At 36.9% G+C, this 72,089-nt stretch overlaps 3 protein-coding genes, 1 long non-coding RNA gene and 2 pseudogenes across 4 annotated transcripts; 2 read left to right on the plus strand and 4 right to left on the minus strand.

Annotated features, from left to right (window-relative positions):
- LOC122306555 overlaps positions 1-3,837 on the plus strand; it is a 12,964-nt pseudogene extending 9,127 nt beyond the window's left edge.
- A 6,341-nt stretch (positions 3,838-10,178) lies between these two features.
- Positions 10,179-12,059, minus strand: LOC122307877 (exopolygalacturonase-like). Its single transcript, XM_043120991.1, has 4 exons — positions 11,843-12,059; positions 11,360-11,668; positions 10,721-11,236; positions 10,179-10,559 (listed from the first exon to the last, which is right to left on the minus strand). The coding sequence occupies exons 1-4, from the start codon at positions 11,963-11,965 to the stop codon at positions 10,326-10,328; spliced, it is 1,182 nt and encodes a 393-aa protein (XP_042976925.1). The 5' UTR covers positions 11,966-12,059; the 3' UTR covers positions 10,179-10,325.
- Positions 12,060-29,523: 17,464 nt separating this feature from the next.
- On the plus strand, positions 29,524-32,680 carry LOC122306556 (polygalacturonase-like). Its single transcript, XM_043118979.1, has 5 exons — positions 29,524-29,652; positions 29,746-30,033; positions 30,167-30,682; positions 30,788-30,977; positions 32,619-32,680. The coding sequence occupies exons 1-5, from the start codon at positions 29,524-29,526 to the stop codon at positions 32,678-32,680; spliced, it is 1,185 nt and encodes a 394-aa protein (XP_042974913.1).
- An 11,014-nt stretch (positions 32,681-43,694) lies between these two features.
- On the minus strand, positions 43,695-45,619 carry LOC122307914 (exopolygalacturonase-like). The gene is made up of 4 exons (XM_043121041.1): positions 45,402-45,619; positions 44,921-45,229; positions 44,282-44,797; positions 43,695-44,126 (listed from the first exon to the last, which is right to left on the minus strand). Exons 1-4 carry the CDS (start codon positions 45,522-45,524, stop codon positions 43,893-43,895), a joined length of 1,182 nt encoding a protein of 393 aa, XP_042976975.1. The 5' UTR covers positions 45,525-45,619; the 3' UTR covers positions 43,695-43,892.
- Positions 45,620-47,569: 1,950 nt separating this feature from the next.
- Positions 47,570-48,668, minus strand: LOC122308165. Its single transcript, XR_006241941.1, has 2 exons — positions 48,603-48,668; positions 47,570-48,003 (listed from the first exon to the last, which is right to left on the minus strand). It is a non-coding gene; the product is annotated as an uncharacterized LOC122308165 (long non-coding RNA).
- Positions 48,669-51,111: 2,443 nt separating this feature from the next.
- LOC122306557 lies at positions 51,112-61,434 on the minus strand (annotated as a pseudogene).
- Positions 61,435-72,089: the final 10,655 nt, after the last annotated feature.

Below are 72,089 nucleotides of genomic sequence, written 5' to 3' on the forward strand. Positions count from 1 at the left end.
TTCGTTCTAACAAGGTTCTGTTCATCCGCTCTGCTACTCCATTTTGTTGTAGAGTGTATGCCATCGTGAGCTGCCTTTTGATACCTTCTTGTTGACAGAAGCTATCAAATTCAATACCAATATATTCTCCTCCATTGTCTGTCCTTAAACACTTGATCTTCTTTTCAGATTCAAGCTCAACCCGCGCTTTGAATATTTTGAAAACTGGAAATACATCTGCTTTATTTTTTATTGGATACACCCAACATCTCCTGGAGTAATCGTCAATAAATGACAAAAAGTATTTTGCTCCTCCTAGGGACAAAATTGGTGCTTGCCAAACATCAGAATGGATTAGTTCTAAGATAGCTTTACTTCTAGCAGAGGAACTACTGAATTTCAATCTGTGTTGCTTACTAGTAACACAATGCTCACAAAAAGGTAATGAAACCTTTTTGAGCCCTGGAAGAAGCTTTTGTTCAGCAAGAATCTTCAAACCTCGTTCTGACATGTGGCCAAGCTTACGGTGCCACATCATTGTTAATTCTTCTGCCGAACTTGCCAACGCAGTGGATGCTTCTCCTTCTTGTTGTGTTTCTCCTTTAAGCATGTACAAATTTGCAGCTATCTTTTCCGCTTTCATCATTACAAGCGCGCCTTTAACTATTTTCATGATCCCATCTTGAATATGGGTTTTACACCCACTATTATCTAATTGTCCTAAAGACAATAGATTTTTCTTCAGGCCTTTCACATGTCGTACCTCCTGAATGGTGCGAACTGTACCATCACATATCTTCAATTTAATGGTACCAATACCAGCAATCTCCAAGGCATGATCGTCTCCCATGAACACAGATCCTCCTGAGATAGGTTCATATTGATAGAACCATTCTCTCCGGGGAGTCATATGCCATGTTGCTCCTGAGTCAATAAGCCAGACATCAGCAAATCTTCTTCTACCTTCAGTAACTGTTGTTGCCTCACTGTATAAAATTTCACCATCATCCGAGGTGCTTGCTACACAACCCTGAGCTTTTGACAACTCAGGGCCTTTTCCTTTGGCTTCTTCGTTCTTCTTAATTGAGATGCTAACACTCCCTTTTGTAGTGCCCTTTCTTGCCACAGTGATGACACTTGACATTCTTCTTACTTCTGGATTTTGATCTACTCTGATTTTGACTCCCACTGGGGCCACGTTCCGTTGATCTCCCTCTCGTCATTACCAAAGCTTCGGCTTGTTGTGAACCTCCTGGTCTATCTTCTTTGCTTTTGCGCCGACTTTCTTCTTCAAGAACTGCAGCTGCAATATCATCGAAGACTAGAACTTCAATGTTGTTGGTTAAGTTGATGATGAGTTGATCATACGAATCATGTAGACTTTGAAGTAGAATTTCAGCACATTCACCCGTCTCTATGTTATGCCCCATTGCTGTGAGCTGTGAAAATAAAGTGTTGAGGGTGTTGATGTGGTCTGTCACCATAGTTGACTCCATCATCCGAAGGGTGTAGAGTTTTCTTCTCAAGAAAATTTTGTTGTGTAGTGATTTGGCCTCGTACAATTTTGTCAGAGTATCTCATATCTCTTTTGCTGTATTTTTCTCCGCCACACTTGACAATACTCCATCAGCTAGTGCTAGGTGCAGATTAGCAATAGCATTGCCATCCATCTCGTTCCACTTGCCGTTGTCAGTGATCTCATCGGGCCTATCTCCAATTGCCATCAAGCAATTATCTTTCCTTAAAATTGCTTTTATTCTCATTTTCCATAATGAGAAATTACTCCCATTGAACTTCTCTATTTCATACTTCATCGCCATTATTGAAGATGCCTCCTTTCCACTAATTGGATCTAACTGGAACACGAAAACCGGCTATAAACCTAATGCTCTGATACCACTGTTAGGCGCTTGTGGTACGGGGCATACAATTACAACTGAAGTAGAAATGAGAAAGAATAAAAGAAATAATAAGGAACTCTAATTGTAGAAGAATTTCACTTATAGCAAAAGGATTACAAGAATTTCTCTATTGAATAAAGAGAGCACAATTGACAATACCCTCTCTTATAAAAGGAGAAAACCCACTCTTTTTTATAAAAGCAGAGACAATATATAGGAGAAATCTCATTATTTTTCTCTCTAAAACTCTCTCTCTTTCTCTAAATTTTTCTTTCAAAATGGGATAGGTTTCCAAAAGTAAAAACATGTATTTATAGGAGTTAAATGAGGTGGAAGATAGCGGAAGCAAGTGGAAGATGGCGGAAGTAAATGTGAACGCAAGCTTGATGTAGGTTGTCAACTAGCCACCATTTTTGACCCATAAAGAAGATAGCGGAAGGAAGTGGAAGATGGCGGAAGCAAATGTGAACGCAAGCTCAACTAGCCACCATTTTTTACCCATAAAAGTCCATAAAAGTGGCTTTACCGCTACATCTACTCCACTATATATATATATATGATCCCCAACCAAATCAAATTTAAAATCTCATACCAATTACTCATCAATAGTACTGATCTCCCATATTTGCTTCATGTTCTATTAATTAAACTTTGTTTCATGATCAATACTTTTGCACGTAGCCTTTGACAAATGCTTGGAAGGATGCGTGCGCAACGCCAGGTCAGAGTAAACTTGTGGTACTAGCTGGGACGTACAGGTTGGGCCCAGTGCAGTTAAATGGCCCCTGCAAAGGTCCTATTGAGCTTAAAGTTCGAGCCACCTTAGTGGCTCCAAGTGACCTTAGTTTTTTCAAATGGGGCAGTTGGGTCAGTTTTGAACGTGTCGACCAGTTAACTTTGTCAAGCAATGGAACGTTTGATGGCCAAGGAAAATCTGTTTAGGGTAAATACAATGGTACCCTCCCAATTGTAAGTTCACGACTTCTATGTTTAATTAATCTTTGGTTAAATTTACCATTCCATTCTTATAAGTCTTACCCATAAAGCAATGTTTACACTTTGACTTTGTGGAGCTAATTAATAATGATTAAAATTTGAACAGAATATAAGGTTCGACTTTATCACCAATTCAATGATTCGGGGCATAACGTCGTTGGATAGCAAACAATTTCACTTGCATGTTTTTGCATGCAAAAAGGTTACCATATTCCACTTAAATATCAAAGCACCTGGAGATAGCCCCAATACTGATGGAATCCATATGGGGCGGTCAACTGGAATCAATATAATTGATTCAAAGATCGGAACTGGAGATGATTGTATCTCTCTTGGTGATGGCAATCGTGACATACTTATTCAAAAAGTAGCCTGTGGACCTGGCCATGGGATCAGCATAGGAAGTCTTGGTAAATATGAGAATGAAGAACCTGTGGTTGGGGTTAAAGTTGTAGATTGCAACCTAAGAAATACAATGAATGGCATAAGAATCAAAACATGGCCTGCTTCCCTTCCTGGCGCTGCCTCTAATATGCATTTTGAGAACATCTACATGAGAAATGTCAGCAATCCCGTCATCATAGATCAAGTTTATTGTCCATGGAATCAGTGCAAAGCACAGGTTATTATATAATATAGAGTCAGTTTCAATTTATCATCTTCTTTTTTAAAGTTGAAAAGGTATTACTCATATCGCTAGTATTTTTGTTATGTTTCTTGATTCTAGATTCCCTCAAAGATTAAGATTAGCCAGGTTAGCTTCAAAAACATACGAGGCACATCTCAAACTAAGGAGGCCATCAAACTTTTATGCAGCAATGAAATACCATGTGAGAATGTAGAGATTACTGATATAGACCTCGCATACCAAGGAAGTGATGGCCCTGCAACATCCCAATGTACTAATGTCAATCCCACCATTTTGGGCAAACAGAATCCTCCTGGCTGTACTCTAAAATAATTTGTTAGCTAAGTGTGGCGAGTTGAATATCTGTATTTGGAATATAAGCGAACTGCATGTTTGTGCTTGTATGGACACTGTAAGTGGAGGAAAATCTGTTTTGGATTGATCAATACATACCAAAAGGGTGATATTAATTGTATTAAGTTTTACATACATTAATACACATTTTGAGGGGGAGTTTGTCATACTGCAGCTTATGATCTACATAGCACCAGATTACAATCACAATGAACAATTAACAGTTTCAATATATATAATTCTATCTTAAACGGACTTGTACTTAGTTATGGATGGAAAGCTGATGTAGAAAAGAGACGCATGCGACTGTAAATGGATCACGGGGCGCATGAATTAATGCGGCTTTCCATATATATATATATATATGAGAAATGCTACATATCATCTTACACCACACACTTTATATATTAAAATATTATTTTTTATTTTTTTTATTTTTTATTTTATTTTATTCTTATTAAACTAATTAAATTATTTTATTTATCATCCACACACTACATATTTATTATAGAAAAAATGAAAAAAAAATTAAAATAAGTGTGGTGTGTGAAGTGTGAGGATGACAAATAGATTTTTCCATATATATATATATAGCAAGTAGTACTCTAAAAGAGTGAGAGATGGTTAGAGAGAGATAGAGAGAGTAGAGTGAGAAAGGATTAATATTTTTGCTCTCTCCATTGATTTTGGTAGGGAAAACCTCTTTTTCTTTTAAATCTTTTGCAATTTTATGATATTTATTTTGTGTTTTTTTATATATATGTCTTTAACTAACTAGTGTTGTGATTTTTTTGAAGAATTGGTTATTGTGACTTGTTCAAAACTTGTGATTTGTAAGAGGATATTGTGAGTAATAGGTATATTTCTAAACTTTATTAAGATGTTTATATATTTTGTTGTGCTTTTGTTGTGGATAATGATGAATATTTTGATGTGTATAATGTGAGTTGATTGTGAATTTTGAAGGATTAGATATGGGTATAATATTGTGAGTTGAGTAGTGAATTTTGATTGTATATATTGTGAATATGTTTTGAATTGGATATTATTGATGAATTAGAAGATGTTGATGAATTAAAAGCAAATCTTTGTAATATGGATTATGTAATATGATGAATTAAAATGAAAAATTGTGTTGTGTGTATGCTTATTCTTAAAATGAAAATATAAATATTTGTTTATATTTATAGATTAAAATGAATATGTTTTACAATTGTGTATGTGAATTTGAAGCATATGTTGTGGTTATTTTTTTGGGACTATGTTTTGGTATTTGTGAATTAGTTATTGTTGTGCATATGTATATGTGATTTGTGAATTAGTTTAGTCTATGGAAAATATGTTTATATATTGTGAATTTGTGTATTACAGTATTTATTAAAATTGTTGGGAATATGTAAAATATTGTGAATATGTTTATATATTTTGGAAATATATGATATCATTTTGAATAAATTTGTGAATTTTTATTGAATATGTTGGGAATAATTTATTAAATTATGCAACATGTCATTAATTTAATGTTTATTTGTATTTCTTTTAAATGTTACTTATTTTGCAACATTTTTTTTTTATCAAATGAGTATATGAGATCAAGACAACAAGAGTTGTAGTCTCTCTTAGAGCAACAGTTTGATTTAGAGATGCGTTTGCAGGAGCAACATATAAACCAGGAGGAAAGAATGTGCAGTGAAGTTTAAGAATAAGTGCAGAGGGAGATGAGAGTCCAGATAGGGCGTGTTATGTCACTACAGTAAAATCGCGGTGGGCGAGGAAAGAAGAAAAAATGAAATCAATTCAGTTAATTTTCTCATTGTATAGAACTTTTAATATCTAATTTTACAACTATATAAAACATTGTTAGTTGTTAATTTGATGGTGTAATATGATGATACAATTTGTATATTTTTTAATTTTATGAAAATAGTATTTTTGATCTATACGTTCGAATGTATATAACAAACGTTTGAATGTTGGTTCACGTTACAACTAATGTTCGAATGTAATTACACAAAATTACGAAATAACGTTCGAATGTACGACCCAACGTTCGAACATATTCACTCTCAAAACGAACACAACGTTCGAATGTTTAAAGGATTTACGTTCGAATGTTTTGTTTGACGTTCCAACATAAATATGATACGTTCAAACTATAACCAACGAACGTCAAATTTTCTCATTCGAATGTCAATCAGTCGGGTTAACATTCGAACGCTCTTTTGGACGTTCGAATGTTACATATTGTGACAAATTTCAACTGTCACAAAAAATCCCACGTTCAAACGTGACATCAAACGGAAGACCTGCAACTGTCACTAAAAATGTTTTTTGTGTCACTAAAAATGTTTTTTGTAACGGTTGAATAGTAAACTGTCACCAATTGTTTTTCGTGACGCACATTAGGTGACGGTAGTCGTGACGGTTTCGAACCGTCACCAAATGTCTTTAGTGACATTTTGGTCATTTTTTGTGACGTTTTCCTCTGTCACAAAAGACCAATTGTGTAGTAGTGTGAGTCGATCACATTTCGTGCACGTATGGAAGTTTTTTCGTAATATATACATGATTACCCAAGTAATTATATATTGACAAGAATCAGGAGTGGATATATATATTTTTGCATCCTGATAATGTTAATTAAGATCAATGCATGCATGCCCTAACTAGCAAGGCATGCAGCAGGCCAGCAACTGGGGGCACTTCTTGTTATGAGGTACATGCCAAATTAATTCCATATCTGGAATTTCCAGAATAATGGCATCAAATCTTTTCTTATCTTTGTTATCTTCTAATCATATTAGATATATAATATATATTTGTAAAAGATAATATATTTTCTCTAATTGTTCTTTTAATCTCTAAAAATTTATAGGTTATTTCTATCGATCGACCGTCGTTTACAACACATTTCACAACTTTGAGTATAACGTAAAGAATTATAAGAAATTAAAAAATAAAAAATTACAGAGTGACCAAATATATATCAAGAGGATCGGAAAATCTACTACATATTTGATCTCTCATATATATATATATATACTATTATATTTAGGCTCGTCATGTTTTCCTGATAAAGTACTTTAAGGTGGGTTCTTTCCACTATCAATATATAGATAACTAGAGGGAAGAATTGCTAAAAGAATGCCACCAAATATAAAGTTGGTTGTGGCCCATTGCTCTATCGAGTGCGCAAATCGATTTTGAGTTCAATTGATTTTTTGAAGTAATAGCCTTTGTGAGAAATTAGTGAAAGTACAATATCTTCAGTAATTGCAGAAATCCTCCAGTTAGTGAGTTCTCCCTCAATAGATGAAATTACTAATTGAGCATCTCCTTCAAGAGAAATTGATGGATAATTTAGATGCTTTGCCAAACTAGTAGCCAACTTTGCTACTTGAGCTTCTACTAGGATAAGTAAGTTTGTAAGGATTTCCTCAGTCCAAATCTCTATGATTTCTCCTTCAGAGTTTCTACAGACTGCTGATGTTGTTGATGATGAATTTCTGACCGTTTCATCAAAGGAAATGCTAAAATGATCTACAGGGGGCGCTGCCATCCCGTTGTCAATTTTGCTTATTTCTTTCTGGCCCAAGCTTCAAGATTTTCTTGGTAGAAGAAGTTTAGTTGCTTAGAAGCTGTTTGCATAGACAAATCCAATTGGTAGTTAGTTATATCATTTCGTAGTCGCCATATAAAGTCTAGGATCAGAGCTGCAAAAATCTAGAACGGGTGTTCTTCTTGAGAGGTTAAACCAAGTTTCCTCTTTGGATTGAGGATGAGAAGGATTTAGTTATTTATAGAACTTAGACTCAAAGATGAGAGATTTAGAGGCCAGCTACTTTGACTCCATAGAATTCTAGTGATTGGGCATTCAATGAAGAGATGGATTAGAGATTATTCATTGTCATCACATAACGGACTTTGAGTCGTTGAAATATGAGGAATAAAGCTTTTGAGTCTCTTTTTTGTGCGAAGAATATTCCAAGCTATTTTCCAGAGAAAGCGCTTGTGACGATTATGAATCTTCAGTTTCCAAATTTTATCCATTCGGAAGCTAGAGGACATATTCACTGCTGAATTCTCAATCTCGGTAGCAAGATGATAAGCTGTTTTAACATAAAATTTCCCTTTTTGGTTTTTTGTCCATATCCGACTATCTTCTCTATGGTTGGAGCAAGGCAAAGGTATTCTTTGAATTTCTTTGATGCATTCTCGCTGGAATAAGGTTTCCATTTTATGGGCATCCCAAGTTTTAGAAACTTGGTTTATCAAGTTTGAGACTCTAAGAGTTTATGGGAATTCAGTAATATTGTTAAGTGGGATGGGTTTAAAATTTTCCAGAGTTGGTATCCAGGGATCCAACCAAACCCTTACTAATGAACTATTAAGAATTTGAAAGCAAGTACCTTTTTTTGAGAGATTCCGCGTCTTGAGAATGCCTTTCCAAAGGGTTGAGTTTGAAGCCTTCATTGTAGCTTGTTCAAAAGTACTGTTTTGCAAATATTTCTTTGAGAGGAGTGTTTTCTAGATACTAGTGTTTGGTTGATTCATTTCCCATCCTGTTTTTGCGAGTAAAGCTGCATTCACATTTTCCATGAGGCATAGGCTTAAACCTCCTGCTTTTTTGGGTTGACATATGGACAACCAAGATTTAAGATATAGCTTGTGCTTTTGATCCTTCTTCGTGCCCCAACAGAAGTTTTTAAAGTTGGTATTAAGAGATTTACATACCAACTTTGCGAGCCTATGTGTCAACATTTGATATGTTGGTATAGTACTTGTCACTGTTCTGATAAGCATAGTTCTTCCTACTTGAGATAATACCTTTGCTTTCCATCCTTCAAGTTTTTTGTTTATTTTCACCATCATTTCTTTATAGCCATCCTTCTTAGATCCACTCAAAGAAGTCTATATCCCCAAATATTTCATTCTGGCTTAAGTTCCCTTGTACAATAGATTGGCTAGAGTAATCTCACGTGTGAGCTGTCGGTATTTCTAGTGATGAAGATTGATAACTTTTGTTAGTTGACTCGTTGCCTTGACCAAAATTGATATTTTTCCAAATTTTCTCTAATCGATCTTACTGTTCTCACTTTTGCTTTCCCAAAAATTATCAAATCATCGGCAAAGAATAAATGAGAGATAGAAAGGCTATTTCAACTAATTTTGATACCTTCTATTTGCCCTATTGCTTCATATCTAGCTATGAGTCTTGAGAGTACTTTTGTACATAGAATAAATAAAAAGGAAGTGATTGGGTCCCATTAGCAATAATAAAATTTTCTTTGATATAACGGCCTAGAACAAAAGCTGCTAGGAGAGGAGATATGATGTTTGGGAGGGTTCTCTTCAAACGATTGGCCATGATTTTTATGATGATTTTGTAGATGACGCTTGTCAAACTAATCGACCTATAATTCTGGGGAGAGTTTGGATTTTCTATTTTTGGAATAAGAGCAATATTTGTATGGTTCATATGCCTAAGCAATTTACCACTTCTGAAGAAATTTTGAACGGCTGCAATGACCTCTTTTTTAACAATCTTCCAGCAGTGTTTGTAGAAGAGGGTCGTCATTCCATCTCGACCCGGAACGTGATTCAGGATTTGCTTTAGTGCTTCGTATATTTCTGCTTCTGAAGGCAAGGCTGTAAGTAATTCATTCTCATGATCCGAAATTTGTTTCTCAAAAAGGTTTTCAAGATCATCGAGGATGGTGGGATTCGACGAAGCATAGATTGTCCTAAAATGATTAATGAAAATTGATTGATCAATGATATCCTAGTCCATTGTCCAATTACCTGGGCTTATTTTAATGGAGTCAATTCCATTTCTTCTTCTTCAGATTGTTGTTGAGAGATGATAAAATTTTATGTTCAAGTGACGTCAAAAGCCAATTTATTCTTGATTTTTGCCTCGATAATGTTTCTTTATATTTAAGATGTTCATGAAGCTGAAGTTGCAAATCTTTTTCTCTTTGCAAACCCCATTGTGTTGGAGGATTAATTTGTAAGTGGTTAAGCTCCCTTTCAATGTGCTGAATATTTGCATGAATTTTCCCGAAATGAATTTTTTTCCAAAGCTTAAGAGTTTTTTTAGTATTCTTAATCTTGTTGCAGAGTATAAAGGCTGGGTTGTCGTTGAAATTTTTCTGCCACGCTTCTTGGATAATAAGACTACTAAGTGGATCCTATGTCTAGAATTCTTTAAATTTGAAAGATGTAACTCTTCTCTGTATTTTTGTTACATTTAGTAATAAAGGATGATGATCTGAGACTGAGTTTGTAAGGTGCTGCATAGTTACATTTGGAAAAAGTAATTGCCATTTTAAGCTTGCTATTGCACCATCCAGTCTTTCTCTGGATCCAGCCACTGCTATAATTTTTATTTCAAAGAAATCACGAGTGTAGACTACATCGAGCTAGTGTTGTAAAGAAAGTAACGACAGCGAAAAAAAAAAACTTAATTAGTGAGAACTGCAAGGTGGAGGATACAGTCTGCCACTGGTGGTGGGTTTGATATTAACGCATTGGAAAGTAGCCGGCCCGTCTCTTCCACTGTATCTGACGTCTATGTCAGTGACCTTCACATCTTGACATGGAAACGACTTGCTACAAAGTAGTTTGACCACATCCTTTGTACTAGCTGTTCCTCGTATGTTCTTGAAGCTAATGTTGCTGATCTTAACCTTTGAAGGAATCTAGCATATATATATATATATATAAATATATATACCGGCCCAACGACCACCATCAGATCAATAAAAGTATTAGTTATATTCATTAACTTTGAATATTAATATGAAGTTAATCACATGATGTACACAACATGCATGGTTGATATACTAATGTATGTACGTACCTGCGCTTTGCATTGATTCCATGGGCAGTATAGTTGATCTATGAGCATAGAGGTGCTTACATTCTTCATGAGGAGATTCTCGAAACGCATGTCAGAAGCAGTCCCGGCAAAGGAGTTAGGCCAGGTCTTGATTCTCACGCCATTTTGTGTATTTATGAATGTGCAGTTAACAACGTTGACTCCAACTACAGGCGCTTCATTTTTGTACTTACCAAGACTTCCTACGCTGATTCCATGGCCAGGCCCGCAAGTTACTCCCTTGATAAGTATATTCTCACTGCCATCACCAAGAGAGATACAATCATCACCGGTTGCAATCTTTGTATCAATAATCTTGATTCCAGTTGACCGCCCAATATGGATTCCATCTGTGTTGGGACTATGATCGGGTGCTATGACATTTACGTTTTGGAAGGTAACGTTTTTGCAGCCCAACAAATTAATGTGGAACTGTTTGCTATCCAATGATGTTATGTCCTTGATCAATCCATTGGTGATGAAATCGAACCTTAAGCTCTGCTCATGATAATAGAAAGGATAATTAATTAGCGCCATCGACAAATTGCTTACTTAGGATGAAATTAATGTTGGAAATTATATACAGATGATCGACGTTAGATAGAAGTGATCAAAACTCACAATGGGAAGGTCACCGCAGTATCTAATACCGGAACAAGATCTTTTTCCCCAAACGTGTTTGCCTTTGGCATCAAAAGTTCCACCGCCAGACAAAGTGAAGCCATCGATCCTCTGAAAATTGACCCAACTACCAGACTTGAAGTAACCTCGGTCGCCTGGGGCTAATAAAATGCCTCGAACCTGAAGCTCGATATGACCCTTGCATGGACCCATAAACTGCACTGCTCCCAACCTGTACGTCCCTTTTGGGATCACCACTGTGTTCGTACCCGGTGTTTGACACGCATCTTTCCAAGCTTTTGTCAAAGCCTAATTATTAAAGACCACGCAAAAATATTTTAATTAATTAGTAATGCCAGAAAATATAACCATCATGCGTAGTACTATATATAGTATGATGAGAATGAATGCATGGCATCGATCGGACGTACCGCATGCAAATTAACATTATATATATATATATAATAGGTATAACGTACGTACCGGGGTGATATCTGAATTAACCTGGGCTCCGTACTTTCTGATATTAATGTTAGCACCGGCAGCGGATGCTGCAGCCAACAACAAGAACAAAGCAATCGTGGGGAGATTCATTTTCAAACCCATTTTTAATTAATGGTTTATGATGATTTTGAAAAGAAAAATGGGTTTGAAAAAAGAAAGCTAGCGCTAGTACTGGGTCTGAATTGGCTTGGCCTGTTTGTTCGAATATTTATAGTGCAAAGAAGAAGCTCTTCACCACTACTACCATTCCAAACAAGTACCAGCTTATAACTAACTAATTTCATTTTTGTACGCGCGCAAGATCAGGTCTGCATGCATGGTTTTAGGCAATATTTATAGTTAATTTTACGGCCAACCACGTGTTATATATACCAAGTATATATTAGCCTTTAATTAATTAGCCAATTAATTGGGCGCTCTAATTAATTTGAATTAATAGGAATTAAATTGCGATCTAACTAGCAGCTTTCACTATATATATATTTGCCCCCGTGCATGCCTTGCAGACACGTACACCTACAGATTAATAATGATAAAAAAGCTAGCTAACTACTAGCTACACGAACAGTACTAGGCCATGAAAACACGAAACTTTGTCCAACTAAGTTAAAAAGCTAGGCAAAAACAATTAATTCATGATCACAACATAGTACATGTTTTAATTGGACCTAATTATAACCAAGCCGGGTGCTAGCTAGCTACTGCCACCCGACTTCTATGGCCTCAATTTTGGGAGTTTCCATGAAGTTGTGGATCTTCAATCTAGCTAGTTCCTTCCCCCCCTTACATGCAACTTAACCCACGAATGATACAATTACGTAAACATTATCAAGTAATTGGTTTCAAGCTTTATTGGTGTTGAGCTCGTGTTCTCCACTATATATAATATATATATATATATATATATATATAAATATCAAACCAAACTAAACCAAAATGTCGTACGAAATACTCAATATTTACACCAATATCCTATATATACAACCTCCGTCGACGAAACAAAAATTTTAAATCCATATATATAAACTAGCAGATCAAAGTTGATATGGGTTTGAAATTGAGTATTTCAACCCTATCATTAGTACTTCTTGTTTTCCTAACATCGGCCGCCAATGCCAAATCGACTATCTTTAATGGAAAAGTCTTCTTTCAAGTGACTTGGGTTCCCATATAAAGGATGACTCCTCTACTCAAGCACAAGATCCTGCAACTTAATTTTAGGAAAGATATTTGTAAATATTCTGCAACAGCCTTGCAAATCACGGCCAAAAATCTTGTAACAATTCATGGCTTATTTTTAGCATCCTTTCCTAGAATAGTTTTGTATACTCTTGTATATATTTCCATACGAGACTCTGTAATGTGTGTGTGAAAAATATTCCTACAATAGCAATAAGAATTCCTTTCAACATACTGTTCTTTGAATTTCAATATGGTATCAGGAGAGCCTTCCTCCACCGAGAATTCGATCCCTACCACCGAAACCAACCATCACACCATTTATCTCCATTGCCAAAACTTCTCAACAAGCTTGGCAAAAATTACATACACTATATGCGAGTAAGTCTCGCACCCGTGCCATGCAATTGAAAGAGGAACTCACTTTGATCAAAAAGGGAAATCAATCAGTTCATGATTACCTGCATATGGTCAAAGCTCTTGCTAATGAAATCTCCTTCATTGATCATCCTATTTCTGAGGATGATCTTACTCTTTATATACTCAATGGTCTGGGAACTGACTTCCGTGAAATCGCCGCTCCAATTTGTGCTCGGGAACATCCTCTTCAGTTTGAGGAACTGCATGACCTCCTTGTAGGTCACGATGCATATCAGCGGCGCCTTGAAGCCGCATCCCAACAGCTGGTTGCCTCAGCCAACTACTCTAGTCGGAGCCATGGCTCCTTCTCTGCAGGTACCAATTCTAAGGGCAACATGAAGACATCTGGGTCTAGCCGACCCAGTTTCTCTCCATCTCAAAATTCCTCTTCGGCCCACTATCGCCCAAATGGTGGCCCCCGTGACAACAAGAAAAATAAGCCCAATGGACAATGCAGGTACACACCCAAATGCCAAACATGTGATCAGTTCGGCCATATTGCAAAACAATGTTCCTGTGTGCAATTTTCTGAAGCAACAGCACATTGTACCTCCGTCTCACCAGCCACAGATACCAAATGGCTCATTGACTTAGCCGCATCCCACAATATCACTGGTGATTTAGCTAATTTATCTATTCACACCGAATATGATGGCACCGACGAGGTTGTAATCGGTGATGGTTCAGGTTTGCATGTCTCTCACATTGGTTCACATTGTTTTACACTCACCTACACGCACCTTTCATTTAAATGACACTCTTTGTGTTCCTCATATTCAAAAAAATCTTATTTCTGTCCATCATTTCACTACTCAAAATCATGTCTTTATTGAATTTCATCCTTTTTATTTTCTTGTTAAGGATCAGACCACAGGGGTGGTTCTACTCAGAGGTGCCTGTGAAAATGGTGTTTACACCCTTCCGGAATCAATGGTAAAACCTTCTTCAAAAATTGTTGCGAATGTGCATGAACGGACATCCATTGATGGGTGGCATAAACGGCTTGGACATCATTCCAATAAAATTGTTTACCATCTTGTCAACTCTTTCTCTCTTCCAATAATAAATGAAAAAGTTCCTCAACTTTGTACCTCTTGTTCTGTTAATAAAGCACACAAGCAACCATTTTGCCCCACTAGTTTTCAAAGTCATGCACCGCATGATTTAATTTATTAATGGATCCTTCAAATTCGGTTGGTATTGATGGATCACGCTATTATTTGATTTTCCTACCATTTTACCAAATATATTTGGTTCTATCCTATGGAAACAAAATCTGGAGTTAGCACCATTTTTCCCCAATTCAAACATCTCGTTGAAAATCGATTTCAAGCAAAAATCAAATCTATTTACTCAGATAACGGTGGTGAATTTGTGGCTTTAAAAAAATATTTTTCTATTCATGGCATAAGCCACTACACCACCGCTCCTCATACACCACAACAAAATGGTGCTTCCGAGGGGACACCATCATTTAGTTGAAACCGGCTTAACTTTATTACATGATGCATCTCTCTCTTTAAATTATTGGCCCCATGCATTCTCAACCGCTGCATATCTGATAAATAGACAACCAACACCTCTCTTAAACAACAAATCACCCTTTGAAGCCCTGTTTCAACAGCCACCGAATTACATGAAATTAAAAAAGTTTGGTTGTCTATGTTTTCCCCTCACCCAGCCCTACAATTCCAACAAGTTTCAACCCAAATCAATAGCCTGTCTGTTTGTGGGCTACTCCTCGGCCCAAAATGCATACAAATGCATTGACCCCAAAACCAACCGGATGTATCTCTCACGCCATGTCCTCTTTGATGAAACGCAACCCGGTATCCCTCAAACTCCCGAACCTTCATCGTCCCCTGCTGTGCCACGCATCCATGCGCATGCTCCGATGCAACCTCCACCAGTGATTCCGGCCGGGTCTAACTCCGTTTCGGCACCTCCAGGTAACGCCTCCTTTCCCTCTTCTTCTATTTCTCACAACATTGAATCTGCTCTTGCGTGCCCTCTTTTTTCTTCATCACATGAAAATCATGCTTCTTCATCTGATTCACACACAAATTCTGGCACACACGAGACTAGTTTACCCATCAACCCCTTATCTGTGTCCTGTGAACCCCCCACTCAGATCCTTACCCGAACCCACTTCATGACCACTCGGTCGATGAACAACATTCACAAACCCAAACAATTAAATTCAGCCACTAAACACCCCATTCCCAACACCATTGAACCCAGTTGTGTGGGACAGGCATTACGTGAACCTCACTGGAGAACAGCCATGTCTGAGGAATTGACTGCGCTTATGCGCCATAGCACCTGGGAACTAGTTTCCCCACCGAAACATTGCATACCCATCGGTTGCAAGTGGGTATTTTGTGTTAAACGCAAGGCTGATGGAACTGTTGATCGGTTTAAGGCGCGACTCGTGGCTAAAAGCTTCAATCAACGTCCTGGTTTAGACTACAAGAAAACCTTTAGCCCCGTTGTTAAACCCGCTACAATTAGGACTATTTTAACAGTTGATGTGATGCAAGGATGGCCCTTGAGACAACTTGACGTAAACAACGCTTTTTTGCATGGCTAGTTAACTGAAACTGTGTATATGACACAGCCTCCGGGCTTCAAAGATGCCTCAAAACCGAATCATGTTTGTCGGCTGAATAAGGCCATTTATGGCCTTAAACAGGCTCCTAGGGCCTGGTACTCTGCATTAAAATTGGCCATCTTGGATCTTGGTTTTACCAATTCAAAAGCGGACTCTTCTTTATTTATTTTTCATCAAGGATTTGTTTTGTGCTATTTATTGGTGTATGTGGATGATCTGGTCATCACTGGCAGTAACAATCAGTTTGTGTCTCATGTCATTAACCAACTTGGTATTCGTTTCTCATTAAAAGACATGGGTCGCCTTCATTTCTTTTTGGGCATGGAAGTTATTCCGACAACATCAGGGTTGTTCCTCTCTCAACACAAATATATCCTGGATCTTCTCTCCAAAACAAATATGATAGGTGCCAAAGAAGTTTCCACTCCCCTGTCCTCAATCACAACACTGAAGCTAGTTGATGGCACTACTTCATTTGACAGTACTGAGTTTAGACGTGTGATTAACGGACTTCAATATTTATCTCTCACTCGTCCAAAAATTTGTTTCTCAGTTAATAAACTCTCCCAGTTTATGCACAAATCTACTGTCACACATTGGGCATCTGCCAAAAGACTCCTTCGTTACTTGAAGCAAACACTTTTTCATGGCATCCACATCAAACAAAAATCTGGTTTTGATCTCGTAACATACTCGGATGCTGATTGGGCCGGTAATTTTGATGATCGTACTTCAACTTCCGCATATTTCAGCTTTATTGGATCTAATCCTATCTCTTGGAGTTCAAAAAAACAAAGGGTTGTTGCACGATCGTCGACAGAAGCTGAATATAGATCACTTGCAAACGCTGCTTCAGAAACTGTATGGCTACTCTCCTTATTCAAGGAACTCCAGCTACCAATGAAAGGATCGCCCAAAATTCTGTGTGATAATTTAGGTGCCACTCACCTAAGTTTTAATCCTATGCAACACTCTCGAATGAAGCATATTCAGATTGATTTACACTTTGTACGTGATATGGTTCAACGTGGCATTCTCAATGTTCATCATGTAAATACTCAGGACCAACTTGCTGATTTATTGACAAAACCATTATCAAGACAGCGCACAGATCTTCTTAAGACCAAGATTGGCTTAGCCGACGGCAGCTCCATCTTGCGGGGGCGTATAAAGGATGACTCCTCAACTCAAGCACAAGATCCTACAACTTAATTTTAGGAAAGATATCTGTAAATATTCTGCAACAGCCTTGCAAACCACAGCCAAAAATCTTGTAACAATTCATGGCTTATTTTTAGCATCCTTTCCTAGAATAGTTTTATTTACCCTTGTATATATTTCCATACAAGACTCTGTAATGTGTGTGTGAAAAATATTCCTACAATAGCAATAAGAATTACTTTCAACCATACTGTTCTTTGAAAATGCGCACCAACGCTGACATGGAAAATGAAACGGCGCGTTTTTGGTTTCATTTGAAAGAGAGATTTCATGTTTTGTGGAGCGGGAAGCTTATTTCGTCTTCATCGAATGGTGCTTTCTTGTGTTTTCTATCCGTTTGAAGACTGAAACTAGAAATCTCCTCCGTCTTGGACAGCAAGAGCCACGTTTCGTCGACCCAGCAGGTATTCAGTTGCAACCGGATCTCACTTACGAAGTTGTTCCGTCGCGGATTTTGGATTGGAAGGAGCAACAGTTGAGGTCCAAGACGATACCTTTGGTTAAAGTGGCTTGGGGAGATCCGTTAGCACAAGACTTCTCTTGGGAGCGAGCAGCGGACATGAGGGAGCAGTACCCGTATTTGTTCGAATAAGGAAGGTATGTGTTTTAATCTTGATCTCAGTTGGTTTCTGAGCGTTTATGTGGCTTGCTTTAAGTTGGTGGTTGATTTGCAATTTTGAGGACGAAATTGTTTTTAAGGAGGGGAGGATGTGATGACCCGCTTTTAAGTGTATTTTCGCTTAAATGGTTGTTTTTATTTTAATTAATATATTAGTTTATTATTTTAATTTATTTGCGTTTTAAAATTGGTTTTTTTTATTTAATTTAATTTGTTTGATGTTGTGTTTTATTTCTTTAGGTTGTTTTGTGGTTTTTAATCTTTTTGGCGGTTTAGTTTCGTTTCCCGGAATGAGGATTGGACCTCATTTCTTTTCACATCATTTTTCCTTTTTCTCTTTTTCCTTTTTTCTTTTTTCCTTCTCTTCTTTTTCCTTTCTTTTTCTTTTTTTTTTTCTTCTTTTTCTTTTCTTTCTTCCCCGCGTTCGAACCCCCCCCGAGCTCTCTCTCTCTCCTCCCTCTCCCTCACGCCGGACGTCCCTTCAACAGCCCAGACCGCCGCCGTCCGGCCACCGTTTGACCCCCCACTGGTCCCATTCTCTTCCCCTCCCTCCGGTGCACCACCCCACCCAAGCTCACCCCCAACCGGCCGGCCATTTGGCCGGAAAAAGCCCAACAAAGCCGCACGGTTTTGGCTCCGATCCGCCGCCGTCGCTCCACCTCCGGCCACCATTTCTTCACCACTTCATCACCGGTCTCTTGCCGTCCTAACCCACCCATTTCTGGCCTCCAACGACCACCGGAGCAGCTCCTACGAGCTTGCTTTCCGATTTGGGTATTTCGGCCATTTTTCGGCGATTCCGCCGCCACCCACGGCCGTTCATCACTTCCAATAGCTTCACAACCATCCCTTGACCACCCCCTATCAATCTCGTGTCCTAGTTTGTCCCCGTTCAAAAGTGGGTTTTTCAGACCCACGGCCACAGTGAATTTTCACTGTGACGTTGCTGTTTTTCCGCCGTTTGCAACGCCGCTTGTTTTCTAAAATTGCCATATAGCGCTGTAGGTATTTTCCAAACCCTATTTTCAGATTTTAATATATATTGCTCATTCAATTATTTACTGTTGTTGGTTGTTGATTCCGGACTGAGTCCGAGGAGTTTCGGGGGTTGGATGGATGGAGGACGGAGTTGCCTGTTTATTTGATTTATGATTGTTGGTTTATTTTATTATGCATTATTATCGCATTGCATGGTGCATGCACGTGTGTTTGTGGAATTGTGTGAAAAGCCTGTGTATTGGCGTGAGTGGTTTTACGGGTGCGTGTGTATCATGAGCCCAAGCCGAGATGGGTTATTATCTCGGTGGAGCTCCTCTGGTCACTCGGGAGCGGAATAAACTGAGTGATGTCCCCTGAGTTGTCGAGAGCGATGACGGGAGCGGGGCTAGGGGATGCTTGGCTACGAACGCGCCGGGCGCGGAACCGGGCATCGCCCTACTCACCGACTCCGTGGCCCTTCGCTGGCGAGGGCTAGAGGATGCTTGGCTACGCACACGCGGGGCGCGGAACTGGGCATCGCTTGTTAGGTGTCACACGCGCGGTGGTACTCTGCGGTGTGGCACTGGAGCCAGGGTGTGCGGATGACCCCTAGGGGAGGTCATGGTGCACGCGGTTAAAATTGGATAATGGTTTGTGAGGCCAAATGGGACTTTCGGCATGGGCCAGATGGACTTCTGGCGAGATATTGGGCCAAATGGACTTTTGGCGGCCAAATGTGACTTTTGGCGTGTTTTTTTGGAAAGGATGTGTTTTTGGGCCAAATGGGTTTTTGGCGTGTGTGGAAAACTTGTGTTTTATGGGCTTTGTGCATTGGGTATGTATCATGCATCTTGTTTGAGTTTTATGTGTTTTTATCTGGTAGTGTTTGGGTTTTACTTACCTGCGGTACCATTTTTGGTTCCGTAGCCTTTGGTGCAGAGTTAGAGGACGAAGAGGAGGAGGCTGAGCCCGAGGATGCGGCTCCGCCGGGCTGCTGATGTGGTGTTTTATATTTGTCAAAACTGTATTTGTGTTTTGTAATATTTTATCTATGTATGTTTTAAACAGCTTGTATTATGTTAAGAAAAATTCTGGTACTTAGTTACGACTTTCGTTATCCGCTGCGTGTTTCTCTGTACACATATGTTGCCTTGCACACACTCGGCACCCATCGATGGGATGGTGACCCGGGTTGTCACCATCCGGACGTCTCAATTTCCCCGTGTTCGGGCGTGGGGATTTGGGGGCGTCACAATCGCCATTGACATCTCCTCTCCTATCAAAATCTCATTGAAACCATCGAAATCTCCACCCCCATCGAAATCTATTTCCCTATCTGAAGACTGTCCTCCCCCATTTGAGGATTGAAATCACTAACCCTAACCCATTGTTGTTCCTCCCAAATCTGAAACTATCCCTAACCCTAATGCTGCTTCTCCATTCCCCAGTCGTGTTCCCCCATTTCCGGACCTGCCTTGATATTCCCCATCGTAATCCCGACCCCACAAGTCACAACGCCTGAGTGCCATTTGTTCTTTGTCTTGCTCTGTTTCTTCAATCTCTGAACACGCCCTAAAACCTTCACTGGAAACCTTACAAATTCGTGCTTGAATGCATAGGCGCATGGTCAACTCAAAATTATCGAGAATATATGTAGGTAATTCAGAATCAAAATCGAGGTGAGTTCTCTTGAATCCTCTTACCTATTAGTTAATCATACTTCTTTAAATATTGATGGGTATGGTTAGTGTTTTCTTTATCGTAGTTGGTTTTGGATAATGGAAACTACTATTGAAAGTTTTTCCCCTACTGCTGTTGGAGTGTGGATAGCTCGCCATTAATATGTTGACAATGAATATGTACTTGATTTTGTTGTTGAAAGGAAGAATGTTGATGATTTACGTTGTTCATTCAGGGATAATCGATATAGGGACCAAAAACTGAGGCTTTTGGTATTTCAAATAACTCAATGCCTTGTATTTCGTTCTTGAAGTTTCCCTGCAGCTGTTATTTCTGGTGTTAAAATTTGCTACACACACATACATAAATGGATGGTTGCTTTGAGAGTAAAAAACTCTTGCTCTTGTGGTCTGTTGAGCATGCTTAAAGCTAGAGCATTTGAAGTTCTTTCCTAGTAATTTTAGTTTTAGGATTTCACTTTGCTTGTGCAAGAATTTGTTACTCTATCTCAGGCATGTGAATAAATGCCATGTAACTTAATTAATTTTCATTTGTTATCTGAAGTAATCATTATTATTTTTGTTTTGATTAGCTATTCTGCTTGCTCGTGCTTGTGTGGATCCAAGCCAGTTTAATGATATTTTTTTTCCTTATCTTGTTAGTGTGCTTTTAATTCTTTAAAGTCTAAGAACAAGTTTCACCTTTGGGGAAGCCATTGCAGGCATGGAGATTCTTTGTTGTTTGCTTTGGCTCGTGCATAGGTACCATAAAATTCATTTTCACTTGTACTTATCAAAAAATAAATATTCATTTTGATTTGTAAAGTTGTAATTAACTCGAGAAAGTTTTTAAAACCGGTTTCATGTTCTCAATATACAATGGCTAGTGAAATGGCTTTCAAATACAAGTATGGAAGTAGTTATGATTGATGACCAAGTCCTGCTGGATAGTCACCGTCGTTGTTGCTTCGAGTGTAAGGTACCTAAGTGGTATAGGATTGATGTTGCCCATTGAAGCAGTTTGCAATGGGTTAAATACTCTAATGCTGTGTGATCAACCACATTGTCATACTGGAGGGATAGTTTAATAGATAGGTATTCGATCAGCCATGCTGTCATGGAATCACGTGTTGGGTGGTTTAGCTAAAACTTGTCCTTGAGTTAAGCCTAAGTTGTATGCAAATGTTACTTAAAAAAAAAAAAAAATTGTATGCAAATATTACTTCTAAAAAAAAAGAAAAAAGTTGTATGCAAATGTTGAGACTTGAGATAACTTATAAAATGAGGAAGTGCAAAGATAGTTCATATATTGTATTCATCCAAAGTTGGGGGCATTAAGAAGTTGGTGAAGATTTTCCATCTTTGAGTGAGAAGTATGGTAACTATTCTAGAAAGAACTTCAGACTCCTGTTATGATGCAAACTAGTAAATTCTTTCTTCAAAATATGTTCTCTCTCTCTCTCTCTCTCTCTCTCTCTCTCTCTCTCTCTCTCTCTTGAGCTACAGTTCATTGGCTAGCTCGATTGACTTGCTCTATTTTCTTTTTTACTCACTTTTAAGTTGGTGCGTGTCTTTAAGCTCATTCACCTTTGTAAAAATATTGCAATTCTACTTCTTTTGACATGCTAACACAATGATAATATGATTTGAATCTCCTAACTCTTCTATGCTCTCAAAATATATTTTTATGAGTTGCCTTTCTTTTCCATAGCAGGTTATGTATGTCTTTGTAATGCGTCCTGAGAGCTTGTCGAAAGCATATCAAGACTTCATCCAAAAGATCGATCCTGTTGTGCAGCCTGTATACAAGGCATTGATTTTTGGAATTCTATGAAAGTAGTTCTGATTTTTAACATTTTTTTTTTCCTTGGCTTGACGCTTTTCACCATGATGTGCTTCTTGGGCCAAAATTCTTAAGGCACATTTATTTCTTCAAGATCTTTGTGGTTTAAACTATATCAGATTGAAGGATGCAATCTTGTCGTGACCTAGCCTGTTCAATATTTAAAAAAACAAAATTTAAAAGGAGGTTGATCATTTTTTATGTGTAATATTAATAGGGATTACCATATTGTAACTATTTTAGATGGGCAGATAGTAATGAAGACAGAGAGAACAAACTTGTAAAGAGAGAAAATGAATTGTTGAGAAAGGAAGAAGAGCTCCACAAGATAGAGGGTGAGATCGAGAAGAGGGAGATGGTGCTTCACAAGATAAATGATGAGATGGAGAACAGGAAGTTGGCTATCCACGATGATCAAGTTGATCTTCGAATGAAACAAGCAGAAGTGCAGCATTCACGCACACTACTTCATGTTTATTGGGGATTTGTCATAGTTATTTCATGTTATTTAATAGGATCCACGTGAATTCCCAATGTTGGTTTGCTTTTGTAAATAAAACTCTACCAATCTGACAAGTTATGTAATGGATGGGTTAGGTTATCTAAAGAAATTGTTAGGTTATGTAAGTTGTGTTGTATGCTGGTGGAAATCTATTAGAAATCTATTGTACAAATAAGTACAATGATCATGACCAATTGTTATGTTATCCTTATCTCTTTAGCAAATTATTGGCACTGATTAAGAACACTTGTTGTATGTTAATGGAACTCTATTTTTTGTACTAGATAGTCCAAGTAATGATATTTACTACAAAAATATTGTTGGGAAGTCATACTGTACATAATTTCAAGTTGCTTGTGCATCTTCTAGTTAGTGTTTGAATGATCTTGCACTGAGCGAATTCAAGAAAGTAACTACTTCAACCAACTAACTACAGTTGGATGAATGCAGGATGAGCACTTGTTTGTGCTCTGTCATAGTACCTTGTTTGATAGTCCAGGGTGTAGGAGCTACTGATTCCAGTTTATAGAAGGGCAGTGCTCTATTGATGCCACACATATTCTAACATCCCCACCCCACCCCACCAAAAAAATAAAAAATAAATAAAAAAGGAAAAAAAATTTGAAGATCACTATCTTGTTTGCTTAAGGATATGAAAGTTGTTTGGACAATTAAATTTGAAACTACCCAGTTTGGAAAAATAAATAAATAAATAAAAAACAAAAAAAGAAAGAACAAGAAAAAAAGAACTCGGAAACTTTTACCCACAAAACGCAGATTGGCCATGACAGATAATAGAGGAAACTGGAATATGTTATTCATAAGGAGATCAAGAAGCTAAGTTCAACAGGGGGATTGTTATTCACGTGAGGCCAAAACTTTAACACTCTTTACCAGCAAGAAAATGTTCAACAAGGAACAACAACAATATCTACATATTACAACATAGTACAACAGTGGCTAGCTACATATTACAACAACAGTAGTTTGAGAGTACAAGGAACAACAACAACAATAGACTCTTGATTTTAATACAAGGAGTTTGAATCTTCAGCTTCTTACAATAAGCTCTCCGCTCGTGTTCCATATGCCTTAACTTGCACTTGTGAGCAAAATAAAACAATTACCTAATTTGACTGAACACAAATGGACGTTACTCATCAAAACGATTGCAGGAATACAAGAAATTTCACAAGAGTCACCAAGTAACGAGAGAGCTAAATATGAACAACAGCAAGAACACCTAAAATCAAAAGAAACCACCAAACGCTTAACCCATCCCTCCATCCAGAAAACTTCAACAATAGAGAAAAGATGGAGATTGTAGATACTAGTGATTAGAAATAGGTGGAGGGGAGCTGTTCATGGGTGTTTCGGCTGATGAAAATTATTTGGTACACGAAAATTATTTTGCTCTAATGCAGTGGGGGAAATGTGCTTACCTACCAGAAACTGCAGGATTCGACACTCCAGAAGTGGGGTCGAAGCTTATGGCCAATCTGAAGACAGTGTTGGGATTGCTTGGTGGAGGAGAAACAGAGGGATGTCTTATTGCAGGCGAAAGAACGAGTGGGAGAGGAATGCAAAAACGGGGATCTGAGTGGGAGATGAATGCGAAAATGGGACTTGGTCATTCCTCTTGTTTTTCAAAAAAAAAAAATATAAAACAATTGCTAACGTGGCACCACGTCAGCAAGTCTGTCTGCAAATTCGTCCACAAGTCGCTTGTACCTAGAAGTACTCATCTTTAATATTGTAAAGAAGTATGGAGGAAAGGTTAAGGAAGATATCATCCTGGTAGGCAATCTTGAACTCCCAACTTACTACTTTGAGATAACAAAAAGTATAAGTTTTATGCTAGCTAATTGCATCCTCTGCTAATTAAACTCAGTTTCAGGACTAATCATTTTGCATGCAGACTTTGACAAATGCTTGGAAGGATCGTGTGCAACGCCAGGTGAGACTAAAGTTGTGGTACTAGCTGGGACATAAAGGTTGGGCCCAATACAGTTAAATGGTCCATGCAAAGGTCCCATTGAGCTTAAGGCCGTTAGAGGCACCTTACAGGCCGGCTCCAAGAGACCTTAGTTTCTTCAAGTGGGGCAGTTGGGTTTGCTTTGAACGTGTAACCAATTAACTTTGTCAGGCAATGGAAGTTTTGATGGCCAAGGAGAATCTGTTAGGGATAAATATAGCGGTGTGATTGAGCTGAAATATTGCACATTTTTACTATTTAAAACCAATGTATTTTAAATTCATCATGACATTATTATTGATTTTAAATAGAAAAATGGTTAAAATGAATAAATCAAAGTTGTGATTTTAATTGATTAAAAGCATGAATTTCTGCTTGAATTCTACCAACTATTGATTACTGTGCATTCTGATCTGTTCCTCTAGAATTGAGAAACAAAATAAACTAGGTCGATATTGGAATGGCTTCACATGTCTTCATTTTCGTTATCACAGTTCATTGGACACATATTTTTGCTCTTTGTGCATGAGTTATGAGTTCACATACTTTAAATATATGTATATTTTGTTTATCTTGCATATTTGGTTATGTCTTTCTCTTCTATTGATTCTCTACTTTTCATTTCCATTTGTTCATGCAATGCCTATTCCAGGCCTTTGTTCTACAACAAAAAGGTGATTTAATGAAGATATCATGGATCCAAGCATATATGGTGATGAATATAGGCTTAGAGCTTCAAGAGACCAAGTTTAATCAAATCCAACAAGAAGTTTTTGTGTCCACCGAAACTATATGAAGAAGAAGGCTGCTACTCTCCACCAAATTAAACATTAAAAAAGTTATAAAAGGCCGCTTCCTTTCCATTGAATTAGACAATCGAAATGAAGGAAGAAAGAAAAGAAAACATGTGACAAATTGAAGAGAAGCCGGCTTTGTTGAAGGGTGAAGAACATGTGATGAATTTCGACTGAAATTGATTGGAAGAATGAGTTTGCAACTTGGGGCAGCTATTTATATATATATATATATATATATTGCTGGATGAAGAAAAGAAAGGAGAGATGCCTTGCTTGACTCTTGAAGAGAAGTCGGCTGCTTGAGTTTGCAATCAAAGGAAGAAGCCGTGCTTGAGTTTGCAATCAAAGGAAGGAGCCGTGTAAATCAATGGAGACATGTGTTGGAATGAATTGTGAGGGAATTTGGACCGGTCAAAGCAGTAGGTGAATGAAGGAACATGTGCTGAAATTGAAATAACAAATTGAAGAAACAAATTGAAGAGTTAGGCAAGAGTTAGGCAAGAAGTTAGGCATGTTGGACTTGGTTGTTTGGTTTGAATTACTAAACCAATTGAATAAAATAATTGAAGAGGAAAATAATGGAAGACACAGCAATTGAAGAGGAATGCAATGCAAGACACAAAATAAAGAAAGAGGAATGCAAGGCCGAAATTGAGTGTGAAAGCAAGATTGAAGACTTGGTTGTTGGGTGTGAATGCAAAACCAATTGAATGAGAGATGAAGTAGCCAAGATGTTTGGCTATAAAATGAGGTGCACACCGAAGCTTTAAAGTAGAACAATTGAGAACAATTGAGGACAATTGAGGACAACTCAATCTTAGAAAAACACAACTCAACACACAATTTTCTGCTATGTATTTGAAAGAATTAGCTCCTTTTTGTTTTAAGAAATTTTGTTTCTCCTTTTAGTTTCAAAGCTTTGTTGTTTTAGTATTTTTTTTAGTGTATTAATATTTGTTCTAGAATTGTATTTCATTAAGTGTAATACCTTAATTTCCATTAAGTTACTAGTTTGTTTCATTACTAGTTTGTTTCATACAATAAAAGAAATTGTTTTAGAAGTTTTTAATCAAGTGTGCTATTTTGTTTCATAAAGAATTGTTTTAGAAGTTCTAAATTAATTGTGTTACCTTAATTTATTGCAAGAAAGATTTGATTTTAAGCTTTTGTTTTTGTTTTTGATTTTTCTGAATATCATACGTGAAGAGCAGAGGAATTGTTCTAGAGTTTTTATACGTAAGAAATTGTTCCTTTTCGTTTCAAATTTCAATTGAATCGTGAAAGGACGTTTTCGTTTAGACTTTTCGTTCCCTATTTTATTTAACTTCAAGTTTAAAGTTTATAGAATACTTTTGAGTTTCTGTTTACTTATTTCATGTTAATTATTTGTCTTACTTCTTTAAGTTTTCATTTAATAATGATTACAACTGTTATGTGTTATTTTAAGAATTCGTGATTTAATTACAAAAATGAATTCTAGAATCTTGGTTTTGGGTATTTTAAATTTTCCGTTTATGTTTTGTCGATTACTTTCTAATTTAGTTTAATGCTTAATTTAGTTTTATTAATTTCTGAGTTTAATTTATTAGTCTTTTACATTCCAATCCAACAAACAAAAAAATTCAAAAGACATGAATCTAGTCCATGACTAGTACCCTTTTTCATCCATTGCATATACTATCATATTATTTTCTCTTTGTGAAGTTTTTCACATTTTTTCAACAAGTTTAATTTTAAGCAACTTTTCCCTGAGGAGACGATCTAGGAATTTATTCCTAATTATTACACGACATCCTCCTGCACTTGGGATAGCATTAGTGCTACTCATTTTTGAGTGAGTCACGGTGCCCTCCCAATTGTAAGTTTGTGACTTTTATCTTCAATGAATCTGTCCCTAATATACAATAGCATTCTCATATATAGAACTTGCCCATGAAAAATATATGCACTCTAACTTTGTGGATCAGCTAAATAATGTTTGAAAAATGAACAGAACATAAGGTTCGACTTTATCACCAATTCAATGATTCAGGGCGTAATGTCGTTGTTTAGCAAACAGTTCCACGTCCATGTTTTTCATTGCAAAAACGTGACCCTATTGCACTTAAATATTAGAGCACTTGAAGATAGTCCCAACATAGATGGAATCCACATAGGGTGATCGACTGAATCCGTGTAATAGACTCAAAGATCGAAATCAGTAATGATTGTATCTCTCTTAATGATGGCAATCAGGATATACTTATCCAAAAAGTAGCTTGTGGATCAGCATAAGAAGTCTTGGTAAGTATGAGAGTGAAGAACCTGTGGTTGGGGTTAAAGTTGTAGATTGCAACCTAAAATATGATGAATGGCGTAAGAATCAAAACATAGTCTGCTTCCCTTCCTGGCACTGCCTCTGATATGCATTTTGAGAACATCTACATGAGAAATGTCAGCAATCCTGTCATCATAGATCAAGTTTATTGCCCATGGAATCAGTGCATGCAAAGTACAGGTAATTATATAATATAAAGTCAGTTTCAATTTATTATCTTCTTGTTTAAAGTTGAAAAAGTATTACTCATATCGCAAGTACTATTTTTGTTATGTTTCTTGGTTCTAGATTCCCTCGAAGATTGAGATTAGCGGGGTTAGCTTCAAAAACATACGAGAAACCTCTCAAACTAAGGTGGCCGTCAAGCTTCTTTGTATCAAGGCAATACCATGCATGTGAAAATGTTGAGATTAGTAATATAGACCTCGTATACCAAGGAAGAAATGGACCTGTGACATCTCAATGTACCAATGTTAATCCCACCATGTCGGGCAAACAGAATTTCTTTCTTGTACTCTTAAATAAATTTGCTAGCTAATTACAAGTTAAGTGTATTTCTGATATAAGTAAAGTGCAGCTTGAGTTTGTATGAAAGTACTATTGGAAAGCTGTTTTGGATTCATCAATGCCAAAACAATGATGCCATATTAACTTTTATATATATGTATAAATACCCATTTGGGGCAGAGCTTATCAGCCTATCTACATATAAATGACCAGATTATAATTACAATCATGCTAATAGTTGTTCAATCTTGTTTTAGATTTCTTTTTTTTTTTTTTTTTTTTTACCTTCTTTTCATGATCTCCTTTTAATTTTTGTTTTGTGTCTATGATGATCATGGGCGTTAATTGTAGAAATCAATTTCTTTTGGTTTCTCCTTTAAAGGAATGAAATGAGGGATGCTAATTATATGGAGGCAGCCTGTTGGTTTACCTCTCCATTTTGTTTATTTTTACATAGTTTTGCTGCTTTGATGTCAACATAAATCCACTATACATATATAGTTTTGCTGCTTTGATGTCAACATAAATCCACTATACATATAATATATATTTATATATATGTGTGTGTGTGTGTGTGTGTGTGTGTGTGTGTTATGTCTGTTTGAAATAGAAATTATGTGGACACAACATACAAGCTGTACTCGGAATTAATCACGAAAACTATTAGCTATATATAGAAACAACAGTACTAATAATTCCTTTTAATTAATTATTAGAAACAACATACGCGTACAAGTGCTACTGGAGCTAAATATATATATTAATGATGGATCAACAGATCACTTGAATTAGGTGAAACCGTGCACGCCTTGGAATCATAGATTGCACAACAATTAACAAGTAATTGGTTTCAAGTTTTAAATTAAAGGTGCTTAGCCTGTCTACTCCACTATATATATATATATATGATCCCCAACCAAATCAAATTTAAAATCTCATACCAATTACTCATCAATAGTACTGATCTCCCATATATACAACCAGCTCGATCGGACCAAACAAAAATCTCAACATGAGTTTGAAATTGAATATTGCAACCCTACCAATTCTGTTTCTCCTAGCATCGGTTGCCAATGCCAAACCGGTCGTCTTCAATATTTTGAAGAAGTATGGAGGAAAGGTTAATGAGGATATAACCCTGGTATGCACTCATGCATTCCCAACCGACTTGTATATATTTGCTTCACGTTCTATTAATTAAACTCTGTTTCATGATCAATACTTTTGCACGTAGCCTTTGACAAATGCTTGGAAGGATGCGTGCGCAACGCCAGGTCAGAGTAAAGTTGTGGTACCAGCTGGGACGTACAGGTTGGGCCCAGTGCAGTTAAATGGCCCCTGCAAAGGTCCTATTGAGCTTAAAGTTCGAGGCACCGTAGTGGCTCCAGGTGACCTTAGTTTTTTCAAATGGGGTAGTTGGGTCAGTTTTGAACGTGTCGACCAGTTAACTTTGTCAGGCAATGGAACGTTTGATGGCCAAGGAAAATCTGTTTGGGGTAAATACAATGGTGCCCTCCCAATTGTAAGTTCACGACTTGTACGTTTAATTAATCTTTGGTTAAATTTACCATTCCATTCTTATAAGTCTTACCCATAAAGCAATGTTTACGCTTTGACTTTGTGGAGCTAATTAATAAAGATTAAAATTTGAACAGAATATAAGGTTCGACTTTATCACCAATTCAATGATTCGGGGCATAACGTCGTTGGATAGCAAACAATTTCACTTGCATGTTTTTGCATGCGAAAACGTTACCATATTCCACTTAAATATCAAAGCACCTGGAGATAGCCCCAATACTGATGGAATCCATATGGGGCGGTCAACTAGAATCAATATAATTGATTCAAAGATCGGAACTGGAGATGATTGTATCTCTCTTGGTGATGGCAATCGTGACATACTTATTCAAAAAGTAGCCTGTGGACCTGGCCATGGGATCAGCATAGGAAGTCTTGGTAAATATGAGAATGAAGAACCTGTGGTTGGGGTTAAAGTTGTAGATTGCAACCTAAGAAATACAATGAATGGCGTAAGAATCAAAACATGGCCTGCTTCCCTTCCTGGCGCTGCCTCTAATATGCATTTTGAGAACATCTACATGAGAAATGTCAGCAATCCCGTCATCATAGATCAAGTTTATTGTCCATGGAATCAGTGCAAAGCACAGGTAATTATATAATATAGAGTCAGTTTCAATTTATCATCTTCTTTTTTAATGTTGAAAAGGTATTATTCATATCGCTAGTATTTTTGTTATGTTTCTTGTTTCTAGATTCCCTCGAAGATTAAGATTAGCCAGGTTAGCTTCAAAAACATACGAGGCACATCTCAAACTAAGGAGGCCATCAAACTTTTATGCAGCAATGAAATACCATGTGAGAATGTGGAGATTACTGATATAGACCTCGCATACCAAGGAAGTGATGGCCCTGCAACATCCCAATGTACTAATGTCAATCCCACCATTTTGGGCAAACAGAATCCTCCTGCTTGTACTCTAAAATAATTTGTTAGCTAAGTGTGGTGAGTTGAATATCTGTATTTGTAATATAAGCGAACTGCATGTTTGTGTAAGAGTTTTATTTAAACTCTATGTCTCACACACCCATCTTAATAGAATTTGAAATAGCTCAAGTTTATCAGATAAAATATGAGTGATAACGGGTTAAGAAAAATCCTAAGAGATAAGATTAAAACTCTATATCTCTAATTATAGTCAGATACAAACTCTGAGATTTCTTGATGGTCAGAAATCTATAAATAGCACTGAGGGGTTAAAGGGTTCTCACCTACAACATTAGAGTGCCTTTTGCCATCGTGAGACACTTGTGAGACAAGGTTGTTAAGGTGATCCTTCCCTCATAGCTAGATCTAATTCTTCATCAAACTAATGATAAAGGTACGCATTTATTTATTACTGTTTATTATTGTGGATCATATAAAATCGAAGATCCGTTTATTAATATTCATGTTAAAATATCTAACATGTGGTATCAGAGCTTTAGGTTGTAGATATTTTATGATCTCAATAAAATATGCAGTAAATATATGCTTTCGTATATTGTGATTTTACTATGTTACGAAAGACTAAAAACTTTTGGTTTTACGATTTGAGAGATTTTTTTTTTTTTTTTTATGATCGTATTTTTTTCTTTTACATCTATTCTGTGAAAGACCCAAACAATGAAAATAAGCACATGCATTTCGGTGTTCTTATTTCTGCTTTTACCGTGTTGTGCCTGTGCTGGGGAGAGAGAAAAACTCTCATAGTTGTTCACGATTCCAACTCCTTGATTGGGTTTTATTTTACTTTCCTGTGTATTGTTTAACAATATTGTGAATTGAGAAACCATGAGTCGCCGAGGCTGCGTTATATGAAAGTTTAGAGGTTCTGTGTTGGAGAAAAGAGCCTTGTAACAGTGAGCTGTAGGGGCAGCTGCTGGGTGTGAGGCAGAGCACCGTGTATGGTGGCCGGTGGTTCTACATTCAACGGTGTAAAGGAGGTGGCTGGGCGGCACAGTGGGGCTGAAAATTCCCGAATGGGTGCCGCCCCTACCTGTTCAAGCTCCCATCGGCTGAAGGGATGTCAGCGTCTCGAGGAGGCTGAGAACCTCCTCGTTGGAGTTTCTGTAACGGCGGCAGAGGGCTCTAAAGCCCACTGCCGCGGCAGTTCCCAAGAAAATATATATATATATATATATAGGGGAACAACATGACCTGGAGGTTGACGGTAGGGGGTGGACGGAAAAACCTTGCCGGCCTCTCCTCATCGGTGACGCCTGTACTTGAGCTGGAAGTTGCTGCTGAGGCTTGATGAGCGGCGGCTGGAGGTTGAAGAAAAGGAAACTAGGGTTTCCTTTCCTTTCAGCTCATAAGGAAGGGCTTATGGGCCGGGTCGTGGGCTCTGGCCCAGTTTAAGATAAAAAAAAGGGCTGTTGGGCTGGGCTGTGAGCGCTGGCCCAGTAAGAAAGAAAGAGCAAAACAAATGGGTTAAGTGGGCTACGGCCCAGCTCAATAAAAGAACCAAAAAAAAAAAAAAGAGAGAGAATGGGATCGGGCCTGAACACTAGGCCCGGCCCAGGTCAACTCTTTCAATTGACCATAAATCGGGTCCCAGACCGATTTGCTGAACCGGTCCGGTTCAGACCCGGACCGGTCAGATTAAAATATTTGTATTTTATTTATTTATTAAAAAAAAAGTGTCTGAAATTTTATTAAATACATTTTATTATGTACATGTATGAAAATTTTATTAAATTCTATATATATATATATGTTATTATTGTTATCTACATATATGGAAATTATTAAATTCATATGCATGTTATTAGTATTAAATACATGTATGAATTGTTTATTTTGGTTCTTATTATCATGCCACATATATATATTTATATTATCCAATATGGAGCAAATGATTCACATTAAAATTAAAGAAAAGATTGGTTGCCCAAAGGTACAAGACTTTCTTAAATTTTAGTGAAAAATCATTAAATTCCATAGTAAGGTGGATATTATGGAGTGAATAATTTTGTGTGTCAAGATCTACTCCCAAATGAGGGTTTTGATGACACTACTAGTTCATCTATTAAATAAAGGTTGGAGGGAACACTTTGTATGTCAGAATTTACTCCCAAAGGAGAATTATGATGATACAACTAGTTCATCCACAGAATTTAATATTGGAGGGAACACTTTGTATGTTAGAGTTTACTCCCAAAGGAGAATTCTGATGATACAGCTAGTTCATCCATAAAATTTAATATTGGAGGGAACACTTTGTATGTTAGAGTTTACTCCCAAAGGAGAATTCTGATGATACAGCTAGTTCATTCATAGAATTTAATATTGGAGGGAACGCTTTGTGTGTTGAGGCTCATTCCCAAAGGAAGGACCTCAATGACATTATTAGTTCATTCATAATAGTTTAAATTCTTGATAATGCATGGTTTAAATTCTGAAATTAAAACTGGAGGGAACATTTTGTGCATTGGGATCCACTTCTAAAATGAGGGATTTCAATGACACTACTAGTTCATCCATAATGGTTTAAATTCTGTTATTGTTTATGAGTGTCAAACTCAAAGCATTAAAGTGATTAAAATGCTTTTCTTGCAGTAAGTATATGAATATCATTACAAGTTTCATGTATAGAATGGACTCTAATATAGAGAAAGATGAGCATATCAAATTTACACTAAGAGCATATCAAATGTACATAATTGTTTACTTTAAAGGCATTATTATTTCATTAAAATAATAAGATATGAACAAGTTAGTAGCATGGTTGTTAGCTAGATACAAATTTATTTTGCTAATTTGTATGAAAAATCATTTGTATCTTTTGGGAAATGAAGGAAATAATTGTAATGAAAATATAAGAATTGTGTCAATTGAAATTTGAAAGAAATAGTGACACATGAAGGTTTAAGTGCCCTAAGCATAAGACATGATTCAAAAGAAAGGGTAAACTAAATAAGTTTCGAATAATATCTTATACATGTTTATGCATTCTTTTTAGATTAAACTCAAGTACAAATATTCAAAGTTCAATTTGTTTCAATGTGTCACTTATGTTGGTTCCATTTTTTCTTTCCAATAAAGTTGTTTTTGTCATGCCTTCATAATAATGTTTTCTTTTTCTTTTTCTCACTCATAAGGTATGTACTGGAACCAAATAAAAAATGATTTATGAAAAACTTTTTTTTTTTTTTTTGGCATAGAATTTGAAACATAATTTGGAGTATAAAAGTTTGGAGAATATCTTCAAGAAAAGTTAAAGAGATTAGTAAATAAAATATTTTCCGCATTTAGGTTTTCTAATCTCAGGATGTGTGTTGATTTGTATAAAAGGAAAATAAATCAAACACATCAATAAAAGATGCCACAAGAAATGGAGTTTTTCTTAAGATAATGCATATAGACACATATAAATCTTTTTCCTATAATATTTGATATAAGTATTTCATTACTTTTATAGATGATTTTCATGATATGAATGTATCTATCTGCTATATGAGAAGTCTCAAGCCATTAGTAATTCTTGTAGTACTTCTCATGGGGAGGAATTGCAGTTAGATAAAAATGTGAAAATCATTGAATTGGATTGAAATAATGTCATGAAAAATATTAAGAGTTGGGCTATAATGGTTTAGAACTTATATTGTGTTTTTAGGCTTAATGATTTATTTATTTATTTATTATTTATGAATTGTTTTAAGGCATATTCATGTATGGGTAGTCAAATTAAAGTAATAATTTCTAAACCAAATGAAAGATTATTGAATCTTATAATAGTTATTGGGTACATTATTATTATTGATTACTTAAGGAGATTCAAATGATCTAGACTGTATTGCTTCTACTTATGGTTTGTATTTTGAGAAAATTGAAATATTAAATTTCTTATGGTTGGCAAAATCAGTGGGAGTATGGAAACTAGAAATATGATTCTTGTAAAGTGCATTCTCATACTTTTTTGAAAATTTTGTGGTTTCCTTTTATGATTACCTCAATGATAATATGGAACAACAAGCAAATGATCAATCACCTCATCAGATAAACACTACTGAAGAATTGGTCATAGAGACATCAGAACAGGTAACCTCATGCAATCTTCTTGATTTGCTATTTGGTTAAGTTATGTGGTGTATCTTCAAAACTTGAATGTGATATAGAAATAAATAAAAGTTTACATATGTTTTCACAAATTATAGAAATAAGTGATTCTATAAAAGATTGATGCATAAAAGAGTGATTGAAATCCATAGATCAATGTAAAGTCTACAATTTCGTCTAAATTGTCTGAAATGTATGAAAAGTCGAATGGAAATGGGTTTTGGAGACAAAATCTTGACTTCAAGGACAATGTTGAACGATATAAAGTTAGACTTGTAATTAAGGATTTCACTCAGAAATGAGCATTGATTAGAGATTTTTTCTATTAAACCTGAAAGAACTCATTAAGAATCACTATAACATTAGTAACTCATTATGGTCTAGAGTTACATCCAATAGATGTGAAAACTATTGTAGAGTAAAAGTTTGAAATCTACAATAAATGAATAAAAGAATTTCTTAGAAGAGGTAACAGATTTCTTGAAAATTGGTATCTTGATAATACCAATACTGTTTAGGAATTAAGAAAAATATTTATTTGTTAATGTATATACCCGTAAGTCAGTGGGAGTATATTTACATTTTGGTCATGCATATATATGACTTTTTGGCAAGTATGAGTCATCGTTAGTAGTATGACATTAAAGTTACATCTCTAAATGAAATTTATGAATGAGACATCATTCGTAATTGAGATTGAATTTAATACCAAGAGGATGACTGTTAGGATTGTCTCAGTATAGCTGCATAAAGTTTGGAAAGATTTTGCATGAAAAATTACTGGTAAATGGATACTTTAAAAATAAATGTGACATGCTCAGTATTTACAGTGTTCTCGAATTGATTAGGTCATTAAAGAAATTTTGTATAAGATAGTTATAAGGAACTTGGTGGTTGCACAAATTTGTATACAGCTTAACATCGGTTTATCGTTAATATCCTTGGTTGTTGCTAAAGTAACCCAATGATACTTGACCCAAAAGCTGTGGAAAGAGTACAATATTATTTGCAAGAAATTAAATATTATATTATTGTCTTAAGAAGAACTGATATTTTTAAGGTAACTGAATATTCAGACCCTATTTTATGTGATTACTCTAATAATAGAAAATACAGTTATGGTTATGTATTTTGCTATCTAGTAGAGTTATTTATGGAAAAATATGAGGCAAATCTTTTACTGCTTCATATGTAATGGGTCTGAGTTTGTGGTATGTTTTGAGGCCACAGTTTATAGTATCTGATTGAGGAAATTTATCTTAGGACTTGGAATTGTTGACTTATGGCCAAGCCGCTAAAAATGTATGGCAAGAATTCCTCAGAGTATTTTTTCTCTGAATGATGAGTATTTAATGAAATTTTAAATACCCAAGTGTTAAAGAGAAAGTACAGAAACAAATATGTCCATATCAATAGTATGTTAATGATTATAATTTAAAAAACATGTTGAAAAGATGGGTTCAAATGCTTATACCCATAATGTGAACATGTTATATAGATCATTGATATGTTGAGTATTTAGTTACTGGACATTGAAAGATATCTATTATAGTTGTTTCTGTTTTTTTGTCTTTCCACTTATTTGTACATTGAATGGTTTGGAAGAATGATGACAAGATAATGTCTGCAACAGACATGCATTGGAACCCGAGGCATCAAGGTATTGGCCTTAATTATCCCAATTAAAGATCATGTAAAATTGGTTGCTGGTGTTGTGGTACATGGAAGGAAATTTGTTGATTATATAACAAAGGACCGTCATGACTCGCATCAGTAGTTGATTTAACATTGATATCACAGAACTCATGTAACGTACTTTGAGCTATGAAAGTTTCAAGAAATGAGTTTGCGCAGTATGGTTAATTTCTTGTAATAAACCCATGAACGGAAAATATTATTTTATGGGCGTATGGGCCAAGTGAGAGAATGTAAGAGTTTTATTTAAACTCTATATCCCACACACCCATCTTAATAGAATTTGAAATAGCTCAAGTTTATCAGATAAAATATGAGTAATAACGGGTTAAGAAAAATCCTAAGAGATAAGATTAAAACTCTATATCTCTAATTATAGTCAGATACAAACTCTGAGATTTCTTGATGGTCAGAAATCTATAAATAGCACTGAGGGGTTAAAGGGTTCTCACCTACAACATTAGAGTGCCTTTTGCCATCGTGAGACACTTGTGAGGCAAGGTTGTTAGGGTGATCCTTCCCTCATAGCTATATCTAATTCTTCATCAAACTAATGATAAAGGTATGCATTTATTTATTACTGTTTATTATTGTGGATCATATAAAATCGAAGATCCGTTTATTAATATTCATGTTAAAATATCTAACAGTTTGTGCTTGTATGGACACTGTAAGTGGAGGAAAATCTGTTTTCGATTGATCAATACATACCAAAAGAGTGATATTAATTGTATTAAGTTTTACATACATTAATACACATTTTGAGGGGGAGTTTGTCATACTGCAGCTTATGATCTACATAGCACCAGATTACAATCACAATGAACAATTAACGGTTTCAATATATATAATTCTATCTTAAACGGACTTGTACTTAGTTATGGATGGAAAGCTGATGTAGAAAAGAGATGCATGCGACTGTAAATGGATCACGGGGCGCATGAATTAATGCGGCTTTCCATATATATATATATATAGCAAGTAGTACTCTAAAAGAGTGAGAGATGGTTAGAGAGAGAGAGAGAGTAGAGTGAGAGAGGATTAATATTTTTGCTCTCTCCATTGATTTTGGTAAGGAAAACCTCTTTTTCCTTTAAATCTTTTGCAATTTTATGATATTTATTTTGTGGTTTTTTATATATATGTCTTTAAGTAACTAGTGTTGTGATTTTTTTGAAGGATTGGTTATTGTGACTTGTTCAAAACTTGTGATTTGTAAGAGGATATTGTGAGTGATAGGTATATTTCTAAACTTTATTAAGATGTTTATATATTTTGTTGTGCTTTTGTTGTGGATAATGATGAATATTTTGATGTGTATAATGTGAGTTGATTGTGAATTTTGAAGGATTAGATATGGGTATAATATTGTGAGTTGAGTAGTGAATTTTGATTGTATATATTGTGAATATGTTTTGAATTGGATATTATTGATGAATTAGAAGATGTTGATGAATTAAAAGCAAATCTTTGTGATATGGATTATGTAATATGATGAATTAAAATGAAAAATTGTGTTGTGTGTATGCTTATTCTTAAAATGAAAATATAAATATTTGTGTATATTTATAGATTAAAATGAATATGTTTTACAATTGTGTATGTGAATTTGAAGCATATGTTGTGGTTATTTTTGGGACTATGTTTTGGTATTTGTGAATTAGTTATTATTGTGTATATGTATATGTGATTTGTGAATTAGTTTAGTCTATGGAAAATATGTTTATATATTGTGAATTTGTGTATTACAGTATTTATTAAAATTGTTGGTAATATGTAAAATATTGTGAATATGTTTATATATTGTGGAAATATATGATATCATTTTGAATAAATTTGTGAACTTTTATTGAATATGTTGGGAATAATTTATTAATTATGCAACATGTCATTAATTTAATGTTTATTTGTATTTCTTTTAAATGTTACTTATTTTGCAGCATTTTTTTTTTATCAAATGAGTATATGAGATCAAGACAACAAGAGTTGGAGTCTCTCTTAGAGCAACAATTTGATTTAGAGATGCGTTTGCAGGAGCAACATAGAGACCAGGAGGAAAGAATGTGCAGTGAAGTTTAAGAATAAGTGTAGAGGGAGATGAGAGTCCAGATAGGGCGTGTTATGTCACTACAGTAAAATCGCGTTGGGCGAGGAAAGAAGAAAAAATGAAATCAATTCAGTTAATTTTCTCATTGTATAGAACTTTTAATATCTAATTTTACAACTATATAAAACATTGTTAGTTGTTAATTTGATGGTGTAATATGATGATACAATTTGTATATTTTTTAATTTTATGAAAATAGTATTTTTGATCTATACGTTCGAATGTATATAACAAACGTTTGAATGTTGGTTCACGTTAAAAATAACGTTCGAATGTAATTACACAAAATTACGAAATAACGTTCGAATGTACGACCCAACGTTCGAACATATTCACTCTCAAAACGAACACAACGTTCGAATGTTTAAAGGATTTACGTTCGAACGTTTTGTTTGACGTTCCAACGTAAATATGATACGTTCGAACTATAACCAACGAACGTCAAATTTTCTCATTTGAATGTCAATCAGTCGGGTTAACATTCGAACGCTCTTTTGGACGTTCGAACGTTACATTTTGTGACAGATTTCAACTGTCACAAAAAATCCCACGTTCAAACGTGACATCAAACGGAAGACCTGCAACCGTCACTAAAAATGTTTTTTGTGATGGTTGAATAGTAAATTGTCACCAATTGTTTTCCGTGACGCACATTAGGTGACGGTAGTCGTGACGGTTTCGAACCATCACCAAATGTCTTTAGTGATATTTTGGTCATTTTTTGTGACGTTTTCCTCTGTCATAAAAGACCAATTGTGTTATAGTGTGAGTCGATCACATTTCGTGCCCGTATGGAAGTTTTTTCGTAATATATACATGATTACCCAAGTAATTATATATTAACAAGAATTAGGAGTGGATATATATATTTTTGCGTCTTGATAATGTTAATTAAGATCAATGCATGCATGCCCTAACTAGCAAGGCATGCAGCAAGCCAGCAACTGGGGGCACTTCTTGTTATGAGGTACATGCCAAATTAATTCCATCTCTGGAATTTCCAGAATAATGGCATCAAATCTTTTCTTATCTTTGTTATCTTCTAATCATATTAGATATATAATATATATTTGTAAAAGATAATAAATTTTCTCTAATTGTTTTTTTAATCTCTAAAAATTTATAGGTTATTTCTATCGATCGACTGTCGTTTACAACACATTTCACAACTTTGAGTATAACGTAAAGAATTAAAAGAAATTAAAAAATAAAAAATTACAGAGTGACCAAATATATATCAAGAGGATCGGAAAATCTACTACATATATGATCTCTTATATATATATTATATTTAGGCTCGTCATGTTTTCCTGATAAAGTACTTTAAAGTGGGTTCTTTCCACTATCAATATATAGATAACTAGAGGGAAGAATTGCTAAAAGAATGCCACCAAATATAAAGTTGGTTGCGGCCCATTGCACTATCGAGTGCACAAATCGATTTTGAGTTCAATTGATTTTTTGAAGTACTAGCCTTTGTGAGAAATTAGTGAAAGTACAATATCTTCAGTAATTGTAGAAATCCTCCAGTTAGTGAGTTCTCCCTCAATAGATGACATTACTAATTGAGCATCTCCTTCAAGAGAAATTGATGGATAATTTAGATGCTTTGCCAAACTAGTAGCCAACTTTGCTACTTGAGCTTCTACTAGGATAAGTAAGTTTGTAAGGATTTCCTCAGTCCAAATCTCTATGATTTCTCCTTCAGAGTTTCTACAGACCGCTGATGTTGTTGATGATGAATTTCTAACCGTTTCGTCAAAGGAAATGCTACAATGATCTACAGGGGGCGCTGCCATCCCGTTGTCAATTTTGCTTATTTCTTTCTGGCCCAAGCTTCAAGATTTTCTTGGTAGAAGAAGTTTAGTTGCTTAGAAGCTGTTTGCATAGACAAATCCAATTGGTAGTTAGTTATATCATTTCGTAGTCGCCATATAAAGTCTAGGATCAGAGCTGCAAAAATTTAGAACGGGTGTTCTTCTTGAGAGGTTAAACCAAGTTTCCTCTTTGGATTGAGGATGAGAAGGATTTAGTTATTTATAGAACTTAGCCTCAAAGATGAGAGATTTAGAGGCCATCTACTTTGACACCATAGAATTCTAGTGATTGGGCATTCAATGAAGAGATGGATTAGAGATTATTCATTGTCATCACATAACGGACTTTGAGTCGTTGAAATATGAGGAATACAGCTTTTGAGTCTCTCTTTTGTAGAAAGAATATTCCAAGCTATTTTCCAGAGAAAGAGCTTGTGACGATTATGAATCTTCAGTTTCCAAATTTTATCCATTCGGAAGCTAGAGGACATATTCACTGCTGAATTCTCAATCTCGGTAGCAAGATGATAAGCTGTTTTAACATAGAATTTCCCTTTTTGGTTTTTTGTCCATATCCGACTATCTTCTCTATGGTTGGAGCAAGGCAAAGGTATTCTTTGAATTTCTTTGATGCATTCTCGCTGGAATAAGGTTTCCATTTTATGGGCATCCCAAGTTTTAGAAACTTGGTTTATCAAGTTTGAGACTCTAAGAGTTTATGGGAATTCAGTAATATTGTTAAGTGGGATGGGTTTAAAATTTTCCAGAGTTGGTATCCAGGGATCCAACCAAACCCTTACTAATGAACTATTAAGAATTTGAAAGCAAGTACCTTTTTTTAAGAGATTCCGCATCTTGAGAATGCCTTTCCAAAGGGTTGAGTCCGAAGCCTTCATTGTAGCTTGTTCAAAAGTACTGTTTTGCAAATATTTCTTTGAGAGGAGTGTTTTCTAGATACTAGTGTTTGGTTGATTCATTTTCCATCCCCTTTTTGCGAGTAAAGCTGCATTCACATTTTCCATGAGGCATAGGCCTAAACCTCCTGCTTTTTTGGGTTGACAAATGGGCAACCAAGATTTAAGATATAGCTTGTGCTTTTGATCCTTCTTCGTGCCCCAACATAAGTTTTTAAAGTTGGTATTAAGAGATTTACATACTGACTTTGCGAGCCTATGTGTCAACATTTGATATGTTGGTATAGTACTTGTCACTGTTCTGATAAGCATAGTTCTTCCTACTTGAGATAATACCTTTGCTTTCCATCCTTCACGTTTTTTGTTTATTTTCACCATCATTTCTTTATAGCCATCCTTCTTAGATCCACTCAAAGAAGTCTATATCCCCAAATATTTCATTCTGGCTTAAGTTCCCTTGTACAGTAGATTGGCTAGAATAATCTCACGTGTGAGCTGTTGGTATTTCGAGTGATGAAGATTGATAACTTTTGTTAGTTGACTCGTTGCCTTGACCAAAATTGATATTTTTCCAAATTTTCTCTGATCGATCTTACTGTTCTCACTTTTGCTTTCCCAAAAATTATCAAATCATCGGCAAAGAAAAAATGAGAGATAGAAAGGCTATTTCGACTAATTTTGATACCTTCTATTTGCCCTATTGCTTCATATCTAGCTATGAGTCTTGAGAGTACTTTTGTACATAGAATAAATAAAAAGGAAGTGATTGGGTCCCATTGTCTGAGACCTCTTTGGGCTTGAAAGAAACCTCTTATAGAGCCATTGATAAGGATAGAGAAAGTAGTTGTTGTAATACACTCCTTGATTAAATTGATCTTTTTCGAGCCAAAAATCCAAGGCTCTCATAATAGTGAACAAAAGATTCCATTCTAGTCAAAATCTTTCTCCATATCCAGCTTTAAAGCCACTTGCCCTCTTCCCTAAAGATATTTTGAGGTAGTGAAACATCTCATGAGCAATAATAAAATTTTCTTTGATATAACGGCCTAGAACAAAAGCTGCTAGGAGAGGAGATATGATGTTTGGGAGGGTTCTCTTCAAACGATTGGCCATGATTTTTATGATGGTTTTGTAGATGACGCTTGTCAAACTAATCGACCTATAATTCTGGGGAGAGTTTGGATTTTTTATTTTTGGAATAAGAGCAATATTTGTATGGTTCATATGCCTAAGGAATTTGCCACTTCTGAAGAAATTTTGAACAGCTGCAATGACCTCTTTTTTAACAATCTTACAGCAGTGTTTGTAGAAGAGGGCCGTCATTCCATTTGGACCCGGAACTTTGTGATTCGGGATTTGCTTTAGTGCTTCGTATATTTCTGCTTCTGAAGGCAAGGCTGTAAGTAATTCATTCTCATGATCCGAAATTTGTTTCTCAAAAAGGTTTTCAAGATCATCGAGGATGGTGGGATTCGACGAAGCATAGATTGTCCTAAAATGATTAATGAAAATTGATTGATCAATGATATCCTAGTCCATTGTCCAATTACCTGGGCTTATTTTAATGGAGTCAATTCCATTTCTTCTTCTTCAGATTATTGTTGAGAGATGATAAAATTTTGTATTCAAGTCTTACGTCAAAAGCCAATTTATTCTTGATTTTTGCCTCCATAATGTTTCTTTATATTTAAGATGTTCATGAAGCTGAAGTTGCAAATCTTTTTCTCTTTGCAAACCCCATTGTGTTGGAGGATTACTTTGTAAGTGGTTAAGCTCCCTTTCAATATGCTGAATATTTGCATGAATTTTCCCGAAATGAATTTTTTTCCAAAGCTTAAGAATTTTTTTAGTATTCTTAATCTTGTTGCAGAGTATAAAGGCTGGGTTGTCGTTGAAATTTTTCTACCACGCTTCTTGGATAATAAGACTACTAAGTGGATCCCATGTCTAGAATTCTTTAAATTTGAAAGATGTAACTCTTCTCTGTATTTTTGTTGTATTTAGTAATAAAGGATGATGATCTGAGACTGAGTTTGTAAGGTGCTGTATAGTTACATTTGGAAAAAGTAATTGCCATTTTAAGCTTGCTATTCCACCATCCAGTCTTTCTCTGGATCCAGTCACTGCTATAATTTTTATTTCAAAGAAATCACGAGTGTAGACTACATCGAGCTAGCGTTGTAAAGAAAGCAACGACAGCGAAAAATATAAAAAAAAAAAACTTAATTAGTGAGAACTGCAAGGTGGAGGATACAGTCTGCCACTGGTGGTGGGTTTGATATTAACGCATTGGAAAGTAGCCGGCCCGTCTCTTCCACTGTATCTGATGTCGATGTCAGTGACCTTCACATCTTGACATGGAAACGACTTGCTACAAAGTAGTTTGATCACATCCTTTGTGCTAGCTGTTCCTCGTATGTTCTTGAAGCTAATGTTGCTGATCTTAACCTTTGAAGGAATCTAGCATATATATATATATATAAATATATATACCGGCCCAACGACCACCATCAGATCAATAAAAGTATTAGTTATGTTCATTAACTTTGAATATTAGTATGAAGTCAATCACATGATGTACACAACATGGTTGATATACTAATGTATGTACGTACCTGCGCTTTGCATTGATTCCATGGGCAGTATAGTTGATCTATGAGCATAGAGGTGCTTACATTCTTCATGAGGAGATTCTCGAAACGCATGTCAGAAGCAGTCCCGGCAAAGGAGTTAGGCCAGGTCTTGATTCTCACGCCATTTTGTGTATTTATGAATGTGCAGTTAACAACGTTGACTCCAACTACAGGCGCTTCATTTTTGTACTTACCAAGACTTCCTACGCTGATACCATGGCCAGGCCCGCAAGTTACTCCCTTGATAAGTATATTCTCACTGCCGTCACCAAGAGAGATACAATCATCACCGGTTGCAATCTTTGTATCAATAATCTTGATTCCAGTTGACCGCCCAATATGGATTCCATCTGTGTTGGGACTATGATCGGGTGCTATGACATTTACGTTTTGGAAGGTAACGTTTTTGCAGCCCAACAAATTAATGTGGAACTGTTTGCTATCCAATGATGTTATGTCCTTGATCAATCCATTGGTGATGAAATCGAACCTTAAGCTCTGCTCATGATAATAGAAAGGATAATTAATTAGCGCCATCGACAAATTGCTTAATTAGGATGAAATTAATGTTGGAAATTATATACAGATGATCGACGTTAGATAGAAGTGATCAAAACTCACAATGGGAAGGTCGCCGCAGTATCTAATACCGGAACAAGATCTTTTTCCCCAAACGTGTTTGCCTTTGGCATCAAAAGTTCCACCGCCAGACAAAGTGAAGCCATCGATCCTCTGAAAATTGACCCAACTACCAGACTTGAAGTAACCTCGGTCGCCTGGGGCTAATAAAATGCCTCGAACCTGAAGCTCGATATGACCCTTGCATGGACCCATAAACTGCACTGCTCCCAACCTGTACGTCCCTTTTGGGATCACCACTGTGTTCGTACCCGGTGTTTGACACGCATCTTTCCAAGCTTTTGTCAAAGCCTAATTATTAAAGACCACGCAAAACTATTTTAATTAATTAGCAATGCCAGAAAATATAACCATCATGCGTAGTACTATATATAGTATGATGAGAATGAATGCATGGCATCGATCGGACGTACCGAATGCAAATTAACATTATATATATATATAATAGGTATAACGTACGTACCGGGGTGATATCTGAATTAACCTGGGCTCCGTACTTTCTGATATTAATGTTAGCACCGGCAGCGGATGCTGCAGCCAACAACAAGAACAAAGCAATCGTGGGGAGATTCATTTTCAAACCCATTTTTAATTAATGGTTTATGATGATTTTGAAAAGAAAAATGGGTTTGAAAAAAGAAAGCTAGCGCTAGTACTGGGTCTGAATTGGCTTGGCCTGTTTGTTTGAATATTTATAGTGCAAAGAAGAAGCTCTTCACCACTACTACCATTCCAAACAAGTACCAGCTTATAACTAACTAATTTCATTTTTGTACGCGCGCAAGATCAGGTCTGCATGCATGGTTTTAGGCAATATTTATAGTTAATTTTACGGCCAACCACGTGTTATATATACCAAGTATATATTAGCCTTTAATTAATTAGCCAATTAATTGGGCGCTCTAATTAATTTGAATTAATAGGAATTAAATTGCGATCTAACTAGCACCTTTCACTATATATATATATTTGCCCCCGTGCATGCCTTGCAGACACGTACACCTACAGATTAATAATGATAAAAAAGCTAGCTAACTACTAGCTACACGAACAGTACTAGGCCATGAAAACACGAAACTTTGTCCAACTAAGTTAAAAAGCTAGGCAAAAACAATTAATTCATGATCACAACATAGTACATGTTTTAATTGGACCTAATTATAACCAAGCCGGGTGCTAGCTAGCAACTGCCACCCGACTTCTATGGCCTCAATTTTGGGAGTTTCCATGAAGTTGTGGATCTTCAATCTAGCTAGTTCCTTCCCCCCCTTACATGCAACTTCACCCACGAATGATACAATTACGTAAACATTATCAAGTAATTGGTTTCAAGCTTTATTGGTGTTGAGCTCGTGTTCTCCACTATATATAATATATATATCAAACCAAACTAAACCAAAATGTCGTCCGAAATACTCAATATTTACACCAATATCCTATATATACAACACTACAACAAAAAGGGCCTATTGCCGCGAAATCTTTTGCTAGAAAAATTATCAAAATTTGCAGCAAATGACCATTTAGTGGCAAAAAAGTCCTACCGCATGTTTGCGGATAATAAACTGCCAATTTAACTACTATATTCGACCATCTGAAAATTTGTGGAAAATAGCCACTTATTATGGCAATGGAAGCTGCTGCCACAAGTCATTTTTCTTGTCAAAAATAATGCAACCTGCCCTCCCAATCTTGATCAATTAACTCAATTCTCGGAATGCAACCTTGCCACTTACATGCTATTTCATCAATTTAATTGTGGCTATTGAATACTTACTACACATACATATTGTAGGAAATATATTATATTGGAAACTTATGTTACTAGAAAAAATAGTTCACAGCAACTTTGAAGCACCACAATAACTTAATTGCAATGAGGTTCAACAAATTGAGACTGACTTCAATTAGCTTTTGCTACTACCACACATCTATGTAAAAGGTTATTATTGGCAACTATGTCTTTTGGAAAATACTTTTACCGACAATTGTGAATCCTCCAATCTGCCTTATTGCCGACTAATTAGTTTTCCCACTTTAGGAATTCATTGATGATTCAGCTATGCCAAAAATAACTATTATTGGCCATTGTTTTCTCTGCTATAGCTCAATCTCAGCAAATTTGTTTTACATCTAATTCCGAATACAATGACCTACATTTTATTGGCAGAGATTGAAGGGTCCTGATGATGCATTCTTGTTAGAAAATCTCTATTCCCACAAAACAACCCCATGTTCATATCTGTCACAATTACCTGGCATAGCAAAAGATGATTTCTTGCTACTTTACTACCCTACCATTTTGCCACTACTACACAATACTGATAAATATGTAATTACTATACAACAGTGACCTCAACCAGATTTTTCTCCATAAATTAACGCTCAATACATAATTAGTAATTTGCGACCTATGCATGTTCCCGCTGACAGATGGCTTTGATTTGATCATGCCATCAGTTTTTGAGATGAAAAGTATAAAACAAAATTGTCAACATTGTTACTATAGATCAACTTGACATCTTCCCCCTTAGCACATTTCCAAATAACTTGGAGAAATCAAGTGGACACAAATATTTGATTACCCAACTAAGGACTCACAAACAAGGCACATCCAAATGAACACATATGTTTTATATATCACTTAGTTCTCCATTAAACATATTTTCCATCCAAATGCACCCTGTTCAGTTGGTCAATATCCAGCCAACATAAACCACAAAATCTTGTTTATGATCATATCAACACATATGACTTAATCATCAATTCTAGTCTCATTAATTACATGCTTCCCATAATTGGCATCCTGTTCAATCTGACATGCCCAGCCAATATACATAAACAACATATTCACACGAGTCCCATTTCTATGTCCTAAAACAGAACTATTACAGATCAATATATATAGCATGGTTTCTAGTCTCTTCCCTGGTCAAAGATATCTGTGGGGATCTTGGGTAAAAAAAAACACATCTCATTGTCCACATCATTCCAAGGTTGGCCTCATTGTGTCTTCATCAGGACAGTTCCTTGAAATCTCCTCTTGCTGCCATGCTTCATACTCCCTGCACATATATTTTGAGTTAAAGTCATGAATATCCATTTTTTTAGAGTTGAGTTGCTTCCAAAATAGCAGAGCTGATAAATTACCAATATTATGACAATGTTGGACACTTACTATGTACCCTATCCCATCATGCAATTAACTCTATTCTCAGCCACTAATTGTATGTCTTTTTATCCAACCATGCAAATTATTTAGTTAATCTAAAGCAGTGATAGTTTGAATGGATATCCAACTGTTAGAAATACATACCTTTGAGCACATATATCATGAGTTATTGTCATGGAAATCCAACATTTTTACCTATGAGTTGCTTTCTAAATAGCAGGGCTGATAAATGTCCAATATCATGTCAATCTTGACACTTACTAACTACCCTATCCCATCATTCAAGTCACTGTACTCTCAGCCACCAATTGCATTTTTTTTTCCAATCATGCAAACTATTTATTTAATCTAAAGCATGGACAGTTTGAAGTTTAGGATTTCCAAATTCACCATAAATGAGCATATGATAGTGTTAAATGGAGTAAAACAAAAAACAGTAAATTAGGACTTAATCAGCAATATTAAGCAAGTATGAGTGTGGAAATTGCATACCTTACTCAAGGTTTTCTGCACCAAGATGGTAGCAAGTACTGCCATTGTCAACCCATACAAGGCTGACTGTTAAAGGAGACACAAACTTTGAAATTGACGCCACATCCATACAGGTGCACATTGATGAGTTGCTCATACTTGGCTCCTTTCTAATCTTAGAGGCGTTAAAGCAAGCTGTAGGTATCCAACACCTTATTTTGATCTTAGTGGGGCTTAGTTTTGTCTTTTATTTGTTTTAGATGCCTTGGCGATCAACCGAGTAATGCAAAAATACATAAGGCAAAGAGCTTTGTTTGGGAGTGAAAGATAATGTTGGCCTATTGATCTATCTCTGAAAAGCCAAATACTTTCCACCTGATTTGAAGCACAAAATTTATATATATATATTTCTTACAGCAGAGATGGGTCGACCCCATAACAGCCATGCATGCTCATCCCCAGCCAATAAATAATTATTAAGTACTCAAAACCATAAGAAAAACAGAAAACAAAAACAAAAAGTCATAGAACCTGCGTCTGTTTTTTGGCAGAATGTTAATGGGACATTTGGAGTTGGACTACTCAATAAATGGCATACAAAAATACTTTATTATTTGGAAGATATTCTTGGATGATGCCAAAAAATAAAGCAAGCTAATTGACCAAAAGAATGAAAATTTCTGCTCTTGGCTCTTTGTATAACTTCAGATTCAACAAAAAATAATCCATATCAAGCATACAAGCAATTCCTACTATGGTTATAATTTATGCATGTTGAATTACATATGCAACTCCTTCTAGATCTTGGAAAGAAGCAGGGAAACAAAGGAGAGAGCAGCTATAGTTGCTTAAGAAATGAAGATATCTTCATATTTCTGCAATTATGCGTCAAGTATTTTCAGCAAGCTGAAGCTTCTTATATTTGCTTAAATCTTTGATCTTGGTCTTAATTAAGTTTTTTATGTGTCATGTAGTTCATCAAGAACATTTTTGGTAATCATCATCAAAAGGCTTTTGGAGTGCTTGCTCCTTTCTTATTTGGTGAGGGGCCTACCGTGACTTCTTATATCTCTCATCTTTTTTTGTTTCTTTAATTCCAAAAGATCTCACCTGACATTGTTTCCTTCAGCCTGAAAGGAATCTGACTTTGATCCAAGTTTCATAAACTTCATCTCGAGAGCAAGAGATCCACTTCACCCTCTGTACCTTTAAACCAGTCCTCTCACTTCTCTTTGAGTAAGAGAGAGAAGGAGATTAAAGGGAAATACAAGATGGGAGTTGTGTAATTTTTTAAGAAAAGGTTCTCTTGATATGCCAAGAGAGCCAAAGAAGAGGCTGTTTCCTTGGTCGGCGGCAAAGCCAACGGAGCCCGGGCACACCTCGTCAGCCTAGGAGACATCGCCAACAGACTCCTAAGACAAATAATTCTCACACCAGTATCACCCGCAAGCACAAATGCGACTCCACCTCACTCTCCCCACACTATTTCCTTTTTTTTTTCTTTTCCTTCCGATCACTGTGTCCTTTTTTAAAACAAAATTCAGGGCTTACATGGCACATGGATTGCCCATGTCATTTTGGTAGATGATAAGGCAAGTGCCGCATGCACTACCACATCAGTTTGTAAGGGGAATGTAGAAGAATCTGTGGTACCCTCGCATACACTTAATGATTCCACTACACTTCTCACAACTTTTGGGGAGAAGTAGAAAGTGGAACCAATAAGAATTTTATCCCCTGCCACTTCCATCCACTTCTTTCTTACTTAATATCCACATGGTAAGTATTCCTAAATTTAATCTCTCACTTCTCTCTGATTTACTTCTTAGTACATTCCAAACACGGTAAATTAATCCTTCCATCATTTTGAAATAAAGACAAAGCACAATAAGCTTGCATATTTTCCTGAAATGTTGACCCAATAAATTGTCTGTCTCCCTTTATAAACCTCTTCCTTTCCAAAATCTAACACTTCCCCTGTTTCTGTCCACAAGACCATCTCCAAACTCAGCAACAAAACCCTAATTTTCTTGTTTGTGCCACCACTCTCCTCTTCCTCTCTCTTTGCAAAAAAATTAAATTCAGGTTAGGTCTAAAGAAGCTGACTGGTAGCACAACTTGTGCCACCACCCTCAGTTTCTTTAACTCAATTTCTGGTTTAAAGTCATAGGAGGCCCACTGCTGCCACTCTACAAGCCTTCTCCTCGAGTTTTATTGCCAAATTATTGGAAGTAAACATCTTATCAAAAAGAAAAATTATTGGAGAAAAATCTATGGAAGTAACAGCCACTCTAGTAAAGGTTCAATCCAGAGTTTCTTCTTTGCCACCCCTTTGCAGCCTTGTTCTTTCAAGTTTCCTTCACCATTATCCATAGAAATAGGTTTCCCAAAACCCAGGTAAGAAAATTGTAAGAAAAAGTCCTTCCAGATTCCCTATTATGTGGCAGGTACAAATACTATTTTTCCCTTGTTTTGGCTTTCCAGGTTTAAAACTACATGATTACCATTCTCTTTGCTTTACCCTATCTTACAACAAATCTAACTGAGCATCCTTAAAAATTTACAGACTCCCTTTGATGCAACTCCACCTATATGATTATAGCTCTCATTGAGTGCTGCTGTCCATGCATTTACAGCACCAAAGGGAACCCAAAAAAGATTGTTAACTGCTGCCATCAGTGTGTCACCCACTTCACAGCTCCCTGTCCTGGATTTTTATCATTCAAAATCATTGGAAAAGTTCCTTAATGGCTGATGCAAATTCAAGGTAAAAATGAAACACCCAAAAACCACTCCATGTTCTTTGTATTGGAAAAATTTTGTTCACTTGTATCTATGTAAGGCCATCTATGTATCTTTATGAATCCTTGTTGGATTACAATGGTATTGTTTGTGGATATTACGCTCCATGCAAGATTCATGCCAAGGATGTCATGATATGATAGCCATGCATACAAATATTGCTATGTCACAATTAATGCTGTGCCATGCATATGCATATTCAACTTCGAATGTCCCAGGTGATGACGTGGATGTTTTGAGGAAGCGAGCCGGGTATAGACCAAGTTTTGCGAGTTAACTAAACATCTTCATGTTATGCTTCATAATTTAGTAGCATTCTTAACTCTATGGGAAGGGGGTGTTACACTAAGCTTCTAATCCTCCCTCTTTGTGTAAAGCAAGTCTTAATTTACACTGTCCTAAAAATTATTTGCACCCAAAGGAGGTACCTTAGACCTAGAGAGAGCATACCACCAATACCAAGGCCTCAACCACTTGAGCCAACCCCTAAGGGTTCCAAAGAACATTAGAAGTACCCATTGACAATCTTAGTTAGCCCGACTCATAAAGAAAGAAAACCTAATACAGCAAGAGAAGAACTGCAACACATTAACATATGTTACCTGGATATAAAAACATCTTATAAAAAAAACGTCCGAGGTTGTTGAAAAAGCAGTGGTTCTACACAACACTACACCTAGAGGGGGGGTGAATAGGTGTAATCTAATTTTTATGGCCTTTTGAAAATTAATCAAACAAGCAGATAATAAATGAAACAAATAACACAAATAATCAACACATGATTTTGTTCACGGAGTGGAAACTCATTTGAACTTCAAAATCTAAAACCACTCCGGGTGTAAGACACCACCTCAAATCCACTATAGAAACTTTAGTTTGTTACAACCAATTTAGAACACTCACAAAACCTTTGTAGTAGCTAAACTTGGCTTGCAACACCACGAGTGACCCACTCGATCTCTACACGCATGTAGTGTCGGAACTCCGACCTTCCTATAGCTTCCCACGAGAACCTCTCGATCTCTGCATCAACGGCAGCTCCGGACTCTTCCGGCCAACAGCAATGTCCACTTCAATGGACTCAAATAAGAGTTGATTTTGAATGTGTTATGATGGAGAAATATTTTTCCAAGAGAGAATCAACCAAATGGGGGAGAGGTTGCTCTAAGAAGTTCTTGGAGGCCCTTAGGGTTTTTGCTCTGATTCTCCACACATAGAACAGAAGCTAACATGTTCTATTTATAGTTCCCATCAAATGAGGCGTTCAAAACCCTACATTGTAAGTGATCTGGAACATTGGCTCGAGCGAAGGTTGAGCGCCGAAATCTGCCTGAGTTCGCTCAAGCGCCATGTCGAGCGAGTATCGAGCGGTCGACTCTGCCTGAGTTCGCTCGAGCTCAGTGTCGAGCGAGGGTCGAGCGACACACTCTGCCTGGGTTCGCTTGAGCTCAGTGTCGAGCGAGGGTCGAGCGGTTGAATTTGCCTGAGTTCGCTCGAGCTGTATGTCGAGCGATGGTCGAGCGGTTGAATCTGCCTGAGTTCGCTCGAGCCGTATGTCGAGCGATGGTCGAGCTGTTGAATCTGCCTGAGTTCGCTCGAGCGCTCTGTCGAGCGAGGGTCGAGCGAAGTCGCTTCTTTTGACCAATAATGAGCACACTTCAAGCCCACTTCAATCCTTCCGCAACAACACTTGTTACAACACCATTTTACACAGGTTTTCACAAGAATATGCCAACACGCTCATTTTTCCCTCAACAATCTCCCTCTTTGGCATTTCTGTGACAAAACCTCTAACCTATACATATGACCTAATCCTAGCACACCCAATTAGATCCATATTCTTGAACATGTTGAAAAATTTCTGCACACGCTTAGCAAACGGTTAAACATACCCATTCACATATGCACAAAAACGTATTTGCAATTCTCAAATCATAATTCATGTCAAGTACAGGTTTTAGAAGAGAAATATTCCATTAAACAACAAATCATAGATTGAGTTCAAGAAACATTAGTCAAACAATCAGCAGCTAACAAGAGATATAAATCAACAGGCATAACCAAAAGCTGTTGTTCCCCCAAAACAAAAAAAATGTGTTAGTACAAGTAACACTCCCCCTGAGTTAATACTGTACTACTCCCCCTCAACAATATCTCCCCCTCAACAATCAATCTCCCCCTTTTTGTCACAAGAGGCCAAGGGTCTCAATCATCACCATCGGTATCCTCATCATCCTCATTGAGCTGCCTCTCGATGTCATTGAAGCGCTGAGTCACAAGTTGTTGCAGGTTGTCAACTTTCACCTCAAGGCTGTCGAACCGGGCGTCAAGTCGAGCTAGATACCCAAGTACCTGCTGAAGACTGGGCTCCAACGAACCGGGGGCTGAGGAAGATGGCTGAGAGCTGGATGGGGCCGAGGTAGACGGCTGAGAACTAGATGGTCGAGAGCTCGAAGGCTGAGAGGAGGGAGCGGGAGGGTGCTCAACACGGATAGGCTGTGGAGTTGTGTGAGCACGACTCAACTGGACCGTCCTACGACCAATAGGAGCCTTAAGGGCAATTCTCGGCTCCTGAGGATGGAAAGCAACAGATTGGGAGAGAGCTATTCGGGTGATTAAACACGGTAAGGGCAAACCAGTCCGTGTTTCGGAGGACCGATACGCCTCAACAATAACCCGACACAAAAGACTTCCTAGATCAATGGAGACACCATTGATCAAGGCATACAGCAGACGGGCACGGTCAAGACCCACATCACTATTATGACCAGTAGGATCTAAGTTCGTAAGAACAATCCTACTAAGAATGAGGTGATCGGGGGTAAAACGAGCAGTTGAAATAGGGGTTGTCCCTTCCCAACTACTAGGTCGGCCACAAAGACAAGTAGCAATGACTTGTGGACTTGGAGGAGATGTCTGTGAGTAGGGAAACTCAGGATAGAGCTCACGAGGGGCATTTAGCAGAGTCGCTATCATGCCCGGAGTGACTCGGAAAACAACATTCCTGAGACTGACTTCAAATGAGTCATTAACAGATATGTCATGAATATTGGAGTAAAACTCCCTAACCAACTCCACAGAAGGAGTGGGATGACCAGTGGTCAATGCCTGCCACTGACGAGACTCAAAAATACGGGGAATTATAGTCTCGGTAAGCTCACCTAATGTCACTTCACGCTCGACTATGGGAGTACGATGCGAGAAGTTCTGAGAGTATAACTCTTGGGCTCGGGCACTATGGAATTGGGCTTGAACGGGTGCAGGAGGGTTTTGGCGAGGACGAACACGTCGAGACATGGTGTCGGCTGTAGACAGAGTCAAAGACGTTAGATAAGGCTAAGGCAATGCAAAGACGTGATGGATGCATGCATGCTGACGCAACAATGCCAACTAACAATGCAAGACTCGGTGCATGCCCGATGTCACTCCTCATTTTTCAAAACAATAACAAATGCCTAGGTCAAAGTGTCCCATATGCATGCTAATGCCTACTCATGTGAAAGACCAACATGCATGCTAATGCCAACCACATTCATGACACATATGCAATGACAACTCAAGCCATTTACAAGCTAATGCCAACCCATTTGCATGACTCTTATGCAATGACAATGCCAAGCCATTTACAAGCCAATTCCAACCCATTGGCAAGCGAAAGCCAAACCTCATGCATGACCCATGTGCAAACCAATGCCAATTCTAAACCAAAACACCTTCAAAACATAATGCAATCCTAGTTAAACGATGTCTCAAACCTAGGATAGACATGAAATAGATATGGGAGCAATGCTATGCCAATGCATGATGAAAAACCAAAAACACACTTCATTGAGGCATTTTATCGAACACTTGGAGTGCATCCAAGTGAGAAACTCGGGTATAGACCCATGGGAGTTTCAAAAACCTCCTAAATACAACCAATCCAACAATGGCTATACAATAGCCTCAATAAAACAAGATAAAAGAAAAACAATCGAAGAAAGACCCTCAAACACCCAATCCGAAACCCAAATGCATAACAACACACGGAAAAACCCTAAAATAAAAGCATCAAATCACGAAAATACAAGAGAGAAAAGGATTTACCTTGGTTTGAAGATGATTTCGGAAGAAAAACACTTGTTTAAACGAAGAAATTTGAGAAAAAGGAGGAAGAAAATCGCACGGAGGGGAGAAAACGCACGAAACAGGGAAGTCTGCTCGAGCGGCTCGAGCGGCGCTCGAGTTTTATATCAGTCGTTCGCTCGAGCGAACTTAAAACCCTCGAGCGGCTGTCGAGCGGGTTTCGCTCGAGCGGGGTCGAGCGAGACCTCCAGAAAAACACATTTTGCCCAGTTTTGAAGCATACAACACTCACATGACTTGGACAAATACTGGGAATGTCAATTTTCACACCAAGAGTACTTATCAAATGTAGAGAAGCATCATATTCCCATAAAACACGCAATTTAAAACAAAGTATCACAAGTAATATAGACGTGCGTGTTTAAAGCGGTCCTTACTCAATCAAGAAATTTCAACCGTAAGGCGTGTGTGGGGCTGGGCTGAACATGAAACCATAGGTGCTTGGGAAGCTCATTCAAGACACAAAAAGTCAAACCTAATGCTGCTAGGACCTGAATCTTTCTGTTTAAATACTTGTCTCAGTATGTTCAAGAAAACAGAAAACTTATTCTGTTTTTCACCCTCCTTTTTTTTTTTTTTTTTTTTTTTTTTTTTTTTTTTATTTCAACTTCACTTTTTCTTTTCCTTTTGAGATACATATTTTTGCACAAATGAACCATGATGAGGTCATCTAGCCCGTGGTCAATTCTGTATGAAGATAGAGCTTCCTACCACTTTTGATTGCCTCCCCAATAAACTCACAAGTGGTGAAATGTCAATTGACCGAGTTTGGAGTGAAGTGTGTGATGCCAGTCACAGATTACACGAGATACTCATGTTCCAAATCTTTGTAAAATATAGAAGTATGATACAAATCTCAAAAGACACATGCACTTAGATTTTAGAATTAACAACCCCACTATCATATAGCCCAATCATGAAGTGCATGTAGGGGCAGCAAACAACGACAAAGAAACTAGACAACAACAAAAAAACAAACAACAACAAAATAAAACAAAAATGCATGTAATGTATGCAATGCATGTAATGCATACCTGTCAGTCTACAGCACCAAAACCATGTGTGGCTCGCGTCTTTCCCTTTTGGATGATCCACCTTGGTATCCATTTTCTTGAGAAGGGCTTTTCAATTCTCTTGGTGTGCCTCTTAAGCTCAAAACAGTTTGGTCGGATGTGACCAATCTTACCACAATGATGACACACAGGGCTTGCTTTGTGAGCTCTTTGTCTCAAGAAGGTTGAGACATTCTTAGAGTCATTCATGTAATTCTTACCCCTTCCAGAAGGATAAGCAGTTCTACTATTAACAAATGCAGGAGCATGCACAAAGTGACTCATTAATTTAAAACAGTTTGGTCTAATATGGCCTAGCTTCCCACAATGATGACATATGGGGCTCATGTTGCGAGCTCCTTGTCTTTTGGGAGGAGGAACAGACTTTTGCACTTGCACAGGCTTCTTACCCTTTTCAGATGGATGAGCCTTCCTTTTCTCAGTCATTTCAGGAACAAACACTGTGGTTCTCACATTTTTACCGAAGGCTTTTGAGCTTGAAGGAGCATCAGGATTCTCTTCAAAATAGCCTAAGCCACTTTTATCACTAGAGGACTTTCCTAAACTTAGGATTTTGTCAAGCTGGTTTGTCCCAATGGAGAATTTCTGCAACTTAGTATTTAACAAAGTTAGCTCATTTTCATGAGTTGTTACTTTATCTTCCAAAGTCACATTCCTCTTTTGCAACTCATCTGTTAGACCAATGGCTTCTCTTAGTTTGCCCTGAAGTCCTTCATTTTCTCTTTTGCACAAATCTATTTCCTCAATATGTGCTTTATTGAGTTTCCTCAATTTTACACATTCCTTATACAACTTCTCATAGATTTCCTGCAAGTCATCTTCATCCCCGGATTCATTTTCAGAAACACTCTCAATTTCAACCACAGATTCACTGTTATGACTTTTTCCTGCAACAGAGGAAGTGAAAGCCATGTAGTTGAAATTTTTCTTCCTGGGAGAACTCTCTTGTGAGTCACTTGACTCAGACTCACTTTCAGTCAATGAAGCAGCATTAGCTTTCTCTTTGGCCTTTTTGTAATTCGCACACTCAAGTCGAATGTGACCAAAACCATGACATTCATGGCACTGAATATTGTCATTGACAGCTCTAGTTTCTCGCTTATACCTCCCTTCTCGGTTCTCTGAACTAGAACCTCCATTGATACCCTTGAACCTTCTCTTCTCTTGTCTTGGGTTTTTCTGGGCAAACATCTTCCTGAATTTTTTAGCATAAAATGCTATCTCCTTGTCACTCATGGCAAGTTCGTCAGAAGATTCACCAGACTCTTCTCTAATAGCTTTGAGGGCTATGGACTTGTTTTTCTTATCCATAGGAAGAGTATGTTCATAGGTTTGTAAGGAACCCACCAACTCTTCAATTCTCATGTTGTCCAAGTCTTTGCTTTCTTCTATAGCAGTGACTTTGGGACGAAACCTCTCAGGAAGAGATCTAAGGACTTTTCTCACAATTCTGTCCTCAGGAATTCTATCCCCTAAATTAAAACGAGAATTGACAATATCATTAAGTTTGCTATAGAAGCCATCAAAAGTTTCATCATCCTTCATCCTAAGTTCTTCAAAGTTGGTGGTCAGCATTTGAAGTTTAGAATTTTTTACAGCCTTGGTACCTTCATGGGTAACCTCAAGAATGTCCCATGCCTCTTTGCAATTTTCACACATGGAGATTCTCTTGAACTCCTCCTGGGACACGGCCATGAATATCGCATTCAGGCCTCTGCTGTTCCAACTACACTCGTTGACTTCATCCCTAGAGTAATTTTCCACACCCTTAGGGGTTTCGACTCCCTCAATGAATACAACCGGTTGTTTCCATCCCTTTGTTACAGAGGTCCACACTCGTTCATCCACAGACTTAAGGAAAGCTCTCATTCGAACCTTCCAATACGCATAGTTACTTCCATCAAAAAATGGTGGAGATGTGAGTGATTGAGACCTATCCATTTAAACCACTACAGCAGGATCACACTCAGGAACTAAATCCTAGCGGAGTGAACCCGCTCTGATACCAATTGAAAAAGCAGTGGTTCTACACAACACTACACCTAGAGGGGGGGTGAATAGGTGTAATCTAATTTTTATGGCCTTTTGAAAATTAATCAAACAAGCAGATAATAAATGAAACAAATAACACAAATAATCAACACATGATTTTGTTCACGGAGTGGAAACTCATTTGAACTTCAAAATCTAAAACCACTCCGGGTGTAAGACACCACCTCAAATCCACTATAGAAACTTTAGTTTGTTACAACCAATTTAGAACACTCACAAAACCTTTGTAGTAGCTAAACTTGGCTTGCAACACCACGAGTGACCCACTCGATCTCTACACGCATGTAGTGTCGGAACTCCGACCTTCCTATAGCTTCCCACGAGAACCTCTCGATCTCTGCATCAACGGCAGCTCCGGACTCTTCCGGCCAACAGCAATGTCCACTTCAATGGACTCAAATAAGAGTTGATTTTGAATGTGTTATGATGGAGAAATATTTTTCCAAGAGAGAATCAACCAAATGGGGGAGAGGTTGCTCTAAGAAGTTCTTGGAGGCCCTTAGGGTTTTTGCTCTGATTCTCCACACATAGAACAGAAGCTAACATGTTCTATTTATAGTTCCCATCAAATGAGGCGTTCAAAACCCTACATTGTAAGTGATCTGGAACATTGGCTCGAGCGAAGGTTGAGCGCCGAAATCTGCCTGAGTTCGCTCAAGCGCCATGTCGAGCGAGTATCGAGCGGTCGACTCTGCCTGAGTTCGCTCGAGCTCAGTGTCGAGCGAGGGTCGAGCGACACACTCTGCCTGGGTTCGCTTGAGCTCAGTGTCGAGCGAGGGTCGAGCGGTTGAATCTGCCTGAGTTCGCTCGAGCTGTATGTCGAGCGATGGTCGAGCGGTTGAATCTGCCTGAGTTCGCTCGAGCCGTATGTCGAGCGATGGTCGAGCTGTTGAATCTGCCTGAGTTCGCTCGAGCGCTCTGTCGAGCGAGGGTCGAGCGAAGTCGCTTCTTTTGACCAATAATGAGCACACTTCAAGCCCACTTCAATCCTTCCGCAACAACACTTGTTACAACACCATTTTACACAGGTTTTCACAAGAATATGCCAACACGCTCATTTTTCCCTCAACAGTTGTCATTCAGGAAAAAATGCAGATAACTTTTCTCACCTCAAAACGTTCATTGCATGTTTGAAGACGAGAGAATAACTTCTCAGCAAATCCCTGCAAGTGAATAGAAATGTAAAATCTTGTTCTATCCACATGGGAAATATTAGAAGTAATTGGACAGAAGATAATGAAAAAACATAAGAAACTGTGCATCCCTAAGATGGCTAAGAGGTGAATAATAATAAAATGAGGTCGTTTTTTCTGATGATAAGCGTTGCTGTCTTTTCATGCTACGAATTGCACGCTGTATTTTCGCTTGCTTTTTCTTCTTGCTCGAAACTGTTCCTTTATGGTGTGCCTATAGTCAATACAAGATACCCATGAAGTGTTGTATTCTTAAAAGAATTTTTAAATTTTTACAAATGACTTCTCAAAATATCTACTGCCTTAAACGCAATAAAAAAAATATGTACTTCATTACCCAACAGTTGTCCCTGCAGTAGGAGGTAATTTTCTTGGGCGGGAGTAGAATTGTAAATTCCATCCCATAGTACTCCTAAAATATATTGGGGTAATCTGAATTGTTGTGTGAACAACCTAGTGAAATCTACAACCAACCTTATAAACAGCCTCTTTACAAAGTACAGCTCGAGTGACTTGAGGACTCAAGTCATCTTCACTGCTCGAAGCATCACTATCATCGTCATCTTGAATCTTCTCATAATCAAGGAGAAATGATAGAGCAGCAATCATGATCCTAAGTAATTCAAATGCAGGTTGTGATTTTCAAATGTTCAAAGATTATAAATTACCCATGATTACCAACAAAAAAACAATACTCATATACCTTAATGAAGAATGAAAACATGCAGTACAAATTGCATCTGCAGTTCTATCATCGAACCAAACTCTTCTTCGGTGAAGCTCACATAGGGTGATAAACGATCTCTTGGCTTTTGCTTCATCCTCTTGCTATCAAAATATTTACAAAATATAAAAATCAATTATCACTCCGACGAAGCTTTGCTCATTGATTAGGCAAAAAAATTACTAATACAAACCTGAAGCAGTGAAAACAAGATATTTTGAAGCGGACGATTCTTAACCTCGTTCTTATGCTTCTAATTCATTCGCCTGATGCTATGAACAACATGAGAGAACGCCAATTTTCTTAAAGCCCTATCGCCCATAATCTGTAGCTCCATGAACAAAGCTAGGGTGTCCCCAATATCAACCATCTAAAGTAAAACAACAAAATATGCCAAATTCAATATGAAAAAGCTCCGTATAAAATAAAAATCACATCAATTTTTATTTTTTCTTTGTGAGATTTAGCGATATTACCTTCCTATTAGCAAGGAGAATGAGCGATTGAACGATATGACATCTCAAACTCGAGGGCAGCGAACACGCGGAGGAGGCTAGGAAATGGGAGAGTTGCTTGGGGAAGTCGGCAAGGTGATGAGGATAAAAAGGTGTGACATGGGCGAAGAGCATGGCCCTATCGCCGAGGTCTTTGGCTACGGTGGGGTCGGTGGTGATGCCGGTGATGGAGGTGAAGCTAAGCGCAGCTTGTTGCTGGAAGAGCTCCAAGTAGGATTTGAATTGGTTGTAGACGAGGACCAACTCTAACTCGTACCCTTCTAGGTCGGACTTCATCTTGGATTGAAGCGTCGGAAGGCTAAGCTTATCGGAACTACGTCCCAATGCTGAGAGTGGCTCAGGAGAAACACCAGGCCGCTGAGAACCCATGAGATGTTGGTTTTGCGATTGAGAAAAGTTAATAGGCTTGGGTTTTTGGGGGCTTTAAAGTGAAGAAAGAAAAGCCCTAGAAAGGAGGCTCAAAGCCTCAAACCCTACTCAAAGCTAAAATAAAATAAAAGTTAGATACAACGAAAATACAAGATAGGATCTTATTGATAAAATTATAAATTTTAAACGTATATTAATAATTTAAACATATAAATTATAAAAAACTAGCAATATAAAATCCAGAAATTATTTCTACGTTTTATAATTAACCCACAATGTGACACCCCAGATGAGAATGAGGAAGACCCAAAAATTACCATCTTTATCCAAAAGTAAATCCCACATTTGAACCTTCCATCTACCCTAAAAACGAGGTACAGATCCAAGTGGTAGCATGGTAGATATTTGAACCACCAAAATGAATATAACTCATAATCAAAATTAACTCAAACCCAAACAAAATGTTTAGCCAGCATATTTAGTGAATAAAGCTTCAATATTTCTATGTAACACAAAACCCAATATTCAAGATACAATTAGAACTGAAACATATAAAAAAATTGTTCGGGGTAACCATAACAACCCAGCCTTTTAAGTGATAAGTAACTACAAAACTGCCATCTAACTATCACTTTTGAGGTCATACTAAAGCTAAAGGTCTAGACACTATACCAAATATGACAGTATAAGTTAACCAGTTACATATACATAAAGCAATTAGGCCATGCCAAGATACGTAATCATAAAATGTTATTAATATGAGAGAATTAGGCCACGCAGTCAAGTCTTCTTCACCAACAATGCCACAACCAGCAACACCCCACGTCGCACACAATCCATACAGCAACCCAAACAGCCACACTACCGAGTTTTCTCCGCCCACAACACCCCAAATCAGAGGTTATTACACATCAATGTAACTAAGAAGTCAAAACTCTAATGTTTCTTACACAACCAAAACCAAAGCAACTTTCCAAATGGTACTAATGTACAAGCCACGAAAACAACAGTATAAATTCAAAACTAATGCTCGGGCTTTCTTACCCAAATTTCGTTGCAGTGAATACAGTGAAATCAATAGTGAGAATAAAGGGCGACTTACGTCGGTTCCTACATGTGCGATGGTGCACGATGGGGAAGACCGAATTGGGCAACTGGATTGGCGGCACAACAACTGCAACGAATAGGGATGAGAGAGAGAGGGGGGGGGGAGAGGGAGATAGAGAGGTTATGGGCAGCGTTCAATGGTGACACCCTCGTGCGTGTGCTCGAGGCGGCTACTGCTCATGGCGGCTCTATGGTGGCTGGCAGTGGTCGGTGCGAGAGACGGGGAGGGGGGAAGACAAGGCAGGGTCACGGGCAGGGGGCTTGGTGTGTTTGCGCAGGAAAGGGAATAGGTTACGGGGAGACTATTGGGGAGAGGGAGAAAAATTAAAGGAAATTGGCCTTTTGTGTAGTGATTTAAATCACGGTAAATAATTAAACTTAACACGATTAAAATTAGTGATGAATGATTGTGGTTGTAAAATATTGAAAAAGTGTCAAAATTGACTTTTTTGGTCAAAATAATATTTTGGCAACATGCTCTTGTTGAAAAAATGGGTTTTAGTCACCATTGCATCTATTTTTTTTTTTCCAAGCATTAATTTTGTGGGTAAAACTAAGCATTTACGGCAATTTATAAGTTGCTGGAAATAAAGTGGTAGCAAAAGGTCAAATATGTTGTAGTGCAACCTCTGTCGACGAAACAAAAATTTTAAATCCATATATATAAACTAGCAGATCAAAGTTGATATGGGTTTGAAATTGAATATTTCAACCCTATCATTAGTACTTCTTGTTTTCCTAACATCGGCCACCAATGCCAAATCGACTATCTTTAATGGAAAACTCTTCTTTCAAGCGACTTGGGTACCCAAATGTGCACCAACGCTGACATGGAAAATGAAACGGCGTGTTTCCGGTTTCATTTGAAAGAGAGATTTTGTGTTTTGAGGAGTGGGAAGCTTATTTCGTCTTCATCGAATGGTGCTTTCTTGTGTTTTCTATCCGTTTGAAGACTGAAACTAGAAATCTCCTCCTCCTATCAAAATCTCACTGAAACCATCAAAATCTCCTCCCCCATAGAAATCTATTTCCCTATCTGAAGACTGTCCTCCCCCATTTGAGGATTGAAATCACTAACCCTAATCCGTCGTTGTTCCTCCCAAATCTGAAACTATCCCTAACCCTAATGCTGCTTCTCCATTCCCCAGTCGCATTCCCCCATTTCAGGACCTGCCTTGATATTCCCCATCGTAATCCTGACCCCACAAGTCACAACGCCTGAGTGCCATTTGTTCTTCGTCCTGCTCTGTTTCTTCAATCGTTGAACACGCCCTAAAACCTTCACTGGAAACCCTAACCCTACACATTAGTGCTTGAATGCATAGGTGCATGGTCAACTCAGAATTATCGAGAATATATGTAGGTAATTCAGATTCAAAATCGAGGTGAGTTCTCTTGAATCCTCTTACCTATTAGTTAATCATACTTCTTTGAATATTGATGGGTATGGTTAGTGTTTTCTTTATCGTAGTTGGTTTTGGATAATGGAAACTACTATTGAAAGTTTTTCCCCTACTACTGTTGGAATGTGGATAGCTCACCATTAATATGTTGACAATGAATATGTACTTGATTTTATTGTTGAAAGGAAGAATGTTGATGATTTACATTGTTCATTCAGGGATAATCGATATAGGGACCAAAAACTGAGGCTTTTGGTATTTCAAATAACTCAATGCCATGTCTTTCGTTCTTGAAGTTTCCCTGCAGCTGTTATTTCTGGTGTTAAAATTTGCTACACACACATACATGAATGGATGGTTGCTTTGAGAGTAAAAAACTCTTGCTCTTGTGGTCTGTTGAGCATGCTTAAAGCTAGAGCATTTGAAGTTCTTTCCTAGTAATTTTAGTATTAGGATTTCACTTTGCTTGTGCAAGAATTTGCTACTCTTTCTCAGGCATGTGAATAAATGCCATGTAACCTAATTAATTTTCATTTGTTATCTGAAGCAATCATTATTATTTTTGTTTTGATTAGCTATTATGCTTGCCCGTGCTTATGTGGATGCAAGCCAGTTTAATGATATTTTTTTTCCTTATCTTGTTAGTGTGCTTTTAATTCTTTAAAGTCTAAGAACAAGTTTCACCTTTGGGGAAGCCATTGGAGGCATGGAGATTCTTTTTTGTTTGCTTTGGATTGTGCACAGGTACCATAAAATTCATTTTCACTTGTACTTATCAAAAAATAAATATTCATTTTGACTTGTAAAGTTGTAATTAACTCGAGAAAGTTTTTAAAACCGGTTTCATGTTCTCAATATACAATGGCTAGTGAAATGGCTTTCAAATAGATGTATGGAAATAGTTATGATTGATGACCAAGTCCTGCTGGATAGTCACCGTCGTTGTTGCTTTGAGTGTAAGGTACCTAAGTGGTATAGGATTGATGTTGCCCATTGAAGCAGTTTGCAATGGGTTAATACTCTAATGATGTGTGATCAACCACATTGTCATACTGGAGGGATAATTTAATAGACAGGTATTCGGTCAGCCATGCTGTCATGGAATCGCGTGTTGGGTGGTTTAGCTAAAACTTGTCCTTGAGTTAAGCTTAAGTTGTATGCAAATGTTACTTTAAAAAAAAAATGTATGCAAATATTACTTAAAAAGAGAAAAAAGTTGTATGCAAATGTTGAGACTTGAGATAAGTTATAAACTGAGGAAGTGCAAAGATAGTTCATATATTGTATTCATCTAAAGTTGGGGGCATTAAGAAGTTGGTGAAGATTTTCCATCTTTGAGTGAGAAGTATGGTAACTATTCTAGAAAGAACTTCAAACTCCTGTTATGATGCAAACTAGTAAATTCTTTCTTCAAAATATGTTCTCTCTCTCTCTCTCTCTCTCTCTCTCTCTCTCTCTCTCTCTCTCTCTCTCTCTCTCTCTCTCTCTCTCTCCATTCTTGATTGATTAGCTATGCACGTGCATGGTGGCTCTTGAATTCATAACTATTTCTGGCAACATATTCTTTTGGGTAGGAGATACCAGTTGAGCTACAGTTCATTGGCTAGCTCGATTGACTTGCTCTATTTTATTTTTTACTCACTTTTAAGTTGGTGCATGTCTTTAAGCTCATTCACCTTCGTAAAAATATTGCAATTCTGCTTCTTTTGACATTCTAACACAATGATAATATGATTTGAATCTCTTAACTCTTCTATGCTCTCAAAATATATTTTTATGAGTTGCCTTTCTTTTGCATATTAGGTTATGTATGTCTTTTAATCCGTCCCGAGAGCTTGTTGAAAGCATATCAAGACTTCATTCAAAAGTAGGGTTGTAATCGAGCCAAGCCGAGCCGAGCCAAGTTTTGGCTTGCCGAGCTCGGCTCGACTCAAAATACTCAAGCTTGAGCTCAAGTCCGAGCTTGAGATTTTTTTTTAATTCTTTGTTCGAGCTCGACTCGATAAGCTAAGATCTCAACTCGAGCTCGAGCTCGTCCCACAAACGAGTTCGAGTCGAGCCGAGCTTGAGCTTGAATTTTTTTTAATAAGATTTAATAATTAGTAAAATAAATAAATAGGAACTAATAATATTGAATTTATACAACTAACAAGTAGAATCTCTATTAAATTATAAAATTTTAAAAAATTTATAAATAATTAATATCTAACTAGTTGATATTTATCCAAAATAATAATATATTATATGCCTATATATATTATTAATACATACACTTAATATAATAGAATATATCTATTTCATATATGGTTCCCACATACTAGTATATGAAATTATTAAATTTTATCAACTAATTATTATACAAATTATAAAATACACCTATGAAGTATATTTACTATATAGACATAAGTAATTAGAATACATATTATATATTTAATTATAAAAGTAGTATGCTTATATTATTAGCTAATATATATATATATATGCATATGTGTATGTATATATTTATCAATATATGAATGAGTTTTAATCGAGTCGAGCTAACGAGTCGATTCGAGCATAAACGAGCGAGCCTAAACAAATCTTAGTCGAGTCGAGTCAAGTTTTGTCGAGTATGTGTCATTTACAAATCGAGCGGGTATTTGCTTTAACGAACGGACTTTTTTCTTCACGAGTCGAGTTCGATTCGAATTTAACCGAGCGAGTACCGAACGAGCTATCAAACAGATTGGTTCATTTACAGCCCTATCCAAAAGACTGATCTTATTGTGCAGCCTGTATACAAGGCGGTGATTTTTGGGATTCTATGAAAGTAGTTCTGATTTTTAACCTTTTTTCTTTCCCCTTGGCTTGAGGCTTTTCATCATGATGTGCTTTTTGTGCCAAAATTCTTAAGGCACATTTATTTCTTCAAGATCTTTGTGGTTTAAACTATTTCAAATTGAAGGATGCAATCTTGTTGTGACCTAGCCTATTCAATATTTAAAAAAACAAAAGTTAAAAGGAGGTTGATCCTTTTTTATGTGTAATAATAACAAGGATTACCACATTGCAACTATTTCAGATAGGCAGATAGTAATGAAGATAGAGAGAACAAACTTGTAAAGAGAGGAAATGAATTGTTGAGAAAGGAAGAAGAGCTCCACAAGATAGAGGATGAGATCGAGAAGAGGGAGATGGTGCTTCACAAGATAAATGATGAGATTGAGAAGAGGAAGTTGGCTATCCACAATGATCAAGTTGATCTTTGAATGAAACAAGCAGAAGTGCAGCATTCACGCACACTACTTCATGTGTATTGGGGATTTGTCATAGTTATTTCATGTTATTTAATAGGATCTACGTGAATTCCCAATGTTGGTTTGCTTTTGTAAATAAAACTCTACCAATCTGACAGGTTATGTAATGGATGGGTTAGGTTATATAAAGAAACCGTTAGGTTATGTAAGTTGTGTTGAATGCTGGTGGAAATCTATTGGATATCTATTGTATAAATAAGTACAATGATCATGACCAATTGTTATGTTATCCTTATCTCTTTAACAAATTATTGGCACTGATTAAGAACACTTGTTGTATGTTAATGGAACTCTATTTTTGTACTAGATAGTCCAAGTAATCATATTTGCTACAAAAATATTGTTGGGAAGTCATACTGTACATAATTTCAGGTTGCTTGTGCATCTTCTAGTTAGTGTTTGAATGATCTTGCATTGAGTGGATTCAAGAAAGTAACTACTTCAACCAACTAACTACAGTTGGATCAATTCAAGATGAGCACTTGTTTGTGCTCTGTCATAGTACCTTGTTTGGTAGTCCAGGGTGTAGGAGCTACTGATTCCAGTTTTGGAAGAGCAGTGCTCTATTGATGCCACACATATTCTAACATCCCCACCCCACCCCACCAAAATAAATAAATAAAAAGGGCAAAAAAATTTGAAGATCACTATCTTGTTTGCTTAAGGATATGAAAGTTCTTTGGACAATTAAATTTGAAACTACCCAGTTTGCAAAAAAAAAGAAAAAAACAAAAAAAGAAAGAATGAGAAAAAAAAGAACTCGGAAACTTTTACCCCACTACAACATAAAGCAGCTTTTGCTGCACTTTTTTTTTTTTTTTTGCGGCGATGGATATCTGCCGAAAATTGATGAAGCCCAAATTTTAGTTTTATTATTTGCATTGAATTCTCTGATTGCTGCACATTACCAACATTTTACGGCAAATTTTGTTCACATAAAAAATAATCGCTGCATGGTCATGCGTATTATACTGCAGTTTATGAAATCACCGTTAATAAATTATTTTGCTATGAGACAGTCTCGCCACAAATTATCTTCATGTAGCATTCTTAGGTTTGACTCTAATGAAACAGCGGTAAATAAATTTTATTGCGGCAGATTTTTAAAATCAAATAAATTCGCCGTAAATGTTTTCACTTAAATGCGTTAAAATGGATTCTTGTGAGGCTAGTGTTTATAGCAACAGGTGTGTGTCGCTGCTATAGGTATTTTGGCCAGAAGTGATTTATGCTTATTGGTTGAAGCGTTGACTATGACCCGCCGTTACAACTCATCTATAATTATCAAGGGTTTTTGACAAACAGTGTGAAATTGGGTGCCCGGATTCTATGTCTCTTCTCTAACAAATTGAAGCTGCCGCAACTCACTGTAAGCCTGCTGCCATCTCGTCGCAGTTCACCGGGAAACTCCTCATCTGTCTCTCAATTTTCCACCATTGATTTATCTCCCTGCCTCTCTCTAGATCTATCTATAAGTCTTACGAAGGCCCTCTCTCTCCCTCTGTGATTAACCGTTTACTGCTGCCCTCTCTAAACACCAGCTCCCTTCGTAATCACGGTTGCTCCACCGTGGATGCCATATCAGACCAGCATTTCAAAGCACCACAGCCTCCTGAGGTAAGCTCTCTCCTTCAACTACAATACTCTATGTCGGCATGTATGTAAGCATATATATATATATATATAAGCATTTCCAACGTGTTTGTATAGGTAAACACTGAATTGTAGAAATCTTAGTTGCTGTCCAATATTTACTACCCATAGTCTAATTCCATACGTAGAGAATTAAAAAAATTTCACAACAAACCATTCATGCCTTACGTTAGAAACAAAGGGTTTGAACCAATTTTCCATACTTTAGCCTTGAGCCTCCGTGTCTGAAAGTTATGTTGGAACTTACAAATTAAGTGTGATTGGTGCAAAGTACAATTACAATTATCACCACCAAATTTGCAATTGTAGTTATCTTCATTTATAGAGGAGTATAAGGTAAGAGTGGGGTTGATTGTTGGGACAGTGAGCTTGGCTTTGGTTGTTTTTGGGTGGCTGGGGGCTCTGTTAGGTAAGGCCCTTGTGTTTAGGTTTGTTGTGGGGGTTTTGCTTGGAGGTTTGATTACCATGGCTATAACTTTTGGGTTGACCAAGTTGATTGGATCTAGTGGGTTGTGATATTAATATACCCCAATCTCCAACTACATAATGTCCTTTGTTTACGTGCCCCTCTCTCTTTCTCCTAGTAATGTAAGCAGTCATGACTGTCTTTTTTTTTTTCCTCTCTCTTTTCTCTATTGCATCTTTCCTTGTATTAGAACTTCAATTACCATTTTCTTCTTGGTTCCTGATCTGATCATTGACTTAAATATGGAAACTTTGAGGATGTGCAGAATATTGGTCAAAACACAACTCCATTTATATATGTGATCATAGTCTTGATCTTCCCTTGACATTCCATCCATCACTAATTAGCTTCCAAGAGATTCTAGCTAGCTAGGTTGCATGCAACCTCTTAACTACTACTTTTATGTTTTGCATGCTCTATATGTGTAGATCATGCATCATGTTATAAAGCAATGACCCATGCAGTTTGAAATGCATTTAGATCTCCCCTAGCACACAACTAGCGCGCGCGCGCGCGCGCACACACACACACACACACACATATAGATAGATAGATAGATAGATAGATAGATATATGGGTCCATTTAATGCATGGTATGCTGCATGCAGGACCAGCTAGCTAGCTGCAATTTATAACTTGTCTTTTGAATATTGCGGGCCAGCTTTCTTTTTCTTTCATTATAATTAAGTTTTTCCACCTTTATGTTACTGCATATATGTATTTGTCGAGTGAAAGTGCAGTGAACTTTTGTAATGAGAATTGATTTCTTTTCACTGTCAAGCATTTTGAGAAAATTTAGATTCTGAGGGGCCTGAGATAGAGATGAAAAGTGAGATGATTCCCTTGGGATTGGTTATAAAGCTATCTTAGGCTATATAATACAGCTTTGACTATCGATATTTATGCTCTCTTGAGCCTCCAGGTGTTCAATCCCTGTGCCATGCATGAGTTGGAATTGAATTATAATCTGCAAGCTATTTGCTCTATTGTTTTCCAGGAAAAAAATAAATAAATAATGAGTATAGTATCTGCAACTTTTTCCCCACAAGTAGTAAGATATAATTTGCATATCTTTTTTTTGAAATAAGTAAAAATTTTATTCAACTAATGTAGCAGGCGAAGCCCATGTACACAGGTTGCCTTCAAAAGAAACACCTAAGAACATTCAACTACTAATACAACGAAAAAAAAAAAAAAAAAACTCATGGACTGCCTCCCATTAAGAATAATGGCTGAAAACCAAGAAAACACGAAAAACATAAAAAACATCTAGAGTTCATCAAACCAGAACTGAATTCTTGAGCCATCACCTACCCTAAAATAAACTATTTTCACAAAATCATCCCAACCTTTTCTAATGAATTTTCATAAGCTTACCCCATAAGTCCTCCTACTCTCCTTAGTAAACAACCCCCCCCCCCCCCCCCCCCCTCTCCCAAGACTCAAAAATCAGACTATCAATTTTAGGTCTCCAATCCACCATCTCAGTTAAGAGGAAACTATAAAACTGTACAGCATGGTCATGAATCTTATCTGGAGAAAACAGATTTATAAGATATTTAACTGGAAAAAAAAAAAAAAGAGAGAGAGAGAGTTATAATATATTTGAGACCATATTGATACTAATTTTTTAATTCAGACTTTCAAGCATATAGTAGTTATAAGGTTCTTGACATTAGTGAATTCTAACTAATTTGATGAGAGGATCTAGAGGAATACTCAATTGTGGGAAGCTTGATGATGATTTCATCAAAACGCTAAACTAAATTGATTCCATTACCAATTCTCACTTTTAACCTGCTGTAGACTTAACCTTCACAGTTTTGTACCACAAATTACCAATTCTTGCTAACTTTGCTAATCAACCAGAGTATAACCTCCATTGCCCCTTATTTATATTTAGATATTATATCTGCAATATTAGTTATAATATGTTTTCCCCAACCCTCCATTTTTATTCCATTTTATAGGTGGATGTATCGAAAGCTTATTCATAACAAAAAATTACGTTAAAAAAATCTGTCAATTTATTAAGGAATGTTGTGAACGGTTTAGCACATAGATCTTAAATGTTATGATTTTACTGCTTTCAAGTATGTGCTGCATGTGTAAAGTTCATAGATATTGGGGAATGTCTTGCCTATCTCAGTGTCCACAAGTAATTGGCAACCAATTTCATGTATATTGCTACATGGGGAGTTGGCACATTCTAAATGTAGAAGGTGGCTTAGAGAATGCAACCCTATAGAATCAGGGTTTATAGGCACCCACAAATGGCACTTTCTTCGACATGAACTTAATAAAACCATCCCTACCCTACATCCATTATGTTGTGCACCTTTGAACTCCCTTTCATGCAATACACTAATACGCTTAATTCCTCTAAAAGTTTAAGATACGCCTATTTCTCTAACTAGTTAAACCAATGTTTGTGTCTGATCTTTACTAAGTCACTCTATTTATATGTGCCTTTGCCCCTTACTAACTCAATACTGTTGTGGTAAAAGGCATATTCACCCTCAATACCTTTGGGGTTTAAATGGATAAGGATTGGATGCGCGTGCCAAATAGGTTTACGTCATGGGAGTATGTTGAAGGGATTAAGCAACTCCTCACAATGGTGAAAGCCCATGCACCTGGAAGCACTACCTTTAGGTGTCCATGTAAAAGATGTTGTAATAACATTTTCTTACCAATAGCTCAAGTCGAAGATCATCTTTTCATGATAGG

This window comes from Carya illinoinensis, chromosome 4, assembly GCF_018687715.1.
Source record: "Carya illinoinensis cultivar Pawnee chromosome 4, C.illinoinensisPawnee_v1, whole genome shotgun sequence".
Taxonomy (NCBI): Eukaryota; Viridiplantae; Streptophyta; class Magnoliopsida; order Fagales; family Juglandaceae; genus Carya; species Carya illinoinensis.

What these genes read in the sequence shown, in the direction of transcription:
- LOC122307877 (XM_043120991.1), bottom strand. Translation starts at nt 11,965, where the DNA reads ATGGGTTTGAAAATGAATCTCCCCACGATTGCTTTGTTCTTGTTGTTG. An exon ending in ACTGCGGTGACCTTCCCATT is followed by an intron (nt 11,237 to 11,359) that starts GTGAGTTTTGAT and finishes TATCATGAGCAG; the next exon opens with AGCTTAAGGTTCGATTTCAT. An exon ending in GGAATCAATGCAAAGCGCAG is followed by an intron (nt 10,560 to 10,720) that starts GTACGTACATAC and finishes TATATATGCTAG; the next exon opens with ATTCCTTCAAAGGTTAAGAT.
- LOC122306556 (XM_043118979.1), top strand. Translation starts at nt 29,524, where the DNA reads ATGAGTTTGAAATTGAATATTGCAACCCTACCAATTCTGTTTCTCCTA. An exon ending in ACAATGGTGCCCTCCCAATT is followed by an intron (nt 30,034 to 30,166) that starts GTAAGTTCACGA and finishes AAATTTGAACAG; the next exon opens with AATATAAGGTTCGACTTTAT. An exon ending in ATGTACTAATGTCAATCCCA is followed by an intron (nt 30,978 to 32,618) that starts CCATTTTGGGCA and finishes TCAATTGACCAT; the next exon opens with AAATCGGGTCCCAGACCGAT.
- LOC122307914 (XM_043121041.1), bottom strand. Translation starts at nt 45,524, where the DNA reads ATGGGTTTGAAAATGAATCTCCCCACGATTGCTTTGTTCTTGTTGTTG. An exon ending in TTAATTCAGATATCACCCCG is followed by an intron (nt 45,230 to 45,401) that starts GTACGTACGTTA and finishes TTTAATAATTAG; the next exon opens with GCTTTGACAAAAGCTTGGAA. An exon ending in GGAATCAATGCAAAGCGCAG is followed by an intron (nt 44,127 to 44,281) that starts GTACGTACATAC and finishes TATATATGCTAG; the next exon opens with ATTCCTTCAAAGGTTAAGAT.